Source organism: Mya arenaria, chromosome 12 (genome assembly GCF_026914265.1).
Source record: "Mya arenaria isolate MELC-2E11 chromosome 12, ASM2691426v1".
NCBI lineage: Eukaryota > Metazoa > Mollusca > Bivalvia > Myida > Myidae > Mya > Mya arenaria.
This window is the reverse complement of record NC_069133.1, coordinates 2,318,250-2,390,338: the sequence shown is the minus strand read 5'-3', so window position 1 is coordinate 2,390,338 and position 72,089 is coordinate 2,318,250. Positions and strand designations below refer to the sequence as shown.

General features: G+C 35.0%; 1 protein-coding gene across 4 annotated transcripts; it reads right to left on the bottom strand.

The window, feature by feature from the left end:
- Positions 1-16,256: 16,256 nt before the first annotated feature.
- On the bottom strand, positions 16,257-55,873 carry LOC128211264 (stress-induced-phosphoprotein 1-like). Of its 4 annotated transcripts, none has more exons than XM_052915848.1 (21): positions 55,735-55,873; positions 49,012-49,103; positions 48,453-48,521; positions 45,334-45,382; positions 43,981-44,156; positions 43,248-43,331; positions 42,147-42,203; positions 41,599-41,675; positions 40,951-40,981; positions 40,398-40,557; positions 39,753-39,843; positions 37,758-37,808; positions 37,137-37,227; positions 36,722-36,826; positions 35,527-35,617; positions 33,894-34,002; positions 32,965-33,054; positions 30,528-30,630; positions 29,182-29,297; positions 25,465-25,505; positions 22,624-22,757 (listed from the first exon to the last, which is right to left on the bottom strand). In XM_052915848.1, exons 1-20 carry the CDS (start codon positions 55,781-55,783, stop codon positions 25,472-25,474), a joined length of 1,725 nt encoding a protein of 574 aa, XP_052771808.1. In that variant the 5' UTR covers positions 55,784-55,873; the 3' UTR covers positions 22,624-22,757; positions 25,465-25,471. The 4 variants fall into 4 exon arrangements, with proteins under 4 accessions (XP_052771807.1, XP_052771808.1, XP_052771810.1 ...); XM_052915850.1 differs by lacking the exon at positions 25,465-25,505 and adding an exon at positions 25,912-25,932 and having other exon boundaries at positions 22,646-22,757; XM_052915849.1 differs by lacking the exon at positions 25,465-25,505 and adding an exon at positions 25,912-25,963 and having other exon boundaries at positions 22,679-22,757.
- Between the last annotated feature and the right edge of the window lie 16,216 nt (positions 55,874-72,089).

Below are 72,089 nucleotides of genomic sequence, written 5' to 3'. Positions count from 1 at the left end.
TAAACTTATTAAAGAGGGCAAAGACGGACTTGATGTACCTCTCTCGAAATATTTTAACAGATTGTTGGCAAACTCTACCTTCCCTTCTCCATTAAAGATGGCGAACGTCTGCCCCATTTTCAAGAAATCTGAATCATCTAGTCCCTGCAATTATAGACCAATATTACTTATAAGTTGTATTGGCAAACTCATGGAGCGCTGTATCCACAAATACCTCTACAACTACGTCATCTCGAATAAAATACTTACATCCTTCCAATCTGGTTTCATCAGAGGCGATTCTAGCGTCAACCAGTTAACTTTTTTTTACAACGACGTCAGCAAAGCCTTAGATGAAGGGAAAGAAGTAAGGGCTGTCTTTTGTGACGTTTCAAAGGCGTTCGACCGAGTCTGGCATCATGGCCTTACTCATAAGCTGTCATCCATCGGTATAAGTGGTTCACTTCTTCATTGGTTTTCCTCTTATCTTTCTGACCGCAAACAACGGGTAGTCTTATCCAACTCTGCTTCAGGAATCCTCACTATCAACGCTGGTGTTCCTCAAGGATCTATCCTTGGTCCTTTGCTCTTCCTTATTTTCACATAATGACATTGTCAATGACATTAAGGCAAACATACGCTCATTCGCAGATGACAACAGTCTTTACATTATTGTCGAAGACCCCGCCTTGGATAAAATGTATGTCACTTTTATTAGACCTTTACTCGAGTATGCCGGTGTTGTCTGGGACAATTGTAGTAATGAATTAAAAAATGATATCGAAGCTGTCCAACACGAGGCGGCTAGAATTGTAACCGGTGCTACCAAACTCTGTAGTATTGAGCGGCTTATGAATGACGTTAACTGGGATACACTTGCGGAAATGAGACGCAAACATCGCCTCATCTGTTCTTTAAAATGAAAAATGGTCTTTCTCCAGAGTATCTTATCTCCTCAGCCGAGAGCTCACCCATATGCCCTACGAAATCGCTCAGATGTTTCAGTCATTCCTTGTAAAACTTAAGCCTATGCTACTTCATTTCTACCCCTAACTATTCGCCAGTGGAACTCATTTCCTGAAGATATCAGACATATACCTACTCTCAGTGAGTTTAAATCACAACTTAACACGAAACCAAAGAAATCCCAACTCCTGTATAATGTAGGAAACAGACAACATCAAGTTAGTCATGCTCGTCTGCGATTAGGATGTAGCTTATTAAATTATGACCTTGTAGAGTTGTGTGCTGTTCTATGTTTTTTGTTTGTGAATTTGTGTTCTATGTCTTTGGCGTTGCCCATTGCCACTAAACCGGGTTTATGTTTAAACGTTTTGCTACTGAGCATGTTTCTGTAGCTTTTTGCATATATATTCACAGAAGAAATATATAAATAAACTGACACCATACGTCCAAACTGATTGGAAACGTATCTTTTAGACATCCACTCTGACAGAGTCGGTGAAGCTGGACAAGTAAAAACACAAGCAGGTCTCATTTAATTACATCTTCGGAACCTTCCTTGACAAGAATACATCTTATTAAACAAACATCGGCTGACTGGGAGAAGCCACTGGAAAGCGGTTGAACAGGATGCAATCAGTCGGCGCTATTCCAGATAGGAGGGCTCAGTCCTCGAATTCCTTTGAAACAAAACATGTATTGGAATAATCCATAACTGGACCGGACATTTTCGAACAATTGTTCTGTATGTGCATAACCTTTGCGAAAAAGACAACCGGAAAAGCAGATGGCTTTGCTGGCACACAACAATTCGTTCGAGGAAAAATGACACATACACTAAAATAACATGTAACGCCAAGTCCGCATGTTTATTAATTTGGGTATCATTTGCTTCATTTTTCTTTATCCGTGTATTTCAGTTTGAATTTCGACTCAACTTGCCTTGTTCATATTTTGGTATACTCAGTTTTATGAAAACATTATTTATATACATGTACCACATGTTGTAAAAGCCTTACCAATAGCAGAACACCCTCGTTATTCCATTCATTACATGATTAAAAAATGTACTTCGTTAAAAGTATCACTGATTTAATGTGTTTATTCCTTTAAAAGGGCAAAGGGAATATAGTATGGTAGGCGAGTGTGTGTGCGTCAGGACAATTTTGTCCGGAGCATAATTTGCAAAGTCTTTCAGGTATTGATTACAAACTTCATATACAGATATATCTAGTTTAGGAGAAGTGCAGTGCACAGAAATAATAACTTTTGGTGCATTGTTTTTAGTTACTGTTTTGTTTTTTTTAAGATTTTTGGTCCGGAGCAAAACTTGAAAAGCTTTTAAGGTATTGACTTAAAACTTTAAATACAAATATATCTCTTTGAGAAGAAGTGCAATTCACAGGAACTGTAACTCTGGGGCAGTATTTGATTTGTTATTGCCCTTTGTAATTTTTCGTATTTTTTTGTCCAGAGCATAACTTGAAAAGTCTTTAAGGTACAGTTTTCAAACATAAATTTCAGATATATCCCATTAAAGAGAAGTGTAGTTCACAAGAACAACTCTGGATGCAGTTTTTTTACCTATTGCACTTTGTTAATTTTCAATGTTATCCTTTGTCGTAAAGCATAGTTGATACTTTTCTTAATTCGGTGGTGTGTATGAAAGTTTGTGATTGCTTTTATATTCCCGTCCTTTCACCTGGTTTTGCTGTTTTTACTTAATCACTGTAAAATCAAAACTATGATGTTACTCAAACATGTTTTTTTTTGTCAATGATGACCAATCATTTCTGTATTTCTATTTTGTATGTTTTATCCAAGAACTGTGATAACTGTCGTACAACTTGAAAATATATTACGATATCAACTTTAAATATAGTATAAAATGTCATTTAAAATCAGCTTAAAATCATGTTTCTATTAACCATCAATAAGATTAATTTAAGGTTTTCTATTAATCATCAATAAGATTAATTTAAGGTAACATTTACAGGAATTTGGATATTAAATTTTCATGACTTTTCATGAACATGTGATCATTAGAGAATTTACGGTATTTATGTGGTCATGATTATTGATTACTTTTATCTGTTATTTCATGATGCCGGTCACCTAACCAGTCATGTGATATATATAGAATTGTTGGTCTCTCAAACAGGTTTTAATGTTTTCTCATTAGTATTTATACTCTTTTAAGTAACCAATGATTGTATGTTTTCATAAGTTTTTAATCAATGAAAGTCCTTTTTCGAGCATTTGGTGAACCTTGCGCCAAAAATAATACATATGAACAGTCTGATTTCGGTTTTTGGCGTGGAAAGGTATATATCTAATAAAATGAATAAATTATTTAAAGTTCATTTTGAAGGTATTTTTGTCTTTATTTCTATTCTAATTGGATAGCAATTGAGATTCAAATAGTTGTTACTACAAATTTAGTAATACTGGAATTAGACATGTTGTTATAAGAAATTACTTATTTTTTATTAATGTGCATGTTTCAGCATAAACATCTTTGCACATGTAGTAGTGGTTGGACGAGAGGTGTTCGTAAACTAGAGATAAGACTCTACGTGTGTATGTTTTTGTAAAAAAATATAGATGTATATTCCTTTGTGTTGTGTTCCATATAATTAAGTAGCTAAATGTAGCGGTAGAATAATATCGTTAAGAGCCACTCTCTCGGAAGGCTCGTGTTATCAACTTACTAATGTATATACGCCAAATGCCGGCAATGATCGGAAATGTTTTTTCAATAAATTAAAGCACTCGTTAGGAAACAATTGTAACCATATTGTTGGAGGCGATTTTAACTGTACTTTCGATAATAGCCTCGATCGGAAAGGGGCTGCAACTGCCGATGTAAAAGCAGATGAAGGGTGTCAAGAATTAAAAGCCCTGTGCAATAAACTTAACTTAGAAGACGTTTGGCGTCGAAGAAATCAGGGCACCAAGTGCTTCACATTTATAAGAAATAACGCAAAGTCTCGTATAGACTTCTTTCTCAGTTCAAAAAGTATTGATGACGAAATTGAACAATGCAAAATTGTACCTTGTATTTTTACAGACCACAATACAATTGAAATTAAAATAAATACCGAAAATGTAGCTCGCGGACCGGGACTATGGATGTTCAATACAAGGTTATTAAACGACACAGAATATGCTTCTCTAATCAAAACATTTTGGTCATCATGGACACATAATAAAACGTCATATGCTAGCTGCAGTGAATGGTGGGAAATGTCAAAAATTAAAATTAGAGCTATCACTTTAGAATATTCCCAGTCAAAAAGCCGCTCCAAAACAAATATTAAAAAACTAGAACAAAAGCTCTCGGAATTACTATCTGAAGACCTCACTCCCGAAATAATTGAGAAAATATCAAACATTAAGCAGCTCATAGCGGACTATTATGATTCAAAGTTAGAAGCCCATAAATTACGCTCGAAGGCTAATTTAATTCAGCACAACGAAAAGTCGTCAGACTTCTTTTTTAGTTTAGAGAAACAACGCGGCAAAAATAAACTATGGCATCACATTAAAACAGACTCGGGGGCGATTAAATATGGTATAGTATCGATATTAGAAGAACAAACAAAATACTATAAAAAGCTATTAAATTCTGAAGGCACTGATTCCGTCTCAATGGGCAGACTTATAAACAAATTACCAACAAAACTTTCTGAATCAGATAAAGATAAACTAGAATCAAATTTAAACATAACTGAGCTTGACAACGTTATTAAAACTTTTAAACGTGGGAAATCCCCCGGGGAGGATGGAATCACTGCCGAATGGTACCAATTTTTCTGGGATATTATAAGAGAAGATTTCCTGATGGTAGTTAATGAAATATGTGATAATAAAAAACTTACTGACTCTCAATATAAAGGTATTATATCATTAATTTATAAAAACGGCGATAGAGACTTGCTTAAAAATTGGCGGCCGATAACATTGCTTAACGTTGACTATAAAATAATTTCAAAATGTCTTTCAGAACGCCTTAAGCCGATGCTTCCAAAACTTATTCACACCGATCAGAAAGGTTATGTAAAAGGCAGGTATATTAGTGAGGCGAACAGATTTATACAAGATGTAATAAAATACGTCGATGAATCTAATGAAGAAGGCATTATAATCTTTCTCGATCAAACCAAAGCCTTCGACCGGGTTGAGTGGTTATGGGTGGAAAAATGCCTGGAAAAATTCAATTTTGGCGAAAATTTTAGGTAATACATCAGAATGATGCTATACGGCTCCAAAGCTGCAATAAAAACCAACGGTTTCATTTCCGAGTTTTTCAGTCTGTCTCGTTCTATTAAGCAGGGGTGCCCGATCGCCCCCCTGATCTATATCCTCCAAGCGGAAGCCATGGCAACTGCGATCCGCCAGGATAACAATATTGAGGGTATTAAACTTCCCTCCCGCAATACTGATAACAGAGAAGCGCGAATCAGCCAATTTGTAGATGATACTCAACTTTTTTGCAGAAATGAAAAATCTCTTCCGCAAAAATTACACAATTTATCGGACTATGAAAAGGCATCCGGATCTAAACTAAATAAATCGAAAACAACCGGTCTGCTTATAGGTAGATTAAAAAAAAAACTCACCGAAGTTTAAGGACATATCGTGGACAAAAAACAACGTTAAAACCCTTGGAATTCACCTTGGATATAACATTAACCACGATCTTATTTATGATTCTTTCATCGCTAAAATAAAATCTTGTATTAACATTTGGAAATCACGCAACTTAACGCTGCAAGGGAAAGTATTGATAGTAAAAACGTTTGTTATATCTCAGCTTCTTTATGAAATCGAAATAAACGGTATACCGGACAAGTACTCGCAAATGATCGATAAAATTATTTCGGATTTTATATGGGAAAATAAACAACCGTTAATAAACAAAACTACTTGTCAATTACAACGCGATCAAGGCGGCTTGAACATACCAAGTATAACCGTAATTTGCAAGGCATTAAATGTTAAATCTATTTACAGATTAATTCAATCTGAACCACAAAACTGGAACACAATAGGCAAATTTTATCTGCAATCAGAAGATGACAGATACGAAGAAAACTATTTTTTATGTAAATGCTCGTCATTAAAAAACATGAGATTGTCACTCGGAAATAATCCCTTCTAAATAAAGGCTATTAGTGACTGGTGTGATTTTGTCCACCTATTGACAAATAATGACTCAAACATGAATACACGGCTGTTCGGAAATCATTTAATAACCTTTCGCAATAATCCGTTATTTTTCTCATCCTTCACAAAGAGTAAATTAATAAATCTCGAACATATCTGGAGTACTGAACAGGAAAAATTTCTAGATGATAAAGATTTATACACGCAATTAAAATACAAACGAAACTGGATATCAGAATGGACCACAATTAAAACGGCAGTTACAAAATGTTTACAAGCCGATAAAGCTAAACATACTACAAACATACAAATAAAAATAGCTGACAGCATCCAACTACGCCGAAAAACAGGCAAAGATATAGACTACTACGATTTAAAATTAAAAGACATCCACCAACTGTTTAATAGTAAAACTTCAAAGTTAGGAAGTGAACGAAAATGGGATAATATTTTAAATATTTCCCTTCCGTGGACCAAAATTTGGAGTTGTCTATACAAATCAAAAGCGTCATTAAAAGCAAAACAGTTGCAATTCAAAATATTACACCAAACGATATTCACGCAGCAAAAACTTAGCAAAATGAATTATTCAGACGGACTATGTAAAATTTGCAACAGTGAACAAGAAAATTTAACTCATCTGTTCTGGAAATGTAAGCACGCGCAAAACTTTTGGCAGGAAATAATTCCGATTGTCGAAAATATAGCCTTAAACACATTACAAATAGAAATAACAAACCAACTATCAACAGCCTTGCTTGGACTCTTTATTTTTCCAACAAAATGCAAAATAATAAACACTATACTGTTAGAAACAAAGTGGCGTATGTGGAAAAGTAGAAACTGCATAAACTATGAACAGAAATACACAGATATTAAGCTGATGTTACTGGACATTAAACTATCTACTATAGACCAATTAAAATGGTCTGACAATAACCGGTCAGTAGAATTAGTTAAAGAGTACTTTATTATTTGATGTTGCATTTTGGCTCTTTTTTTCAGAATGTATGACACTTCAGACACATTAAGGACTGTTGTCATGTGTAAACTTGTATAAGTGTTTACCAGCTTTACTATTAAGCTTTAGCTGTTACTTATTTGTAATTTGTTGATAAACATCCGTTGCCTTATTTTACTCATTTTGCTTTCGAGAGTAAAATAATATCTTATTTCGGATAAGAAAAACAAAATCATACGAGTACAACGTACATTTTTATATTGATCTCAATCATTAAAAAGGCACTTTTGAAGTGCATTGTATCTGCTGCAATGCTTTTACCACTTTTGCTTTCGAAGGTAAAAACATTTCAAACTCAGATTTATTAAACATATGCAATATATAGTACTGCTATTTTAAATATCTAAACATTTTTGTTAAAACTGTAACTTGATAACTGCATGCACTTTGAATATTACTGTTTTTGAATGTTGTAAGGGCCCATGGGGATGGCCCCGACCCCATGGTCCCTATTACGGGGCAAATAAAAGGGGTCCTCGAGACCTCAAAAAGAAAAAAAGAAAAAAAGTAGCTACATGTAATTATCATAGAAGCTCAAATCATTGAAGATGGAACACAGAAAAACAAAGCAGACATAACAATATAGTTTAATAAATTTTGGCCAAAAAGGGGAGGCTTTAAAGTGAATTATACAAAGATATATTATGCAAGCAGCCTCCAAACACGCCATGTAACACAAGAATAAATCACACAAGTAGTTACTAAATATAATTATGATACAAACGCAATATGAATACGAATATATAGGATCTGACACGAGTTGTCATTTAGTACAAGATATTATTAAACGAGTTCATGAAATTTGTTAGTAAGCGAGCCTCTGGCGAGCTTACTAACAACTTTCATGGACGAGTTTAATAAAAACCTTGTATAAAATGACAACGAGTGTCAGATCTTTTTTATCACATGCTTAAAACGGTGTTTTTATTTACAATTTAGTTCCACCTTTCACTTTCTAAAGCCATTGTTTGACAGCCAAAGTACACTGAGTGGAATGTCAACGATGCGCCATATAAATAGTTCCAATTGAAAATGACAAAAACAGCTAGCAGTTATCAAGTTTTAATTCTGATACAGCGCTGAACAAGTCACAAGTATAAAAATGTGTAGTAAAATATCCAACAACATGAATAACGAACAATTTTAACCATTAAAACACAATAAGTACACAATTTGATGACGTCACACTGAGAGTACATGCTTTACGCGGTTTATGTGACCTACATCGGTCTGTCAAGTTTTACTGTGTGCACGGATTTAAAAGTTATTCGCTGTCGCTTTCTACGATGACTTTGAAGCGTTTTCTTAGTGTACATGGATTTTCACAACATGCAGATGATTACGACGAAGCCTTACTCTGCACTGCATGGATGTTGATGTTGAAAAAGTTCCATCAAGAATGTTTCCAGAGAACAAGCTGTTCTTACCGTCTTGGGACGTACGTGTGATGAGAAAACCTGTGCTGCGGAATTCGTATTTGTGTTTTAGTAACCGACAGCTGATTAAACTGGCAAGCAAATTTTATGGCATTGGTCGCATATTGCCTGTTAAGATGGAGATGTCTGAAATGTTCTCGTGTTGTTTGTCACTAATGAGGCTGTATTTGTTGACTGACTGGATATTTCTGTGACTAGTAATCTGCATTATCTGGTTGGCGGAACATTGTTATCAGAAAGTTTTCGAACAAGATGCTTTCTGGCACTATGATTCGTTAGCCATTTGTCTCCCGGAAGTTCTACCGCTTCATTATTGAGGTAAGTATTTGTTGGCGTTTAAACCATTTTGTTTACAAACAGGTCGCGTGTGGTTAGTCTAGCCAATAGAAATGTCTGATATGTTATCTTACACATGTGTAAGATAAAAATATTCGTAATGGGTATATTACACGGAAAACAAGGGTAAGCATGTGATAAAATACAAATTATAAATATTCATAATATGTAATCAAGACATATGGACATGTCACACTATTATTATTATTAGCACAACATCCAAAAGACATTAAGAAAATAAAAAAATAAAAAAATGCATAACCTATCTATTAACCTATTTATTTACTTTGAAAAGGGTAGAGAGGGAGGGATTAAATTTAAACTATATACAAAAACCGGTCGGCTGGCGGCGCGCTTAACAATGAAATTGGCGCTAAAAAACAGTGCCACCTATCACCTAAGAATTCTGGGAAAAGCGTGACGTCAAACAGCGCTTAATAATTATCGTTTTTATGTCTTTATACTTATATTAATGGAACTAGCTGTATTTATGTATTTGCGCTCTTTTTTGTATCTATATACATTATTTTATCTTCGAGTTCATCATTTTAATTATAATTACGTATAATGTTTGTTTCAGAGCTTCAGTTTAGCTCAGCTCATGCTCTTATATACAAATATTAGATACGACTGAAAAATAAAGAACAAACACAACTGTTGCCTTAACCTATTTGGTTTCAAATATAATAATCAAAACACTGACTCTATATAAACATAGACTGTCACAATGTTTGTTTATATTAAGTAAGGCTATGCGCCTGTATCAAACTATTTCCTAATATGGAAAAGCATTGTTATTCTCCGCGTTGCTCTTGCGCATTAAGAGTGCATGTTACAGCATGTGTACAAATCTTGTTGCAATACTACATGATGACTGTTTTTACAACTAACACCATTGCCGTCCTAAGGCACTTTCAGAGCTTTGATTTTTAAAGTAATGTTAACCGACGCTCTGCACATAACAAAATACAAAAAACATGACCTAATTTAGTTTTATCGGAGCGACGATGAGTGTATAACTAGGACAATAAACGAACAATTCCAAGAGCTTATTTGACATAGTGATCAGATAACAAATGTTAAAAACGTAATATTGTAACGTTCCGCTGCAGGCGAAAGTGCATTCATGGTGTAACGGTCCGTTGTAGGCGGCGGATGTGCGTTCATAGTATCATTCCGTTATAGACGGAAGTACGTTCATATGACGTATGTTTACTTGGTTGGTAATATGCAAATTAGCCCGGGTTCTGTGTGGATTGAGAATGTACTGTATATAAAGACCAGCGGACCCCTTCAGGGTCGAGCATGTTTTTCTCTGAAGGGATCTGCTGGCCTTGTTGAGGTCGCACGCTACGCTGGTGTAACGTTCCGCTGTAGGCGGAAATGCGTTCATAGTATATTGGTGTACTTGGTTGGTAATATGCGTAATGGCATATCCAGTTTTCCGTGTGGAGGTTTAGGGTTTATATATATATGGTCTCGCATGATACAATATTGTCATTCGATGGATAAAAAAATGGTCTTGATAAATGGCATTATGATAAATATTATAAAAACATTACCTTTTTCATGTCAAAAGTTTGTTTTGTAATCAAATAGTGTAGTTATTACTACCTTTTTAAAATATATTGTATCATGTTCTATTTTCTTCTTTAAATCAAAAATCTCGGAATAGTTGCGTAGGTTGATCACATATATAATTAAATTCATTTAATACATCTGTTTTTAAACTGTCCGTTTTGCGCATAAACATACCGATCTTTACATACCGATAAGTTACAGAGGATTGCAGCCTACTTCTACATAAGTGTTCAGTTATTATTCTTCAGTAGTGTTGTTCATTGCCTGTGTTTTACTTTTCGGATATTAAAATATAACATCATGTATCGACAAAAGTCCATACTTATATATTTTTAAAAACTCTCAAACTAACTTACAATTGGGGTATCAAGCATTCCGGAACATACATTCGGAACATATATATATATATATATATATATATATATATATATATTTGTTTTATTGCTTAACACGTTAAAAGCTCCACAAAAGACAAGCAACAAGTGCAAATGCAGTTGATCAGATACCCAATATTCAATTCCAATAAAGAACATTATTGCTTAGGAAAACAAGCAACAAAACGAGATCTGAGAGAAAGGCAAACAAAATAGTAAAAAAGTAAGTCGTTCGTATAAAATAACAGAGATTGGTGGACTATGGACTAATGAAAGTGAAATAGATGAGAAGCAGATATCTCAACACGAAGCTGCCTATAAAGGGAAATGTTTCTAATCAAATCATTTTTCACAAGGATGTCTTGATGAGTAAAAGCCCTAAGGAAGTGTTCCAATTTTCAAGTAAAGAGAAAACATATTCAAAGACACTTACTTCAAATCTCAAATATATCATTGCACTGAATTACAAAGAAACAAAAAAAACTATCATCAACTTATAACACAGATGAGGTGATTCAGGGGAAACTGGAAGAGTTAAAAATGTCAGTATCAAAAGGCTGATGAAAACAGGTAAAATAATGTTGCACCAAAAAACGTCAAAAATTAAAGAAACTCACCCATCTTGTCAATAATTAAATAGTTTGATGTGTACCTTTTCAAAAGTAAAGTTTTAAAACAAATGTTGAGAAATCAAGATGTCTTTTCTTAAGTAACTTTATGCACAATGTGCACAAATCCCAAATGTGTAGCTATTTGAAATGTACTCATCTTGCCAATATGAATTGGTTGCTATGGAGAAATTAATATGTGGAATATGGAAATAAATTTATGTTTCCCAAAAGCATGTCTTTGATTACATTTTGATATACATTATGGTTGGTCTGTGAATCTATGAATATTGTTATTTTCATTCACTATCTATATTCCATATAGGGTAGAAAATGCAATCATACACTTTGCTTCATGTTCACGTATTGTTTAATTGACACTCCGAAAAATATGAAAAAAATCTTTCGCCCTTTTTACAAATGCAACCACCACCACAGCCTCTTTTCCAATCACCCAACTTAAACACGTTTGTATTTACGGCATCGTTTCCATGCAACAAGTATTGTTTATTGCATTCTAACAGTTTGTGATCAATGCTGACATTTTTCGCAGTTTGTTTTTCAACAGTTAAATTTGAATCATTATCACATATTTTCGACGCAGTATATATTGTGGTGTTAATGCCAAACAGCTCCAAACTGAAATGGAACTTTTTCATAAATTTACTCTGACAGGTTCGGTGAGGTTGGACAAGTAAAAAACGCAAGCATTTCTCATTATAACACATCATCAGAAAGTTCCTTGACAAGGATACATCTTACTTAACGATCATGGAATTACTTGGAAAAGACACTGGAAAGCGGTTGAACAGAATACAATCAGACGGAGCTATCATAGAGAGGAGGGCACACTCCTCGAATACTATAATAAAAAGACATGTATTGGAGCAATCCATGACTGAACCTGAACTTCAGAGTCCTGTTTGTGAAGAACCGTTGCGGAAAAACGAAAAAGCAAACATGGCTTCGCTGGGACACAACAAATCTTTTGATTTAAAGAGCTCCTCCGATCCACTTGCAAGAATACTGTCACTAGAACAACCTAGAAAGACAAGCTACTTCTCGACACAATTTTGGAGACCGCACATAAACGATGTTGTAAAAGAGGAGGACGAGGAAAACTCTGACGTCAACAACGTTGAAATTCGAAATCTGCTTAATGAAAAGGTAATTCCCGAGTCATTAAAAGTTGAGCGCAGAAATCTTATACGCGAGTATCTAAATAATATATCAGCTTCGAGGGAGAATGCGGCTCAAAGCATTGCATCCGGACAAACTGCAGCGAAAAACGTCCAAACTCAGGCATATAGTAAGGACGGTATGAAATTTTCGGTAAAACAGGAGAAACAACATTATACTTCTTCAGAGTTAAGCCCAGCTCACGCTGTTCCAGTTTCCAAGAGAGATCGTCCATCATACTGGCTTATGAAAGGCTTGTCGTGCACACTAAAATCATAGGGACAACACACTGGAAATTTCGCTGATGTAAACTGGCGTTCGAACGAAGGGAATTGAGAAAACTGGTTGCCTCTCTGAAGGCATTAAACAGAGCAATTGAGTCCCAAGTTTTAGTAGCAAAGTCTTAAAATGACCTACATGTCGGTACCTTGTTTTTAATTCAATATCAATTATTTTGATTTTGTCAAGGACCATGGGTTTATCATTGAGAAAATTCTGGAAATAAACAACTTCACTAGAAACATTATCGTGGTTTGGCACGTGACGTCACCACGTTCTCAGGCTCGAATTCCTAAATTGATATGCGGAACACATCTACAATGTAATAAATGGGCGCTAGCATATCATATTTGGCACAAAGTTTCATGAAGCTACATAAACAATGACGAAAATATGTTGGTGGTTTATTGTAGTACTTATACTCATTAAAAATTGTATTTCTTTTAAAATGTTTATTGTAATGATCACAGGGTAGTGTGCGTGTAAAAAGCGTAACATTGTTGTGCATGTATACATCACAGAGAACTGAATACTTCTTCAGTTATGTACATAGAATATGTTCGTACGATTAGCATGAAGAACACATGTTTTCTGTTGTTTTAACTAACTGTTTGAATATTGTTAACTTGTCTTCAATGTCATATAAATAAACTTGACAACGGCAGCATTGGTTGACTATTATTTTCATATTCCCGGTATTGTTTAGATACGGGTCCATCATGTCGAAGGGAAATCGAAAGAAGCGTCGGTATATCTCTTGTGAAATCTAGTTCATATCGTCATTTTTCGAAGACTGTCGAGAAGGGCATACGGGATTTTTTGGAGTAGTCATCCATCCGTCATTATTACAAAAACTACTATATTAAAAATTGCTACTTGTAGAGATTCAATCGAGTTACAAAATGTTAAAGTTGAATACTTTTACCGAGAGTTTTTTTTATAGAGGCATTTAAAATGTTATATACGAAACAAATGTACATTTGACGACACTTATAAGTGTGACAAGATTAATTTTGAAATATTTTAGGAACGTAGTTCACTGAAAATGTCGAACGAGGTACATTATTGACGCACACGTTCAATTATTTGAATATCTTTTATTGCAGGTAGCTGCATCGTCCTTCCTTAATAGGACCCATCTGCTAGGGTATTAGCGCAAGAGTTATGGTAGGGTTTTACATAAATAAATTCTTGATAGCATCAATCTACTAGAGATTTAGATAAAAAGTAATGGAAGGATGCTGCACCCTGTCCTTTCTTGATATCACCCATCTGCTAGGGTTTTAGCGCAAGCGTTTTGGTACGGATTTACCTAAAGACTAATGTAAGATGCTGCACCGTCCTTTCTTGATAGCACCTGCTAGGGTTTACCTAAAAAGTAATTGAAAGGTGCTGCCCCGTCCTTTCTTGGTAGCACCCATCTGCTAGAGATTTAGATAAAAAGTAATGGAAGGGTGCTGCACCGTCCTTTCTTGATAGCACCCTTCTGCTAGAGATTTAGTCAAAGAGTAATTGAAAGGTGCTGCCCCGTCCTTTCTTGGAAGCACCCATCAGCTAGGGTTTTATTTTAGCGCAAGAGTTATGGTAGGGTTTTACCTAAAGACAAATGGAAGGGAGCTGCATCGTCTTTCTTGATAGCACCCATCTGCTAGTATTTTAGCGCAAGAGTTATGGTAGGGTTTTACCTAAAGAATAATGGAAAGTAGCTGCACCGTTCTTTCTAGATAGCCCCCTCCTACTAGGGTTTTAGATACGAGTAATTGAAGGGTGCTTAACCAACCTTTCTTGGTAGCACCCTTCTGCTAGGGTTTTATATAGAGTAATGGAAGGGTGCTGCACCAACCTTTCTTGGTAGCACCCTTCTGCTAGGGCTTACCCTGAAGAGTAATGGAAGGGTGCTGCACCAACCTTTCTTTGTAGCACCCTTCTGCTAGGGTTTTAGATAAGAGTAATGGAAGGGTGCTGCACCGACCTTTCTTGGTAGCACCCTTCTGCTAGGGCTTTACCTGAAGAGTAATGGAAGGGTGCTGCACCGACCTTTCTTGGTAGCACCCTTCTGCTAGGGCTTTACCTGAAGAGTAATGGAAGGGTGCTGCACCAACCTTTCTTGGTAGCACCCTTCTGCTAGGGCTTTACCTGAAGAGTAATGGAAGGGTGCTGCATCGACCTTTCTTGGTAGCACCCTTCTGCTAGGGCTTTACCTGAAGAGTAATGAAAGGGTGCTGCACCAACCTTTCTTGGTAGCACCCTTCTGCTAGGGCTTTACCTGAAGAGTAATGGAAGGGTGCTGCACCGACCGTTCTTGGCAGAACCCTTCTGCTAGGGCTTTACCTGAAGAGTAATGGAAGGGTGCTGCACCGACCTTTCTTGGCAGAACCCTTCTGCTAGGGCTTTACCTGAAGAGTAATGGAAGGATGCTGCACCAACCTTTCTTGGTAGCACTCTTCTGCTAGGGCTTTACCTGAAGAGTAATGGAAGGGTGCTGCACCGACCTTTCTTGGTAGCACCCAACTGCTAGGGCTTACCCTAAAGAGTAATGGAAGGGTGCTGCACCAACATTTCTTGGTAGCACCCTTCTGCTAGAACTTTATATAGAGTAATGAAAGGATGCTGCACCAACCTTTCTTGGTAGCACCCTTCTGCTAGGGTTTTACCTGAAGAGTAATGGAAGGGTGCTGCACCGACCTTACTTGGTAGCACCCAACTGCTAGGGCTTTAGCGCAACCAAGAGTTATGGTAGGGTTTTACCTTAAGAGTAATTGAAGGTAGCTGCACCGTTCTTTTTCGATACCACCCTATTGCTAGGGTTTTAGATAAGAGTAATGGTAGGTTGCTGCACCCTGTCATTCCTTGGTAGCACCCTTTTGCTTGCTAGAGTTTCAAGAATTTTGGAACGGTGCTACACTCGTCCTTTTGTAGAACCCTTCGCTTACAGCTGTAGCTCAAGTGTGATGAAAGGTTGCCATTTAAATGTCCTTTTGGTAACACCTTCTGCTAGAATGTAGTTCAAAAGTTATGGATGGGTACTGCACAGTCCTTTCTTGGTAGCACCTTCTGCTAGGGTTCGACCTAAAGTGTTATGCAAGGGTGCTGCATCCTTTTAATTGTTTATTAGCACCACTTTTCCCTCATGGAGACCTTATATTTCTTCAATTAAGTGCAATTTCTACTATTTTCTGTGCAATACATGATGTTCAAAATCTTTACTGCCCAATACAATGTGCACTTTTCTCCCTTAGCACTCTGGCCCTGTTCTGCAGCACCTTGTCCTTTTTATAACCCCCTACCTATACCATTATTTCAGTTTCGTTCAGAAATGACAAAGACTGTGTTTGATGCTCAAATGTTTTACTGTAAAACATGTCTTAAAAATAAATATGTACACCTTCAATCTGACATTCACAGTAGAACATATGGTTTAACATACCAACTCTAGTATTCCGATTCATTTACAAAGACAACAGCATACTTAAAGAGACTTCATCACAGATTGTATGTTTGCAATGTTAGTTCTTTTTCTTTTTTCTTTTTTTTTTCAATTTGTTGATGTTGAGTTATTAAACATACTTTTATGAACCAAACAATGGGCACATTCATTCAGAAGTTTGTAATTCCAAGCGTATGTGTGATTCAATTTTCACTAGCATTACTAACAATTTTGGCAAAGTAAGCATTTCCTGTGAAACTTATACATCATTATTAACAGTTAAGCTCTAATTTGAACCTTTAATGACATTTTATCACTGTTATAAGCATGTTGTTAAAAATTCACATGAAATGTTGACACTATTAAATGTGATCAAGTCCCTTTATTATTAAAAATAATGTTTTGTACATTGTTAACACATTGCTATATTTCAAAACATGACTTGACAAGCTACATTTATTCAAATCTTTCTTATCTTTATTGTATTTCATTTTAATATTTGTTTAAAGACTCATAATTGAATAGCCTACTTCCAAAATATGACCGATTTCTTAATTATGGTGTGTTTCACATACTGAAGAACCAAGACTGTGGTAATAATTTAAATTGTCTTAATCATGTAAAATGTGATCTCCCTAAATATGGTAAAACTTTTTTTTCAAAATAAATAAAGTTTTCTATTCCATTTTAACCCTTTTAACTTAAGCTCAAAAGTAAAATGAATAGTGCATACAGGGTAAACTGTTAGTTAAAAAAGGGGTTAAAATAAACAAACTTGGTTCCACTGCGTGTGAATCGCACACTTATTTAATTCTTCACAATAAAATCATAACATCAATTGTCAAAGTACCCAGTTCAAACTCAATATATGCCTTGTATTTATATCACACAATTGTATTTGTAATGATGCTTTATTTATACAACAATGTAGTGGCAATACACTGAAAACCAATTTACCAAGGACACAATACCATTTTTGTTTGAATATTAAAATATAAACATCTTATTAATATGATAAAAGTAAAATTCAAAATCAAGATTTAATAATGAACAATGTATTCCAACATTTGAACAATATCTAGCAGCTTCAGTAAGAGAAACAAAATCACCTCAACATGTATGAACATTACAAAGATCATCTATCAGTATCATCTGAAATGAAAACTTACTTCCAAAAGATTTGTGCATAAAAAGAAAAAAGTCATTCAGAATTCCTACACCATTTTCCATCGAAATCAACAATGTCAGAACTCTTTACATTTAATTATTTAAGTATGCTGCAAGTAAATTGCGTTGTAATTTCAATTTAGCAGTTAAATTTAATGACCTTACTCATGGGAATCTTAATTATTTATGGAATCATACACGTCAGTGACTATCAATTTAAACTGATATATACAAAATAAATGTTAAAACGCTACAATTAATAAATACTATTATTTAAAATTCTACAATCTACTTCCACAGATGTATGGGCATATATCCTCGATAGAAAATGGCTGAGGAGTTCCGAATGAACAGAATTATGATGTGAACAAGAGTGCGGCAACAGTTGTCCATTTGTTCCCATTCTATCAAGGGGAATAATTTAATAATTCTTGGTAAGGGCTGTAACTGACACTGGAAAAACTTGTGGCCCAATCCCAGAGCAAAGCTGCACGATTTGCTGTAAGATGTCATTTTTAAGTAGGCAGTTGGTGTCCTAAACCTAGTTTATTATTATGATTATACAAGATATTGTTTAAAGAATACCTTTAACTATTATCAGCAGGAAAAGGGCCATAACTGATATTGGAAAAAATTGTGGCCCTATTTATTTGCATGTTACGTTGCACTCTTTCTTTGTTGTGTCCTTTATCATTGAATGTGTAAATGTATCATCATACAATAAAATATGATTAAATTAAAAGAAGAATTAAGCCAGAGTTTTAGGCCTTGTTACACAAGTCATGTGTCTTCTCTCTGGCAACAAACATCATATAAATCTCTCAATTCTTGACTAAATTATTTTTAAGTTGAAGCGACAGTAAATATTTTAGCAAAACACTGATGATATCAAAGCCATATAAAAACAACACCAGAAGTGCTAAACTTATGAAATATTTGATAATTGCCTCTTCTCACAGTGTACATTTTACTTGTGTCAAATGTTTTTATTCTATGCTACTGCTACAAAGAGACTAGTTTTGACCTGAGTAAATATCATCCAAATTATAGCCATTAAATAAAGCCAGTAAGTAGTCCACCAAATTTTATTTCTATAAGTGTATAGAACAGTATGTATGATAATAAAATTTATGATATACAATGTTCATAATAAGCACATAGCTATGCTAATAGTATTTCACTATATGCATCACTTCTAACTTTGCTAAATAGACAAGGAAACACATGACATAAAGTTTATCCTTATTAACATTACCTTAAGCTAACTGCCTAGTATATGTTACTGGGGTTCAAGTTGTCATACATGATATCATTTTTTCACATATTAACAATGCTCTTTTGTTTTTAAGTTAAAAAAGGGGCATAACCCAACAATCATTACGGTCAGAGTTATTGGCCTTCCTGTACATGTGCATATTGTCTCTAGCAACCTGTGAGCCAAGTTTCATTTCAATATCTTGAACAGAATGAAAGTTAAGGCCAAAGCTAAAAAAAATCTGACACCACCGCCCAAACTAAGGCTATCACATAACCTCGACTTGTTTTATTTGAAAAACAAGCTGTAAAAGAGTTACAACCACACTTGGTAATTTTATAAAACTGTGGTAAATATATAGATTTGTTTCGACAAACACTAGAGAAAAATAAATCATACACGCAAATTTTATCACATAACATATGATCACAAATTTACAAATAAAACTAACCGTATTGCTTGATGACTTATCACTCTGCTGATTTTATAATGCATACTGAACGCCCTTGAGTATGGGTCAATATAAGTAGATTGCCCTCCTTTCAGGCTACTTCATAGCAAGTCTACGTCCAGAGACTTAACCTAAGAACTGGAACATGATAAGCATTTGATAGTCAATTTTAGGCAATTTTCCAGAAATATTGGTACTTGTGTCAATTATCATCGTTTTATTATATCAGCAGTACACATAAGCACTAGAATTCTGTGAATTGGATGTGTCGCCCCATTGGGAGCACCTTGACCTTGACATCAAAATAGGGATCATCCACTGACCAACATGCAAATAGAGTTTGAATACTTAAAGCAGTCATTCAGAATTTATTGACTCGAGACATGATGCCACAATCGCTGACACTAAACAAAGTAATCCCTATATGCCAGACATGCTTGGCAGGTGGCACAAAAACCTGCATCATTGATTTATTGCAAACAAAACAACAATAACTTGGTCCTCAATTTGTGCAAACATTACTCTAATCAACAATTAAAGTATCACTTAACAAATTTAATTTTATCAGAAAAATAAACACAAACATTTCCCATACTCTAAAATGAGATTCTCAATGTTTTCATGGTAACAAGTATTTCCAGCAACATGTAATCATAATGAATTAAAATGTGTGCATGCTTATATTGGATGAAAACATCACCATTAAAAAGAAAATTATCTTGACGAATGTCATAAACCTGATATTGATATGATATTGTTAAAATGATCTGTTATAATCACCCTTACTTGCACTTATGTTTATCAATGGACAAATTTCTCCAAAAACATTTGAAGTAATGTGACATGAAAATATACAATAAATTCTCAGTTTATTAAATGTAATCATTCAATTTAGATCAAAGCAAAAATAAAGCAAACATGTTCAGTCTAAGTTTATAAAAAGGTTCAAGACAACCAGAAACCAAATCATGTCTGTTAATATGTGCAACTGCAATTCTTAACGTATTAAAACTGATCGGAAATTCTATTGACTGGAAATGTATATGGTTATAATACTGTATTTGATTGAATAAAGTATTTTGTGGATTGCAAAAACATAATAGGCAGTGAGTTCAACATGTTCAGTCAGTTCACCATGACAAAGTGTTCAAGCTCTCACAAATTTACCATTTTGACAATTTTTTTTTTTTTGTCTTAGAATGAGCTAAATTGTGCGGACATATTTTAAAAACAGTGAGATAGGATTGCTGATAAGATGATTGCTGATAAGATGATTGTTGATCAGATCGCAATTTTTCCACAGAACTAACATTGCATTCATTATGCCAAAGAAAGCACTTTGTTGGCCAATTGTAAATTTTCATGGAAAAATTACAGGGGTTTCGTCGAGAAACCTAGCCCTAGAGGTGATTTTAATAACGCCTAGGAGAGGACTGTTATCGGTGCAACACTACTTTTAAAAATCTCTTTGTTCGAAATCTTTTCTAGGATTTTTCCTCAGACAGCCCCCTGGCTGCCAGCCAAAGGGAAATTTCAGCTATCATTATTTAAATTATTTTTCTCCGAAAACAGTTGTTTGCTTGTAAGTCTCAGCCTGTTGAAGTGTAAGTTTTGAGCATGTTCAAGTAAGCATTGATGGTTTTAGCACATTTACATGATGGTATGATGTGGAGGGAATACTTCTCACCGAAGACAAAACTACCACCCAATGTATCAATACTGATGTCAAATGTTAAACGACCATGGCTCCTTTATATTGTATAAGAGATACTAACAAGAGCTGTCACAGAGACAGCACGCTCGACTATTCCGCTGCTTTTCAATACCATTGTATAAAGTCTCAATGCAATACATCAAGTAGTTGCTGAGAAATTATCCTATGTGTGCTAACATGCAAGACCTTAACCAAAATTTTTAAGTCGCATAATAAAGGGACAAAAATTATATAATATGAAAGATAGAGTTATCTTACTTGATTAAATAAGAAGTTATATGGTTGTGAGCCTGTGTGTAAAGTTTCAATGCAATACATGATATATTTGCTGAAGCATTGACTTAACAGTGGTTACATGCAAAACCTTAACCAGAATTTCTATGTTGAATAAAAAAGGGACCATTATTTGAATTTAATGCAAACTAGAGTTATCTTACTTGGTTATTTAAGTAGATTGGATGGCTGAGTACCATTTTATAAAGTCTCAATGCAATTCATCCAGTAGTTGCTGAGATATTAACCTATGTGTGCTTACATGCAAAACTTTAACCAGAAATTCTGAGTCAAATAATAAAGGGCAATTTTTTGCATTAATGCAAACTAGATTTATCTAACTTGGTAAGTTAAGTAGGTTGGATGGTTGAGTAGTATAGCTCTCCTTATTCTTTGAATAGCCGAGCTAAAAAGGGATAGTGTCCTTTTTACTTTTAGAGATGCTAAAGGAAACAGATGAAACAGTCATCAGTTTCTACAAGTCAACAAATTCTATGAACTATTTGATGAACTTTTATCTTGATCAGACCAATGTATTAAGCTAATTTCATTTTGTTTCAAAAATGAATAAAGAGGAAAAATACCACCTGTAACAATTTAAACAGGCCATGCCAGATACCATGTTTGCTATTTGTGGAAACTGAGGGAATGTGATAGAGAAGGATGTTTGATAATGCCCCTTCAAATGACGCATGATTTGACAGAATTTCACAGAAATCTGTATGAACTGAAGCCTAGTATTCGCATAATACCACTGTTGATATTTTCTCCTATTTTCTTATGATATTGTTCATTTATATTTTTTCTTCACATAACCTTTTACCAAATTATTAATTTCAAGCATATAACACCTCCTCATAAAACACAGTCCTGTACATCGATTTTTTCACATTTAAACATTGAGCTATTTACCCATCTACACATATGTTCCGGGCACCATTCATTTTGTAGCACATTCATTAAAAAAATGTTTTTCCATGATATTGAATTAAAAGAGCAAAACTAACAGTATGTTCTCTGTTAATTTCTTCATATTTCACATAAACACACTCACTTTTTATATAAATGGAAATCAGGTCATGGTATATTCAAACGCAGGCACTTTTTACTAGCATTATTTAAAACTCATCCCATGAGATGATACACAATAAAAATGAGTTGAAAATTTCAGAATCATATAATCATGTTTTTTATAAATAAAATAATAAACACAGGTCACGTTGCATGCTTCTGTAACTTCTTTTGATGGTTGATACTCTCAGGAGCCGGTGAAGAGCCGAGATGAACGATGCTGGTCAAGACTGGATTCTCAGAGAAGATATCGGTAAAAACTCGATCTACGAAGAGCTACATGGATAAATTTAATCTTTCTGCCATGGTTTTTTATCTAGCCCGCGATGTGAAGGTATATGCAAGTTCCGACACTTATCTCCGTACGTGCAACCTGTGGTTCTCCAGAAATAACACTCGTTTCCATTTACCGGACCTTTGGTTTTGTCTGCGGCTCCAGATTTTACTGCCGAACCTATAGTGATTGTCCCATTACTGAAACAGACCAGTTTTAATACAGTTTATATGTGTCATGTTTGTAGAAATGGGGGAATCATTATATATTTTACATGTAATACACGTTTATAAAACAGACCAGTTATAATACAGTTTACATGTTTCACGTTTGTAAACAGAAAAGGAGAAATCATTACATAATTTACATGTATTACACCCATTACTGAAACAGACCAGTTATAAGACAACTTACTTTGGCAGAAAATACGAATATAATTTTTTTATTCACATTTTTAAAGAATCAGCCCCCACTTTTGTGTTATAAGTAAAATAAACATTCAGACCTTGCATGGAATTTTTGAAGGTTTTCTAAGTAGTGAAAATAAGGAAAAGTTCAGATATTGTTGATAAATTTCTGACCACTTTAAAGCTGCATTCTCACAAATTATCAGTTTTGGCCTTTTTTGTCTTGGAATCGGCTCATTTTTGCATCAGTGCCTTCAATTCAGTCATATACGATGACTCACAATACAACAGAACTAAATTGGGAAGTTGCTGAAAATTTCATTTTTCTTAAAACATTAGTATCACTCTTAGCCATGAAACGTCATTTTCACACGTAAATATGAAAACTGTGATCTGCTCTTCTGCCAGCAGTCTGGTTTCCAGACATTTATGCAAAACTTGGCTTATTCCAAGACAAAAAATAAAAAAGTTGTCAAAAAAAAATCAATCTGTGAGAGTGCAGTTTTAAAAAGTGATAACCATTCAATATCATACAAACATATTTTACCAAAGAACATTAAGCATTAGGCAAACATGTTTTTACAATAAAAATAATTGCTGTGTTGTTTTTAAAATTATGTAGTTTTCAATTAACCATGTTATGTACCAATATTCCATAATATTAAATTTACATGACCATGATAAAAACCTCAGCCCCAGAAACCACCACCCTATTTCCAATAATGAACGGAAGGGGGCGATACAACGAAGACATCAAACACCTCTTAACCCTAACTCACTTCTCAAACTGCAAGGCATTAACAAATCATTATAAATCATATTAAACATGTGAATACAAAAACCTACAATTTTTTATTTAAGATTGATTTTGAATAATAAAATGCTTTATGTTTTATTTTCCATACACTAAATAATTTATGTTGTATTTTAACAACATTAAAAGCCACAGAAACATTACCATAAGCACACCAGCTGTTTAGAGTTTGTACATTAACATATAGAAGCAGAATACTCAGATATTAACCCTTTCGGTGCCAAAGTCGCAAAAATATGATAGCCCTGGATTCCCGGTATTTAAATAAACAACAAATGTTTTAACTTAACCCTTTCGGCGCTGACGTCGCAAAAATGCAACAGCCTGGGTGAAAGCTGATGTCACATTGTTAGAATATCATACTGGCCCTATAATATTGTTCCGAACTTTGTTTAAGTTAACAACGTGTTAAAGACATCGTTGTTAACTTTCAAAGGTGAAATATTCTATTAAGTGCTTCCATATTTAATTCTAACCAGTAAAGCTAAAACCTTGTCCCAAATCTTTCTAAGAACACTGCCTTTCATAAGTGTATCCGTCAAAATTCCAGAGCAATAAAGATTTAAAACTTAACGAGGACCAAGTCAACAGCGTTGTTTACTTAAACAAAGTGCTGAACAATCGACCGATTATGCACTTTTAATAATATACTTAACGCCGAAAGGGTTAACACTCATCCTACTGGGTACATACGCCGTAAAAGGTTATACATTCAAGAACTGTTAAACATACAACTAACATGATGAATAAAAGAAAAGAAAGTGCAACAATAACTATTACAGTGTAACTAATGAAAACAATAACTATGAACATTGATCAAAAAGTCGATTGAAATCTTTTAGTAGTTTTTTCTTTTATTTTTTTTTAACTAAGCTTTAAAATATTAACCAGATAAGTACAAACTAGTACATTCTGGAAATTGATCACGTTTAAGTGGTTAAACTGCATGATTTACCAAAAACTATATGTTATTGCTGAAAGTGGGCACAGGAATCAATACACTTAATTAGGTGTCTAACGAAATGATAAATGAAAATATGCACACAAGACCCCTAATCATTTTTCATTTCGTACACATACGGCCTGCGGACATTGCAGACAATAGCAAACAATGGAGGGACACAAATGGGGCATTAAAGGACCGTAACCCAGGATACAAACTAAACTAGAGTCATTCCTCTATGCATATCAGTATTCCTTTGTTGATAACCAGTAACTTGTGTTCTTTAGTTGGAATTAATTAAGGTCATATGACTGGCCATATGATAGAAGTTCATTTTGGGATTCAAATCGATTTATCAATTACATATGGAAACAAACTTCTTGTGACATCATATTTACCAGGGAACAACAACTCACTGAACTGGGTGGTCTTAAAAGCAACAATTTTGAGCAAGGAAGCCAGTTTTTTTTTATGAAAACACTGAATGACAGAATTTTACTGAATTTCTCTATTTTTGAAAATATACTGACTGCTTAATTTCCTTTTTTTTTTTTTACAAGATACATTTTTTTTTAAATAAATGTGAATGTTATTCCATCTACTACCCTTTGGTTGCATTGTTTGTCTACATTCACAACCAAAAAACTGGCTTACAACACGAAATAAGCAATAAAACCCTATCACTCTTCTAGTTTCCAGTCACCTAGTAAATTCTGAGACCATTAAGGCATGCATATACTTACAAAAACTTCAAAATTGCCTTTTGCGACCAATTAAAATAGGCCTACAGAAAAGAAAGAAAAACGACTTGTATGTCTAGTCTGCCAACTTGAAATAAAGCTTATCTTATCACGGGACACCTTAACTGTTATCAAAAGTAATAAAGAAAAATTCAATTTTTTTGGCTTAGGTGCTATTAACGCAAAAATGATAAACCACGACAAGGAAATACAATACTCAGCACAATATGCAAAGCATATTATATTTGTCCTTACAACAAGTATGATGTGCCAACATGTACAGTAGATGTACACGCGCTTCTCACATTTTGACACAAAAATAAAAGCAAAAGAAAAGTAATCCCCCAGAAGTATATAAACCAGAAGTATATAAATATTGACGAAAAATAAATGGTGAACAACATGTATAGCACAGTTTATCACGTGCAGCATGTATAGATGAATACATACCACCTTCCCTATCTTGACGCACTGCCAATGTATTCACAATTTTACACCAAGCCTTGCAAATAATCAACAGTTCAATCTTAATTAGATTAGATTAATTTTGAGTTATCACAGGAATGATAAATACCCTAGACCCCACATGGACATATCTTTTATTTTTCTATGTTTTACAAATAACTCTCAAGAAAAAATAGAAATAAGAGAGAATGTCAGCAACCAACTAACTGACAAATTCCCTTGTGTGAAAACCAATCAATCGTAATTTTTGTATGGAACGTTAAATCTAAATCACATATTTTTTTCAAATATCATCAAGGTATATAAATCTTTAAACAGTTTAGTCTGTGTGATGGTACATTATGTCAGCAATCACCTTTCTAACATATACACAGGTGTGAAATTATATTTATTATATTTAATTCTCATCATGGGGCGTAACTCCTGAAATAGTTTATCAGGAACAATGTGGCTGAATTTCTGTTTGACATGTATGTATTCATTATGATGATAAATTTTCAACAAATTTCTGTAAGTTAATCAATGCGTTTAATCAGGTGAGGACGTGAGTGTATATCTTAGGTCAGAGAAGGGAATATCTTTTGAAACAGTAACATCCGAGTGAAGTGACAGCAAGTGCGCAATACGTTGCCTACCATGAACCCATAATTATGTGAAATGCTATAAGCCTTCAACAATCTTTGTTCAAAATTATGTAAAGTATTTGTTTTCTTACTTCAGCAAGGACAGTAACTCCTTGAATAAATGAAATAGATACAGTAACTCCTTGATTAAATGAAATAGATAAGTCAGTGAAATGTCACAGAATGAGAGCTATATGCAGCCTGCAATGCACGGATGTAGGAAATTCTATAAATATTTGTTCGAGATACTGAATATAAATTCAATAAAATATGTTGATTTTTCCAAAATAAAAACTATTCATAGCAGGGGTTTTTAAGCAACTCCCATACTGCCCAAAAATATTCTGATGTGGCACAAGTAAAGCATTTTGTTACCAATGTGTGTGGTTTTTTATCTGGCCAATTTGAGGGCAAAATTCGGCTTCATTGCTAAATGCGAAAAACATGCTTATAGCTGAAGCTCCAAGCGTCATGAAGCAACATTTTTACTTTTTGACTTGGCACTTTTTCATTCAGGGCAAATTCACTTAATATAAAAACAAACTTTATGAAAGAATGTAAACACAAGCAATTATTATTAATAACAAGAGCGCCGCAGAGAGAATGCCCGCACTCGCGCCGCAGAGAGATTGCCCGCACTCGTCTGTTTTTGTTGTTTTTAGGAAAGGGGGCACAACTCTAACATCATTCTAGACAGAGTTATGTGCCTTGCTTTACACGCCATATTTTGTCTCGCAACAAATTGAGTTTGAAGAATATATAGCATAATAAGACTGCATTTGTACCAGTTTACTTGTTAAAGGTTGGTTTTTCATGATTGTTAATATCTGTGAAAGGAACTTTTGTGAAAAAGTATACTTTTGTGGAAAAGGGCAGAATAATGAATGACCTAGGCCAGAGTGTTTATGAATGACCTAGGCCAGAGTGTTTATGAATGACCTAGGCCAGAGTGTTTATGAATGACCTAGGCCAGAGTGTTTATGAATGACCTAGGCCAGAGTGTTTATAAATGACCTAGGCCAGAGTGTTTGTCTACAAGGAATCCAAGGCTAAGACAATACCTTGTCTTTTTCTTCTTCAAATAACATGAATAGCTATAATTTGATTGGATTATATGTTGCACTTTCCCACTAGTGTTAGTATTTAAAAAGTTTAGTGCTCACTGTTTTATTATATAAACTTCAAACAAAAATTAACAGAAAAACACTCTGTTTAACTACATAAGACAGCAAATGATTCTCAACATAGGTCAAGAGATTAAAATCTTCTATCAAACAAGAGGGGAGAGTGGTGTAGTGGTATAGGTATCTGCCTAACACCCAAAGCGGTTTTTGGTTCGATCCCAACCAGGGGTACTATCTCATTGCCTTTCAAAATGGGCACCAGTACTGGTTTCTACCCAGGAAACAGACTTGAGCGTGATTCTATAAGCATTGAGCTTCGTCACAATCAGGCTAGAAGAAATACCGTATTTTCTCGACTATAAGGCGATTCGCTTATAAGACGGCCCCCTAACTTTGCCCATGAAATCTGGTGCTTTTTGTTTCGACTCGCTTATAAGACGGGGTCAATTTTTAAGCAAATCTAAAAAAAAACATGTTCAAGCTCAACGGACAATTATCGACTTTCGTGGTAACTGGTTTTGTTTTACTCAAAGAAAATGGCGGTCAACTGTGAGCTCTCTATTTGGAGGTAGGTTAAAAATGAGTACATGGTTACGCGTTTAAGTTTGCAGGACAGGTCGTTACTTATCGGAATTGTAATAATTAATCAATAACAACATATGTTTGTTTTAGTTTATTTTTTTATTGAAGACACCAATGAAGTTCTTCGGCAAAATAAATGGCTTCAATAACATAACTGCGAAAAGCCGAGGCACGAATAGGTGTTTGTTTAGCAATAATGCTTTAGGCAATATTGTCCCTTGATTGGCGACGAACATAAAGGATTCATATTCGCATTGTCATTTGTTTGCTTAATCAAATTGACAGTTAGGTACCTACATCATATTAAGATTATAATTTATTGATTTTATACATGTATATCTGTCAAACTAATTATACTGACACGCGCCATGAGAAAAAATGGAGTGCAGATATAACGGTACACTGTGTGACGTCAGAGCACGCGCGGTGAAGAGATTTCGTGTTGTTGTTTACTTAATTGCCCCATACTTGTACCAGGAGACGATATACTGGATAGACGAATATCCCCTATGTAAAATTTTACTGATTTTGACTTGAATCTTTTTTTAATGTTTTATCGACTCGCTTATAAGACGGGTCCCCTACTTTGGGGGTAAAAATCGGGACCCAATTTCCCCGTCTTATAGTCGAGAAAATACGGTAAGTATACACTAAACCAGAGTAAATCCCAATATTGTTCACATAGATAAAACAACAACTTTTGACATGAATACAAAGTTAAAGCTGTTAATACCTTTAACTCATTTTTTATATAAAAAGACTTAAATCCACTCTACAAAATGTGATTTCTACTAAAAACACATTCTATGTCATTGGAAAGCTAAGGTAGCTGGCCCTAATTATCCTCGCTGTCCTAGCCTATCTCCCTTAGCCGGCCCTAACTATCCTCACAGTCCTAGCCTTTCGAATCCCTGCTAGCAACTCACCTTTTGTTTATATTGCTTTGGTTTTTTCTTAGTGTTATAGTCCCATGATCATTGCCGTTTGTAATAGGATGGTCGGGAAACTTTATCAACAGCCGCTGGCCATTACATTCCACGCCCTGAAATATGCAAACAACATTACAATTATAGATAATAATTTGAGGAAGGCAAGTCCATATAGTTTTATTCTATCTTGCACTGTGGTTTTACTAACACTTTTAACATGTTTTAAAGTTCTTCCATTGACATGTTAAAGTTCTTCCATTGACATAGTAATGGTTATACAGTGAAAATGTAAATAGATGTCCTAGTGCAGAATTAGGTGAAGAAATTTAAAGCCGTTTGTCTAATACGTGGCGTCGTGTGCAGGAGACATCTTCATTTTTTTTTTCAAAAGAGAGTCAACTGTGTTAACTAACTTTATGTACATGTACCAGTCTCGTGCCAAGTGAGTTTATACAACAAAATTACAGAAAATTGTTCATCCAAAGCTTGAAATTTATATTGAATATCCATTTCCAGCCAGATTTTAACAGACAGTAGCACTGTAAGGGGTCAAGGCCAAAAGGTTCCAAGTGCCATTCAATAAAATTGTTGATAGAATCTTCTCGACTTCACCCCTGTGAATAATTAATTTGTTGTTGGAAAGAAATGCATATTAATTGATATTTGTATTTATTTATTTAAACTAGTTTATTTAGCTTGATTATTTAAGGATGGAAGATGGTGGTACCCATACCCATGATCATTCTCAACCTCTTTCTTAATTGTAATATTGGAAATTGAACTTGTGACTTGTATAAAACTGGTTGAATCTGAATTATTATTGATTGGTCAATATTTATTCACTAATAATTAATGACCAATCAAATCATTTTGATGTGCAAACTAGCCAAATATTGTTGACCAAAAAAAATTCTGGACCAAGATGTTTACTAGTGATTTTTTTTAGAAATGTCTATAATTTTTCAGGAAATGATGTCCAGACTTGACACTTTTCTCACAATATTTTAGCACCAAATCAACCTGCCAAATTATGGTGCTAACATACTGTACAAATAATACCTTTTTTCGCCAATGCTTAGTTTTGACCCGAAAAAAGTACAAATATGTGTGTTGTCATGGATACAAGAAATCAAATGTTGTGTTTGATAGAATACACCATTTTTCCACCAAAAATGTAGATTGTACTTCATGTGTACCAAATTACAATCATATTTAACAAGATTTATTCTTATTATATCAAGTTTGCGAGAACTTCTTGAACTTCTAGAACAAACCTCTTAAAAAATATATCATTAATTACGGCGGAAACAGTTCTATTCAATGTTTATTAATGACCGATTTACCTGACATCCCACCATGGCTTTTCCTGCCGCTTCTTTACTTGCAAAATTTACAAACGCACAGTATTTTTCTGGTAAACAGCGTACACTTTTTACAGGACCAAATCTGAAATAAGCACCAAAATAAATGTAATGTTCATATCTGGAAAAGCACCTGTGGGAACCTGTTTTTATCAATATCAAAATTCCTTCATTTATCAAGCTAATGTTTTAGAAAAAAAATACTATTATCTGACCAATTCTATATTAATCAATCCAGTATATAGAAGTATTACATACATCCAAATGCTTTGTGACAAACCCATCATCTTCACACTAAAATCACACACATAAAATAACACAATCTCATACACAGTGATTTCTTATAGGTGACATATTTTTGCATTATTTTACTTAAAATATTAAATAACATTGTTATTAAAGCTATAAATAAAAAAAATCTTCAAATGAAAGAAACTTTTTTAAATGACAACACATGATATTGACCACCATCATGTGAATTGCATGATGGTAGTGATAACTGTATGGCAAGGGATGTAACTGCTGTATGATGAGGGAAATAACTGCTGTACAACAAGGGATGTAACTGCTGTATGATGAGGGAAGTAACTGCTGTATGATGAGGGAAGTAACTGCTGTACAACAAGGGATGTAACTGCTGTATGATGAGGGAAGTAACTGCTGTATGATGAGGGAAGTAACTGCTGTATGGCAAGGGAAGAAACTGCTGTACAACAAGGGATGTAACTGCTGTATGATGAGGGAAGTAACTGCTGTATGACAAGGGAAGAAACTGCTGTACAACAAGGGATGTAACTGCTGCATGATGAAGGAAGTAACAGCTGTATGATGAGGGAAGTAACTGCTGTATGGCAAGGAAGAAACTGCTGTACAACAAGGAATGTAACTGCTGTATGATGAGGGAAGTAACTGCTGTGTGATGAGGGAAGTAACAGCTGTATGGCAAGGGATGTAACTGCTGTATGATAAGGGAAGTAACTGCTGTATGACAAGGGAAGAAACTGCTGTACAACAAGGGATGTAACTGCTGCATGATGAAGGAAGTAACTGCTGTATGATGAGGGAATTAACTGCTGTATGGCAAGGAAGAAACTGCTGTACAACAGGGAATGTAACTGCTGTATGATGAGGGAAGTAACTGCTGTATGATGAGGGAAGTAACTGCTGTATGGCAAGGGATGTAACTGCTGTATGATAAGGGAAGTAACTGCTGTATGGCAAGGGAAGAAACTGCTGTACAACAAGGGATGTAACTGCTGTATGATGAGGGAAGTAACTGCTGTATGATGAGGGAAGTAACTGCTGTATGGCAAGGGATGTAACTGCTGTATGATAAGGGAAGTAACTGCTGTATGGTAAGGGAAGAAACTGCTGTACAACAAGGGATGCAACTGCTGTATGATGAGGGAAGTAACTGCTGTATGATGAGGGAAGTAACTGCTGTATGGCAAGGGATGTAACTGCTGTATGATGAGGGAAGTAACTGCTGTATGGCAAGGGATGTAACTGCTGTATGATGAGGAAAGTAACTGTTGTATGGCAAGGGAAGAAACTGTTGTACAACAAGGGATGTAACTGCTGTATGCTGAGGGAAGCAACTGCTGTATGATGAGGGACGTAAGTGCTGTACAAGAAGGGATGTAACTGCTATATGATGAGGGAAGTAATTGCTGCATGGCAAGGGAAGTAACTGCTGTATGATGAGGGAAGTAACTGCTGTATGATGAGGGAAGTAACTGCTGTATGTTGAGGGAAGTAACTGCTGTGTGATGAGGGAAGTAACTGCTGGGTTGTAACTGCTGTACAACAAGGGATGTAACAGTTGTATGATGAGGAGAGTAACTGCTGTATGGCAAGGGAAGAAACTGCTGTACAACAAGGGATGTAACCGCTGCATGATGGGGGAAGTAACTGCTGTATGATGAGGGAAGTAACTGCTGTACAACAAGGGATGTACCTGCTGTATGATGAGGGAAGTAATTGCTGTATGGCAAGGGAAGTAACTGCTGTATGATGAGGGAAGTAACTGCTGTATGATGAGGGAAGTAACTGCTGTATTATGACGGAAGTAATTGCTGTATGATGAGGGAAGTAACTACTGTACAACAAGGGATGTAACTGATGTATGGCAAGGGAAGTAACTGATGTATGGCAAGGGAAGTAACTGCTGTACAACAAGGGAAGTAACTGATGTACGGCAAGTGAAGTAACTCATGTATGGCAAGGGAAGTAACTGCTGTATGGCAAGAGAAGTAACTGATGTTTTGCAAGGGAAGTAACTGCTCTACCACAAGAGAAGTAACTATTGCACAGCAAGGGAAGTAACTGATGTATCGCAAGGGAAGTAACTGCTGTACAACAAGAGAAGAAACTGCTTTGTGGAGTTTGGTAACAAGAAATCAATGATGACAATGCATACCTAGAAAACATTTGTTGAAGCTTTTTTTCTGTAACATCAGGTAAGACATTTCCAACCCAGAGTGCTGTTAAACCCTCAGGATTTTTGGGACTGAAAACAAAAACATGGAGATTGTTAGTTTAGTCTCAATTGATTTCTTTTAAGCACTTTAAATTAATTGCTAGATTTTTATCCCATACTGCCCCTCTTTTATTAGCCGCCCCTTAATTTAAATTGACTCAAATTAAAGTGTTGAACTAGGGTATGTATTTGCGTATCCGTCTGGTACTACCCAGGATGTCTATTATTCATACCTACTGTGTAGATGTATAACATTTACATGTAAAAAAAAAAAGAAACATTGATTTGATTGTGTTCATGGCTCGTCTAAAGCACATGTATATGGTCACTTATGCAATAAGCAAGAGCATGATCACATATTCAACCGTGAATCAGACATCGAAGAAAAACAAAAAATAACATCCCCCGCCCATTTTTAAAAAAAGAAATTTGATGAAAATCTAGCAATTAATTAAAATTGGGGCTTATCTATTTTGTACTGAAAGTCAATATGTTGTAAAATGATCGTTGCGACTGATTTCTGGGTAGATCTAGGTCAGCTAATGAGATGGCTCAAGACAGAGGCCATTGTGCAGCCTTACCAGCTAGAACTTCTACCAGCAGATTGTCTAGACCGTAGATGGAAATAATCATGCTCTAGATATTCAAACTCTCTTGAGAGCATTATTTACTGCTACAATAAATAAAGAACACCAATCTTATCATTTGAATGACTAATACATCTACAATAATATTTAAAAACGAATATGTTACCATAATATAAGAAATGTTAAGTAAGGAAATGTTAAAAACTTAATTTTCAAGTTTGTTAAACATCATTTTTTTAATAACTTTTTTTCAAATATAATAAGTATGAATAGAACACTTACTCCATTTTAGTGTCTGATGCCCCTTGTGTTCGAGAGTTGGCAGCGGGAGTAAAAGAATCATCATCGTCCGATACATACACTTCTCGGTCCACTGATAACGAATTCTCTGCTACAATGGGCAACATCAAACATTTACATACACAACAAATGTTGCAATGATTTACATTATATGTAAAAAAAAAAATATAAAATAAGAAAGTTCAATCAAGCGAAATATGATTATTCATAATTACACAATGTTATATAACAACAAAAGCAATGTGGATGTTTGTTATTTCCTTTTTAGTCAAACTGCGGGTATATTTCGACAAATATTGAGGCCAGAGTTATTGGCCTTGCTTTCAAGTGCATATTGTTCCTGGCAACATGTGTACCAAGTTTCAGTTGAACATCAACATGTGTACCAAGTTTCAATTGAACATCAACATGTGTACCAAGTTTCAGTTGAACATCAACATGTGTACCAAGTTTCAATTGAACATCAACATGTGTACCAAGTTTCAATTGAACATCAACATGTGTACCAAGTTTCAGTTAAACATCAACATGTGTACCAAGTTTCAGTTGAACATCAACATGTGTACCAAGTTTCAGTTGAACATCAACATGTGTACAAAGTTTCAGTTGAACATCAACATGTGTACCAAGTTTCAGTTGAACATCAACATGTGTACAATGTTTCAATTGAACATCAACATGTGTACCAAGTTTCAGTTGAACATCAACATGTGTACCAAGTTTCAGTTGAACATCAACATGTGTACCAAGTTTCAGTTGAACATATACATGTGTACCAAGTTTCAGTTGAACATATACATGTGTACCAAGTTTCAGTTGAACATCAACATGTGTACCAAGTTTCAGTTGAACATCAACATGTGTACAATGTTTCAGTTGAACATCAACATGTGTACCAAGTTTCAGTTGAACATCAACATGTGTACCAAGTTTCAGTTGAACATATACATGTGTACCAAGTTTCAATTGAACATCAACATGTGTACAAAGTTTCAGTTGAACATATACATGTGTACCAAGTTTCAGTTGAACATCAACATGTGTACCAAGTTTCAATTGAACATCAACATGTGTACCAAGTTTCAGTTGAACATCAACATGTGTACCAAGTTTCAGTTGAACATCAACATGTGTACAATGTTTCAATTGAACATCAACATGTGTACCAAGTTTCAATTGAACATCAACATCTGTACCAAGTTTCAATTGAACATCAACATGTGTACCAAGTTTCAATTGAACATCTTTTGAACATGTTTTAGTTATGGCCAAAGTTGAAGATTCAGTACAACCCCACCGCACATGAGGACAACAAGGCTTTGCCAACAAGGACAACAACAAGGCTATGACAAACAGACTTTATTTCTTTAAAAACTAGACAAGCTATAACATACTTTCAACTGATGTTTAAAAAAACATCTCTTCACTACAGTCTTTCTTTCAGGTTTGTAATCCACAATTACATCATTAACAGTTAAAGAAATGTCAAAGCATTTCAAGCTTGAACCATTTCACAAGCTACCAAATTCCTTCTAAAATATTTCTTTCTATAACAACTATACTTATGCTGGGTATGTTATCACTACTTACAAGGAAATTTGTGTACAGTACTTACCAACACCGGCTAATAAAGAGTCTAAGGCGGCCTGCACGGTTCCATATCTTTTTATTGCTGCTTCCGCTTGCGGACGAGTAAAACCCATTTCCTGTGATATAACAAACATTAAAATCATGATCACATTTCCTGTTGTAAAACAAATATGATCATATTTTCTGTGGTTAACAAACATGCTCATATTTCCTGTGGTTAAAACAAACATGATTATATTTTCTGTGGTTTACAAACAGAACCATATTTCCTGTGGTATAACAAACATGATCATATTGTCTGTGGTTTAAAAAACATAACCATATTTTCTTTACAAACATAATCATATTTCCTGTGGTTTACAAACTTAATCAGAACTTAAAAATAAACATTTAGCCATTTTCATTGTTCATTTATATGGTTATTAAATCAAACACCTTTCAGATTTCAATGCTTTTCACTAAATTCTTCAAATTTACAAAGAAACTTGATAAATATGCCATATCTAATCATTTCTTTGACAACTTTAGATACACAGTGTAAGATTGTGAATAATTGTAGTCATACTCTCACATTTAACAACATAATTTCATAGGGCTTTTCCATTTAAACATATAACCCCCGGGAGGAACGCGCTTTTAAAATATACCACCCCTCTTTCAGAAACAAATTTACCCTTTCAGGATCCAAATTAGCAAAACAGACACCCACCCATATACTATTTACATAATTGCCTTCCCACCCTGGGGTATATGTTTTACTTGAATAGCCTTTACACAAAAGTATAATGGTTCAACAATAATTTGTGTCCACCCAGGCCCCCATGTTCCTTCAGACTCAAGACAGTACAACATAATTTCGCTGTAAATTTCATTATTGTAAAGCATTGATGGTTAAACCTGCTACATATTGTAAAGTCAAAACTCAGAAGTGTCACTGATAATTTGATAAAATGGTAAACGGAATATATTTAATAACTTTTGTTTAATCAGTTGTCGCAATAAGCATAAACACCCAAGCCCTGCACTGGTAGAATGTATGCAGGGCTTGTTAAAATTCTTTTATTTCATACAGCAGGGCATGTTTCAATGTTTAATGTAGCCAGATGGCTTATCAGTTATGTGAGAATTCGTTGTTGTCATCCAAGTCTCATTTTGATAACTGTTCAAATCTTGAAAATTAGTTTTTCTGAGTTTGAGTCTAATCTGACCCTACCACCTACCATTATTTGATGTGTTCTAACTCGTAACAGTTCTTGAACAGCGTCTTCACAATTTTTATCTAGTTTTAGCACTTGAGAAAACGCTTGCTCAGCATCAGGAAACATCTGCAAAAACAGAATCATTGAAAATATACAACCATAGAAGGAGAAAATTCAGAAAGAAATATATTACTTATTACAAGTACTAGTGAGCATAGCAAAGGTTTTAGTCACCAAGCCGGACAAGTGGGTTTCTGCCAGGTACTCTGGTTTCCCCCACAACACAAGACCACACTCTCGCGTAACATCATGCCAACAAGAGTGATTTAAATCATGTAACTTGTTTCACAATCGTTGCAAAAAAACTGAGTTTAATTTAAATTAACTATAGAGGCACTCCTGACAGTAATACACAACAGCATGTAGCAATACTTACTTTTAAACCAGCTAATGCCCTTCCTTGTCGGAAATAACCTTTCGGCCAATCTTTTGCTAATGAGATTGCTTTTTCAGCATCTTTTAAGGCTCTGGAAAGATACAATGATGACAAAATAAAATATAAAAATATCTAAATAAATGTATTTATTGTAGTTGCTGTATAGGACTATTTGGTATAGATTTGGTTACTCATGCTTAAACTAGTAGTTTTCTTCATGCATCTACAGTATTAAATTGAACATTGGAGTCTCAGACAGGATAGCATAAACTTCTTTCAAATTGTCAAATTTTACATTTATTACGGATAAATTTACATAGAATATTTGTTGCGAGTATAATTCATGAGTATTTGCTCATGTATATTTATCTTTCCAGTTTGGAAATTTTCTGTTACCATAGCAGTGCAAGTGATGTTGAGTCTGAGAGTGGGTGCAGCAGTGATTCAAGACACTTTACAACTGCTCTTAAGCAGTGTGTTTTTCTCTATTTGATTAGTGTATAAGAAAATTGAAGCCAGGTCTATTATGCTGGCGCAACTTTTTTGAATGTATATTTTATAATAGAAAAAATTATAATAATGTTTATTGTTACTGTAATATTTTTCAATTAAAATACTTACTTTTCATATTGTTGTATTCGGTCATAACAATAAGATCTATTTCCGAAAAATCTGAAATAAAGACATGACAAAACATAACAAGAGATGTTTGTCAAACATTATGCCCCCCTGAGCGCCAAGTTGTCAGAAATATTTGGACAATTGAATGAAATATGCATGGACTGAAATGACAGCTGATTTGTCATTGACATTGGATGCATATGAGGCAGGTCATCTACTGGTCATACCTAATCTTCATGTCAAGTTTGATGACCATAGGTCCGGGAATTGTTGAGTAATCGCTCGGACAAGCTTTGGTCTTCCAACAGACCGACCGACATGTGCAAAGCAATTTATATAACCCCTCTGCTTCGAAGTGGGGCATAATTAAACTAGATGTTCACTGAAAACTCGGATACTTCAACTCATGCATTTAGTGACATATAAATTTCTACTGTCTACTATATAAGACAAATATCAGAACAATACTCTTACTTTAAAACTTTACTGAAGAAAAAATATGGACAATCAGAAAACCTTTTTTCAGCTTACAGTCACACTGACCTTGACCTTTGACCCACTGACCTCAAAATCAATAGGGTTCATCTGCTGGTCATGACCAATAAGCCTACCTAGTATGAGGTCCCTGGGTCAAAGCGTTCTCAAGTTATTGATCGGAAACCGTTTTTCATGTTAAGGTCACACTGACCTTGACCTTTGACCCACTGACCTCAAAATCAATAGGGTTCATCTGCTGGTCATGACCAATACACCTACCAAGTATGAGGTTCCTGGGTCAAAGCGTTCTCAAGTTATTGATCGGAAACCGTTTTTCATGTAAAGGTCACACTGACCTTGACCTTTGACCCACTGACCTCAAAATCAATAGGGTTCATCTGCTGGTGATGACCAATACACATACCAAGTATGAGGTCCCTCGGTCAAAGCGTTCTCAAGTTATTGATCGGAAACCATTTGGTATTCCGACCGACCGACAGACAGACAGACCGACCGACCGACCGACCGACCGACCGACCGACCGACCGACATGTGCAAAACAATATACCCCACTTTTTTCAAAAGGGGGCATAAAAAAGGTATTAAGAAAAAGTTTCAAAAGAAAGTTTATCAACGACCAAATCATACGACCACTTTTCCGCGAAGTAAGATTACTTTTTTTGAAACAAATGGTTTGATTGGCAAATACGACACAGGGAGAATGATATATAAGAGCAATTGCCAATATCGATGGTTTTAATTAGCACAAGCTCACAAGCCCTGCACTGGTGAAATCCTTTCCGAGCTTGCTCATATTCTATCAAGCATGTAGAAGAATGGGGGCTTGTGCGTCCATTTATTATAAGTCTAATTTTGATCACTCAGTGACTGCCACACTTCAAAGATGTTTTCTACAGCACCTCATACTCAAAGTACTAAAAGATTTTAATTGATTGAAAATTATAAGCATAAGCTTGATAAGAACTAGATGGACATGTTTCATTTGATATCGAGGATCTGCATATTCCTTACACCAAGATGCATTGTTCATACTGTTGATATTCAAGCTCAGTTAAATCCAATATCCAATAACGAATTAAAAGTGTATGTACGCAGAACAAAGCCACAGCAATTTCGATGCGGAGTCTAGAGAGGCACTCTTATTTAAAATCAATACATACACATGTATAACAAACATGTGTATTTAAAAGCTGGAAACGCACAACAATTAAATGACTGGTGAGTCCTAAAGGATATACAAAAGTGATCGACTATTAAAGTGATTAACTATCATCTCATAAGGCAGAAGTACCATATTTGCAGCATCTTTCTTTCAAATAAACACGGTATCCTTTAAACACAATTAATTTTGATATTTATCCATCCTTTTCAGTAAATGAAAATTATTGTATTAATTGTGGTACAACCTACTTTGGGAGTAAAAGTGCATCTGTAACATGAACAAATGCATGTATGGAGGAGACCAATTTTTATATGTAGATAAAGTTAAGACCATACCTAAAATCCTTTGGGTCTAGTTTAATGGCTTCACTGAAGAGCTCTATTGCAGCGTTATAGTGTCCTAGGTGGGCCATCTCATTGCCTTTGACTGAAATATATATTTATGATATCATATATTCTATGTTCATTGAACAAAACAGGGGCAGTACTAGTAACAGCACCCGCAACCCAAGTCAGTGAAATAATACACAAGCACCTACTGCCAGTTAAATAATTTCAATCATGAGGGCTGTGGGTGAATTAACTGGTATGCAGTTCAATAACTTGTGTGTACAGCAATATTCTCTACACTGAACTCACACTTGCTTGTTTAGCTAAAAATTGAGATAATTTAACAAAATTAACCTAATAACAGTGCCCAAGGAATTGTTGGTTTAGTGCAGAACCTAATGGCAAGGTTGGTTAAGTGCACTCCTTACTCATCCAAATATCCTTGGTTCGATAGCCAGCTTGGGTAGTGAGCTTGGTTAGTTTTCATTGAGAGCTAGACACATGGGTTTTGTTAGGGTAATCTAGCTTCCCTTACAACACAACACTACACTTGCACATAACATGGAGCCAACAAGAGTGATTTATGAAATGACTTGTTTTAAAATCTTCATCAATAACTAAGAACATATAAATAATAAACTAAGTACTGACTTGCTAGTTGTCTTGAGCGCAGAGTTTTGGGGTCAAGGTCTTCCGTCTCCTCATCACTCTTGTCCTTCTTGCCGCGTCCCGAGCTGGAGTCGGGGACCCTAGGATCCTTTTTCTTCTTGTTCACAACTTTCGTGAAGAAAGCGGAGTTGGGGTCAAAGCTCTGGAAAGTGTAATTGTATTGATACACATGAGAAACACAACTGCAAGAGAATGGTGGGAAAATGGAAGGTATACAAACCTACTAGATTCAAACATCAATGTTGCCAACAAATTTATTAATTTAACATGAACGTTTTCTTTGTTGAATCTTGATCATTCCGATAAGAATTAAGAATATCAGATGGACAAAATGAACACAAGTTCAAGAGTCCTGCACTTTGCAGGACTTGCTCAAAAATTACACTTTTGGACTTGATGACATTTCTGAATCCAGGCAATAAGCCCTGTTAGAAATTGGGGCCTGTTAATGAAGAAGTCAATTTTGATTACTCTTTAATAAGAGTTGTCAACCATGTTGGGCATTGCTATGAAGAGAAAGTATGAGTTGACTTACAGCTTCATCGGAAGAGGTAGAAGCATCGCCTCTGAAATAAAATACAGAATATCAATATTTATTTCATGCTTTGTGATGGATTATTAGAAAATATGTAACTCCTTTTACATTTACTTAGATATACGAATATCCTTTTAATTGCATTCATATTCTAATGTCAGAACACATCAATTTACATCTTCGAAATAATACAATAATGAAATTTGAGGTAGGTCAAACAGCATTTATTGCGGTAAAATGTTTTTGATGTCAGTAATACAAGTGACCTCTTTGCTGCTGTTCAAACAGTATTTTTTTAAACAATTTTTTGAATGAAATAATGAACTATTGATGTAAATATTAGTTTGGACTCGACACACTTAAACCAGCCCAATTTCGTTCATACCCCGATAATGACATCAATCCTGCAATTCATTCCAAAAATGAACACATGGTCCATGCATATATAATGGTTTCACTCATTATGCACTGACCACAGGTTTCCATACACCGATGAACAGCAATACTAAGACATACAATCCTAAAATAGTGCGAGAGTAGGGTATTTTAACTATTTAAAAATACCCCCCCATCCCCCTTCCCAATACAATTACTTCTGGAATAGCCCTTGATAGAATAAACGTATACGATTATAAAAGCCCCACTTACTTTGCATCAGTTTTTTTACTTCTGTCAGTGGACTGCTCACCATCTTTAGATTTCTGTTTCTGAGATTTCTTTTCTTCCTGCAAACACACGACATGTACAGAGCTGCTTTAATGAATATAAATCAACATTGTACCATGCTTCTTTTGTTTTCATCTATACATTAACTCCCAACTCAGAATGGTAAAAAGGAAGCAGATCTTTTCCGTGACTTACATGCTGATATATTACAAGGCCATTCACTTATACTGAATGCTAGTTATTGAACGTTGCCCTTGACAATATGGTATAAAGCAGTTACATCACCCACTACCTCCATGATTGCTGAAGCACTTGAGCATAATATCAATAACATGGGTAGTGGGTACCTATTTTCATACAACTGAATGCTGAAGTTTAATGGTCATCATACACAGTGCTTCTGATCTGCTCATCTTTACAAATGGTCATTTCATGCTGCATTACCCTATAAACCATCTTGCTCTTATACTGTGTATTTTTCTACATTAAAACCCATGTACAACCATACAGTTTTCTCAAATAATACCCACCATAAGTTCTGTTGAAGGATTTTCCTGTTTTTCTTGTTTCTTTTTGTCTCTCCGTCTCTGAAAAATCATTTCATATCATTTAATATGGGATGAAATACAACAAATAAATCAAGTATTAAATTTATAAAGCTATTATATCATACAGTATCCATGTGTGGGAGACAGGCAGCCCCACCCCCAGGTACAAATTCCCCAGGACAAAATCCCCCTAATGTTTGACATATGTATGTACCACTTGATCAACAGATCCACAGCTACAGATATGGGTCGTAATTGCCATAAATATGTTTTAAAATGTGCCAATTTCAATATAAAAACAAACGTATATTTGTATCGGTACGAATAAATAATGTTTAAGGACATACCATTACCATGGTTGATTCAATAAACTTGCAAAATTGCATATGGACATTCAATAAACTTTGTGTCAGACTATCTGTAGTTCCGCAGTTCCAACCAGTCTTTTTCTGATTTTTCTGCAAATGGGGCTGCTTTCATTATAGACAACTGTGACTTTTGAAACAACTATTATTGTTCAATTGCTAGAAATGAGTCTTATAATATTACTTTCTTACAACTTTGCTTTATCATTTTTAACAAAGAATGATTTTGAACATGTTACAAACTCTGTTAATAATCAAGTTTGAATGCTGACAATATGAGCATCTTGTAAAATAAGCTTCCCATAAAGTTTCATCAAATTCAAGCTGGTAGTTGCTGAGTGATAGCCTAAACAGGATCTGACCCATGTCACAGTAATAGTATATAGATAATAGAGCTATAATTCTGTGAAAAATCATATAGAACATGCTGATGATATGCGCATCTCCTTTTGAAAGTAAAGCTTCCCATTGAATTCAAGCTGGTAGTTACTGAGAAATAGCCCTGATATGATTGAACCCATGTCACACTCTGGTATATATATAAATGAAATCAGTGAAAAATAACCCAAGCCAAAATGTGCTGATAACATACACATATTTTTTGGTTAAGTTAAGCTTTCCATAAGATTTCATTGAATTCATGAAGACAGGTTGCTGTCATGTCCAAGCTGTTTCTAAGTGACTTATCATGATCAGGTCTTTCACCTGAAATATGTACCTTTTTCTTTGCGCGTCGTTTTTCTGCTTTTCTCTTCTCCTTCTCCTCCTCCGTAATCAACTCCTCAGCATTCCGGCTGATCTCCTGGTAACAAAAACATTCACAGGGGAATTGCATTGGGAAACTTAATGTAATGGATATGTCATACCATACAAATAAGAAACTATTTACAAGGGTTATTTTCACCCAGTGCTTTTAGTGCTTGTAACTCTCTTTCATGCTCAGAAAAATTAATAGTATACAAATCGAAAGAAGCCAATCTGCAATATATCTCTGAAATCACTAGCACAGACACACACATTTGAAATCAAATCTAATGTTTTCATGGACATTGTCTAAAGGCGAGAGTATTCTAGTGGTATAGCTGTCCAAAAGGTTACAGGTTCGATCCCCACCAGGGGTATCTCCTCATGGCCTCTCAAAAACACCAGAACTGATTCAATAAACTGTCAGCTTTCATTACACCTAGTATTGAACTAAATTGTGTCTGAGCATACAAGTTTCTGGAGAAACAAGTTCTGGGTAACCTGACCAATATCGGCAAAGAGCTGTTTGCCTGTAATATTTAACTTTGTCTTAGTTAAGCCCTGTTCGAGATTGTGTCTAGAACCAAAATTAAGGTAACCTGAAACCTCTGCAGAGAGCTGTTTGCCTGTGATATTTAACTTGTCTCAGTTAAGTCCAATTTAAGCTTGACTTTGTCCAGAACCAAATTCTTGGGAACCTGACTTACCTCTGCAGAGAGCTGTTTGCCTGTGATATCCCCTTCGTCTCTGGCTTTCTTCCAGTCCTGTTTCAGCTTTATTTTGTCCGGAAACAGGTTAGAGTATTTCACGTCTTCCTCCAGGTCTTCTTCATCATCATCATCGTCGTCATCTGATGAGTCGTACCCGGACCCGTTGAACGAATCTAAAATAACCAATAATGTTCCGATAAGGGTGAAACGTTCTAAAGTTGGATGGAAAACAAGTGGCTGACAATTTAAAAGGTTAAAGGTTCTAAATGATATTAATTAAGAGGCAGCTAAAAACCTTTCCACTTTCAACCCAAGGGTCATTACTCAATAGGTATTCTAGTCAGAGTTATGGACACTGCTAGACATTATTGTTATATTGAGCATGTGTCACAAGTTCCATGTTAATAACTAAATGATTTCAAGTTGTGGCCTACATTTTTCCCGCCCAATTATACCATAACTAGTATGGCTGTGAAAACATTTATAAACCTTTTTCTTCAAATTACAACAAGAGCGCTGCAGAGGAAATCCCATCGCTTGGTCTGTTCTTGTTTATTAAGATGAAAATGGGGCTTAACTCAACAATTATTTAAGTCACCGTTATGGGCCTTGATGCAGATAAGCGTATTGTCGCTGGCAACATGTGTTCCAACTCTCCTTTGAATATCTTTTAACTTGTTTTAGCCATTGCCCAGGTTAAAGTTTTTGCGCCCTGATGGCGTAGACAACAATGCCAACGCTTTGACAATATATCAACTTTTTCTTTGAAATACAGACAATCTTAACAGGGATAATTTGGATTTATAACTGTGCCTCAAAGACAAAGGTTTTAGCATGGTTTTTAAAAGGACAGGGTGCTGCAGAAAAAAGACATGTAGCAAAGGGAGAACAGGGCACATTGTGTCTGGACTTGAAGAATTTGAACATTTTGAATTTCACAACAATTGTAGGAATTGTGCTTAATTGAAGTTATAAAAGACTGTCAAATATGTCAAGTTTGTATGAATTTATAATAATATTTGAAGCTTTAATCAAAACAAAAGACTTTTTGTTATCCTTAGCATTTAATTCTATGAAAGCAGAAGGCTGGCCATGCTGGTCTCTATGAGGGCAGAAGTGTGCTACCAAAAAAGGACAGGGTAAAGAACCCTTCCATAACTCTATAATAATGTTGTTTAGATCATTCCACTTATGCATTACCGGTAACCTTTTCAATGCTTACAGATGTTACTAATAGTGAAAACATGTGAATAACGACTACCTGGTATAGTCATCTATTATATCACATTCAAGGCTATACATGTATAAATGTATAAAATGATTGACTTGACATCCATGACATGTACTTACTGACTTGGCGGGAAAAGAAAACCTCCTTGAAAAGTGACAGCATGTTATCCTGAAACCAGACAATATACATGGCATTAAACTTTCATAAAAAAAACCCATTATTTTTTGATTCGTTAACAAATTTTCCTTGTGACTGACTTCCCTTCAGAATGAGATTACTTATGAGTCATTTATTATTGCTTATTTTCAGTTGTACAATTCAAGTACTATAAAGTAGATCAAAAATATCCACCGCAATCTTGACTATTTATTACTAAACCTTGAGGCTATAATTTAAATAAATAATATAAAATGTCAACATTTAAGTTTATACTAATACATTGGAAATAACATAATGTTGATTCATTTAAATGATGTTGTAGAAATGCAATGAGCAAAAAACATTTTAGCACTTAGTTAGCCAAACACCAAAGACAAGCTAATGTGCTTCAGACTAAACCCACACACTCCTATACATGCTGTTGTTTTCAGTTAAAAAGGGAAATAACTCTACAAGAAGTAAAGTAAAGCCAGAGTTAAAGCTGCACTCTCACATATATACCATTTTTACAACTTTTTTTTATTTTTTGCCTTGGTAAGAGCAAATTTTTGCATAAATATCTGTAAACCAATGATAAAAGATTGCTGATAAAAGATCAGATTGTAGATTTTCAAATTTCCATTCAAAAATTATTGTTTCCTGGCTTAAACTGTTACAAACGGTTTAAGAAAAATGCATAAAACATCAATTTTTTAACTTAAATATAAAAATCTATGATCTTATTTTTGTCAGCAGTATTATATAACTGGTTTCCATGGATTTTCGTAAAAAATGGCTAATTCTAGGACAAAAAATAAGAGTTGTCCAAACGTTCAATATGTGTGAGTGCAGCTTTAAGGATTTTAACAACATATTATCTATTACAACATGTGTACCAAGTTTCATTTGAATGTCCTAAATGGTTTTTGAGATATGGTCAAAATTAAAGGTTTTACATAACAACTTGATTTGATGAATTGTATTCAATCGTGAAAATGGCAAACGTAATTGCATAGTACAGCACATGTACATAAATAATAAAATAACAATCCTGATGTCACTCTACATTGATGCGAATCGTAAAAGCAACAGTTGTATACTATTTGTAAATGTTTTCCACATGTAAACACCTGCAGCCAAGTAATACAAACACGTGGTATGATGCACCGAACAACAGTCTGTACTGTACTGTAGCAAGACAGAGGGAGTTTACACATTGACAGGTCACAATGATTTCACTTCACAGTAGGCATGACTTACTGTAGCAAGACAGAGGGAGTTTACACATTGACAGGTCACAATGATTTCACTTCACAGTAGGCATGACTTTTTTTGTATATTTATGATTTTAATACAGCAGTGTTCGAAATTCGCGGTAGCCCGATAGCCCGAGGCTACCAAATTTCAGCTGGGGCTACCGATTTTCCACAGAAACTAGCCCGACCGGGCTACCGTTTTTTCCTTGTGATTTTAAAAAAAAACCTGCCAATTAAACGTGTTACGCATCGTGTTTTTTTTTTATACAGTACGCAAAGCCTTATTATTCAAGAATGCGTCCTTCAAGGCGACTGGAGTGACAACGGCGTAGTCGGATTCACCAAAATTTACGATGATAAAAAAGCTAATTGCTCTGCTATTCAGGGCTCAAGCCATGTGCTCAATGTTTGTTTATTTAATCAATGAATATAAGCACATGTCAAAATAAATTAACGCCCAAAGTGACAAGTAATTATCGATCAGTTTCTAACCAGTAACTGTGTCTAATAGCAGCAGTCAAACTCTATGACGTCATTTAAACTCTGCCCATTATGTAAATTAACGGATAAAGTCGGCAGTTTTTGACAACAAGGATGGCTATGAAAATCAACAATGCTAAAATAGCAATATCAACATTGATATTTTGTTAATTTCATTTAAATATATTTTATTTATTAGCTAAAATAAAAAGAAAGATATTGAAGTTTTTAATGCGAACAGAACATAATCATTCTACAAAAGTTGTCTGAAATGCGGAGGAAACAGGTGCCCGCTTACTTCCTGACAAATTTAATCAAAGTGAAAGGAGAACTGTCGGATATAGTTAACTCGTTGTCTGTGTACAGTACAGTAGGGTTCTACGTGTTGTATTTTATACCTTTGAATAGCTTTGCCATTAATTTTTAAAGAACAATTATAGGAATATTGGCAATATGAACATCCATATATTTTTGTTGATATTTCTGAAACTTGAAAGTGAAACTGAAAGTTGAAAAGAGAAAAATGTCATTGCACAATCGCTGGTGCATATCGGATTTGACAAAGATGCATTGGATAACAGAACTTACAGTACATGCATAACTCTTTCCATTAAATAAATGATATGTTCAGAAAATAATTTTCTCTTTTTTCTCGTAATACCTTTTTGAAAACTTTATTAGTTAATGAACGTTTGATGACTACACTAATATAAGTATGACTATAATTTATTATTGACACATTGTTCAGATTGGGGAGCATTTATTGAAACTGTATGAGCGTGCTAGATTAGATGATCGGACTCGTTGCGGAATCGTAATTAAACTTCCAAAAATTATTCCGAACGAGTGAAATTTTTAAGGGTTTAAGTTTGGGCTAATGAAATTGGTTTCGGGCTTGTAAAATTTCCTATCTGGTAGCCCGAATGGGCTAGTGGATTAAAAGCCGAATTTCGTACACTGATACAGAATCATAGATAGAACTCAATCTACAATATTGAAACCTTTAAATAATGAACTACGTTTATTTGTTCTTGTTGGAGTGGTGATAGCAGTACCCAATTATCCACTGCTAATATAACTAAATCCATCAATATTGTTGTGAGTTACGTCCCTTTGAAGTTAATAAAAAACAAAAAAACACCTTCTTCCATTTATTTCTCTATTAAAGCAAATAGGCCAAAATGTCAGAAGCCTTTTACTATAGATTGGAGACTTTTTTTTAAAATTGAATTCTGGGACAAAAAAGTGTGTCCTGTACACAGTATAACAGTTTTATGACAGTTTTATCTTGACTTTTTTCCGTTATAAAAACCAAGCCAAGCTAACATTTAATAGTTATATTCACTCTCAGCGCTGTTACCTACCAGTGTCATGGTGTCGGTGTTTTCAGTTGTTGTCAGCCTTTTATAACTCTTGCTGACCAGTTTGAACTTCTGAAAATACACGAAAATAACACTCAACATCTGAACTTCATGGCAGCAACTATTTCATAAATATCAAGTCCATTCCATTTGTTGAAAGCATAACAAAATATCATTCAACCATCCACTGTTCTTATCGCAGCTATGGGGCGGGGCAAAGCCTTCAACATGTGAAAATGCTACTCTCATTAAGCAATGCTGTTATACATGCTAGTCATATTTCACTGGTTGTTACCTTAAATCAGGGTAATCTTTCTAAGACTGTGTCTATCAGTATGTTTACACTGTGATATTAATACTATTAAATGAATGTATTAATTCAGCAAGAAGACCATACTGCAGTCATGAGTTTCATGATGTTATACATATTTAAGGTAAATTATGAAAAAATATATATGACTGTCCCCTTTGGCACCAATGGTGATCACCAACTAGAACCCTGTTACACTTCAGGGACAAATGTACAGGCTGTGTCTGCCTACAAGACTGTACATGTACGTACCGTGAGAGCTTCCTGCGAGTCCTTGTGTTTGTCTGGGTGCCACTTGAGTGCAAGACGCTTGTAGCTTGTACGGATCGAGTCCTGGTCAACACCTGAAATACAGATTAGCAGATATAGCATAGCACATGTCGAAACTACATCAAACTAGAGCTGAGCTGTCACAACAGTAAAGAAAACCCCTGAATGGCGGCTGGACATAGGAATTGCAAACTATTTCTTTGAAATGAAGCCATAACGCAGAGGTAATTGAACACTGAAATTCCACTCATCATGCTTACTGGTAACCAATGTGTGTTGTTGAATTAAAATGCATTAAGTAATTCAGAAGTTACTCGTGCGCGTAATGTCCCCGTAAAATACAATTTTTACAACTGTCCAATAGTTACTAAGATGCTCTTATCCTGATTTCAGGGTCAATCCTGAACTTAATAACCCCCAATGCTAAGAACTTTTTTAAATAACACTTCAGTACGATATGGAGATACATTTGGACTAGAGCACAGGGGGGGGGGACATCTTTTTGACAAACTGTTAAGATTTTTTTTAACAAATATACAATACATATAAAACTTGAACATATATATGTACATTACATGTAACTAGCTTACCGCTCATCAAAAAACCCAGCTGTGTATATGTCCAAATATACTTTCATATTGTACAGAACAATGTATCTTAATATCCATAAATATATGTTCCTCATGGATATGCCTTTTCATTCAGAAGTAAAATAATTAATGGTACATACTAGGAGTTGATGGTAAGTCCACTTTCCCATGAAGGAAATAATACCAATTAATGTCAATTTTTAAAGACAAACCACATACTTCAAAATCAGCTTTAAGTGAACAAAACTATTTTTGACTATAAATCATCGCTGCTTTTCCATATTGCATGTACTTATGAAAAGATTTATGCTTCCTCTATACCTAGGAAGGGGGTTTCTTTATATTTATATATGGAAGGGTGCTGCAACCTATCCACTTTGGAAGTGGCACCTTTCTACCTCATGGGCACCATTCTGCCTTTATAGAATTAAATGTTTGGATTAAAACTTTAAGTTGACAGTTAAAACTTAACATTACTTCTACTAAACACAATTTCTAGCATTTTCTGTCAAATTCATAATATTTAAGTTTTACACAGACCACAATGTCCCATTTTGTCAACAACACCCCTTCCCCTTTCTGCAGCAACCATGTATTTTTTTAAATGTGGCTAAAACCCTTAGGCCTACACACTGATACATTTTGGTAAAAACACCTATTACCTTTGTACATAATTATCAATAACAAAATGCCAACGTAAACTTGACTCATTGATCTTAATTATTTCAGTCATTTGTTAAGTATTTCTATATAATTAAACAGTACAGGAGTTTTTGCACCCCACATGTTGGTACTTTTTTCAGTGATGTTTATGATATTCGGTACTGTTCCAAATGACAAAAATTATATTATATAGAAATTTGCAATAAGAATATTATTTATTCAATAGAATACGTTCTGTTAAAAAATGTAGCTTGAAGTTGATTGTTGTTGATGTTAAAAAAAGCCTCAATAAAATGGTAAGAATAAATATTTGAGTCTATTCAACCTACATCGTACATATATTATCTATAAAAATTCCACATTTTGTAAAAATGATGCGTAAATTCCTGATTCCATGAGAATATGTCATCTTCTCAAAATACAGAAGAAAAAACTGCAACTTGTTCTGCTTACTTGCATTTAGCACTCCCCTAATCAAAGATTTTATAAATCTAATATTAAACAAGGATATACTCACACAAAAAATATCCTTTGGCAGTCTAACACTGTTCAGACTCCAGTGAGATCAATGACTACCAAAAACATTATATCCACATTGAAACACATATGTAAACCCAAACCACAAAACAACGCTCTCCTAAACTCTTTCATGTAAGTCTCAACAAAAGTTTTACTGATAAGATGGGCAGCCAATATTTAGGTTATCTCGTACTGCATGGTGTTCATGTTTTCTCCCTTAGCTGCCGATTTGTTTCAATTAAATGCAGTCTGGTTTCATTTCACATCAATCCTACTACTCTTAAAAGTATGCAAAGGGCTAATTGATTGTCAATGAACTGTAACTTTCCTATTGTAAGAGAATACTCCATCTTCACAGTAAGTAGATAATTTAATTATAGATCAGCCAGGAAATCCTGAATAAATTATTATTATTTTACAACTTCTATTCAATAAAATAAAAAGATAAAGGGTCTTTTTTTGCAGATTTTATATTGGTGACAATTATTCTCAAACTTTGTTAAAAAGGTTGTACTGAACATCTCTTGTTAGTGGTCAACATATTTTTTTGTCTAATGAGAAGGCAATATACATAAATTTTGCCAATACATTTATATCAGTAAGTCAGCAGCTGCCGCAGTTATTGATTTAATCCAGGGAACCAGTAGATATAACAGTGGCTGGCCCACTTAGTGAGTAGTTTACACAATATAATGTAGACCAATAAAAAAATAAAAGGTTGTTAGTACTATGTACTTACACAAAATATATGGTTATTCAATTTTGTCACATCAAACCATTCAAAGCACGAACAACCTTTAACCTTAGCTTAATCTGTTACAAATCGTTGTTGACAAGTATCTTAATAAATAACATTTCACACATATAAAAAAATATGTCGAAACATATAAAGCGTAAATAGATCCCCTTAAAGTTCATTTTCCCTAAATGAATAGAACATAGGCATTTGAAAATATAGTTAAAACTTACATTAAGCTAATGTTGGGAGTTAAATAAAATCATCATAACATGTCAAAAATTTCCAGTGGTACATGTGTATATCATTTCACTTTTTAGGCCTAAACAGGAATGTAATCAAGCTTGTTGCTTTAAGAATACATCAATTCTTCAGTACAAAAATTGTTAACAGGACTTATTTTTTAATGAAATAACTATTTTTCCAGCTTTAGCATTCAGAATGGGGCCCCAAATTGGTCAGAGGAAAACACTAGCACATGAATACAGTAATGCAAGAATTCACTGCATTCTTTTCATAAAATAGAAATTGGTGAGTGACTTCAGTTTAGGAAATGGGACCTGGCTATAGGTCTGACCTAAGGTCTTGTTATTCTGTGTTCTTCCTAAAAATTTTGGGAAACCAAGCTAAGACTGGGAAACACCAAATTAATACTTTGATCTACGGATTGGGCTGAAAATAATGAAATTCTTTGGTCCATCTTAGGTAGAGGTTATTTGTGATGCAGGGATTTCCTGCCACAGACAATCCAAGTTTCTAACACAAATTTTGAAGCCAGGGTCTCCCATTTTGAACATACAGTACACAGTACACATCACGAGTAAGACCCACTTTTCGTGTTCACTACGAGGACTAGAGTTGGTGATTGCAGGTCTCCTCAGTGGGTAAAAATGTTTCCCTTACTTAAAACCCTCAGAGTTCTTCCACATTGCTTATTTATCACAGTGGTTTATATGAATGGTAGCGTCGGAAATCGAATATGAATATGACCCCGCGGTGGAACTCAACATCTGATGAGATAAGCAACAATTATTTATGTCCTCTGGACTTCAAAAGTTATTCGTTTTTATCCTTATGTACATTTTAAGTCACATTAGAGTTCTTGCCAACGATTTATCTGTATATGTGTGTTAACACCAAATAAATATTGTCTTGGATGGTTAATCATTAGCATTAAATCATTGATATATTGCCTCTGTTCATATTTAATCATAAAACAGCTGACATTTTACACGATTCTGAACCATGACCCTTAATGTCATGCATGTGGGCAATACAATGTAGCATATAATTATATGATATTTACTATTGGTGGTTAAAAATAGCTACTGATGTTTGCTGATGTTTTAGGGAATTTTCCACAGAAAATGCCTTCAATTATGTGCCGTAAACATTGGCTACAGTCACTTTTAACCGTGATTTTCCAAAAATCATTTAATAGCAACATAGGCCGTTTCAGGCGATGAATTTATCTGACAATATAAACATTTATACAATATCAAATAAAATGCCCTAATATTCAGTCATGATATAATCAAACATAGTCAAAAAGAACAAAATTCATGTTCTGAAATGCTTGTGCAAATGACAGCATATCTTGTGGTAAGCTAACAAATATTTTCTTGGCTGTCCATCTGAAAAATCAATTTAAAGGGCAGAGGAACAACAATAACAGCAATTAACTGTAACCATTATAAATGATTGAAATTTTTATTAAAGCGACACTCATTTTTAAAATCAATGCATACACATAACAAACATAAATTTTGAGTGAAAAACCTTGAACAACTTACTAAATAATGCATTAATGGACATTAATTATCTAGTAACAAGATTATGATGGTGTATTTAATAGCTGTAGATGCAAAATATTAAATGATTGGTGAGTGCTTAAAGATTCACAGTGATATCTATCAACTCATAAGGTAGAAATTAAAATACCGTCTTTTCTGCACCTTTCTTTCAAATTAAAAATGGTATCCTTCATAAGAACCATTGTTTTCAATATTTATTCATCCTTTTAAGTAAATTAAAATGTGGTACATCTTATTATGGAGTCAGAGTGCATCTTTAAAAATAATAATTTACTAGCGTAGATTCTTATCAAGTGTTCACAAGGGTAACCCCTCCAAGGAACACCGCATTCATAATTCTTTGGTCGACTGACAACTTTTCAATGACTTCAAATTTAAACACAGCAAAACGCTGAAAGTCGATAAATTCATTGCATTAGCTGCAATAGCTAGATCTGCAGAGAGAAAAAGAAAATGGGTCTAACTTGTTGAGTGTACTGTAGTGTGCATCCCTGGGACCCCTTACATATGGTATTATTAAGTGCAAACAGTATATTGTGACCACATTTAATTACCAGAGAAACCTTGTTTAGTCACTAAAGCATAATGGTCAAGGACTTTGAAAATAATGCAATTCATAAAGGACTAAAATGGAAACTCAGGATAACTTAAAACATTTGATAATTAGAAGCTTTTAGGTCACCCTCGGCATCCTCAAGTTAACACTGTTTTAATGTATAATGTTCACTTAATTGTAAGAACAAGTCTGAATGAGAAAAAACCCAAAAGGTTTACCGTTAAACAAGCCCAGGTTGATTTGGGCTAGCCAAAATAATAAGCGTTTAGTGAACTCTTTTAACATTTTGATATTCATTTTGTTACCTAAACGCCACAAGTTGACTGATCCATACCAATGTAAACTACATTCTTCAACTGTAACTCCACAATACTTAACACTTCACTGTTAAATAAAAACAAAAGTTACACATTAATTATTTTTAGCCAACACCTTTCTCTTATTAAACTTAGGTGTTTAATGAAACACAAATAATAAGTCTAATTCTGATCGACTTCAGTCAACAAAGCATCGCCATTTTGGAACTACTAGCAGGTGTCCTTTATGTTTCCGCTCAATATATTTAGCGCACTGGGATCTGTCATTCTTGGCTAGAAAAACAACAAGTGGGATATGGATGCATAGAGTCGCCAAATAAAAAAATCGTCAAAGACTCTGAAGCGGCTATTTATATGGACTAGATATGGTCATGCAGGCTTTGCTAATATTGTTCACAACACCACTCAGTCTTTTTTCTTATACATTTATCAGTAAGCCATGTATGGAGTCGAGCATCAGCTACACTGACTTAAATCAAATGTCACAACTATGTCAATAGCAATGATTGTAATAAGACTCATGGGCATCCATATATGCTCAATGATCAACAGTGAACTACGACCTCAAGTAGTCCAAATAATTGTACGTTGACGGATTTTTTTTAGATTTTTGATATGGCAAATCCTTCACGTACAAATTGTTTAGTATCAAAAGTGGGTAGTTGTTCCGATCAGGATTCCGGGTTAAAGCATATAGCGTCTATAAAATATCATAAAAACAAGAAATATTACCAGATAATGTTATTTAATATTAGTTCCGTACGCACACAAAAAAATATCCATAAAAAATTATGAGTTTGACGGCTTTTCTTCATTTCATTCTGTCAAAACATAACGATATATACATGAAGGGCACCTGCAAGGCTTCAGGGCACAGTTTTAAATCGCTCGGAACATTTCGGCCATAGCCGAGTTGTTACGATTGTATAACAAGGTCTATCTCGAAGCTTTGTCAGAGGAGGCCGAGTTATTACGATTGTATCGAGTTGTTCCCCTTCGCATAATTGTCATTTGTGTCAGTCAACTTTCGTTTTAATGGAAAGGTAAACAACTTGTTTTAATGCATTAAATGCTTGTTTAGTGCAAAATAACGTTTCACTTACATGGTAAAATATGAATTTAACTCTTTTATGATCAATTTCAACCATAAAATACTTCACTTAAAACAATTTCAATATTTTTAAAACACCCCCGTTTTTTGCAAATTCCCGTTTAGAAGTTAGGGATTGGAAGAATCCCGTATAACACGTCTATTCTTTTAGACTACGACCTCAAGCTGCCAACCACTGCCAAACTTGATCCAAATTTTTTTTTGGTTATAGCTCATCTAATTGAATATAGTCATGTAAAAACGTATAAAATTATGCATAGAATGTAATTGGCCAGGGTTTCAATATCTTAAATCATAAATTTCATCTAAAAAGACCAAAAATATGAAGTTATCATTCCAAAAATGACCAAATCTATCTTTTGTGACGATTTGTTCGTCATTTCGTTGCATTTTTCTTACCAACTGGTAGCTCTAGTATCTCGTATGCCTCTTCTCTTGATAAACCCATAACTGGGAAATATGATTTGATAAAATGAGTTCAAATAAGTTGTATTTGTTATTTTTCTTTCAACAGTCGTCCATATTAAATCTCCTTGCATGTGCGATACTCACGTGATATTTTACGAGAACTTGCGCGAATGAACGAGAAGTAAACATTGTCTGACATTTCGGCGGGAACATATTGCGCGAAATTTAAACAGGTTTTCTAGCTATTCGCTTTTTTATTTGGTCCAAAAGAATTGTTTAAGATGTTCTTGTACTAGTGCTTTCTCTTCTATTAAAGATCATTGTTATATTTGAAATAAGCCCACCTTTTTAGAAATTATAACCCCATCGGTAACATAGTTCCGAGACCATTAAGTTTTATAAACCTGTACCTAAAATTTCAACGGTTCAATTTAAGTCCTATTGTAGGCATTTTGTTTTATATATTTTTAAACAGCAATACGCAGACAAATATTTGTTTGGACATATTTTTTATTTGTTCTTTAAATCTGACAATATATTTGAACGAAGACAACGCGTTTCGGTAAAATCTTGGAGTAGGGTATGGGTCCCAGGTATTTAACGAAGCAATTTCTGTTAAGGCGTACGAAGAAATGGGTCTGGACTTGGACCAATAACAAAGTGTAATCCTAGGGGCGCATCCAGGATTTGATGTAAGAGGGGGCGTAGCTTAGGAGCGTTCACACAACCTTTTAACTTGATATGAATTTGGTGCATTTTGGGCGTATTTCTTTACTTTTTTTTCTATATAGAAATAAAGTAAACTGGAAAGATTTCTTTTTGGAAACAGTAGTGTGGATTTTTTTTTTGCATTTCCTAAAAAAAATGTGCAATTTTTGAGTGAAAATGTTAAAATTTGACAATTCAAAATCAATACATACGTGTACATGTATATAAACAAACATAAATTTTGAGTGATAAACCTTTAACTATTTACTATATAATGCACTCATGGAAAATATTGCCGATGAATTACTGCTAACAAGCTTGTAACCGTGTATTTAATAGCTAAAAACGCAAAAATATTAAATGATAGGTGAGTGCTAAAAGATTTAGTGCGATCTACTGTCGCCTCATAAGGAAGAAATACCGTGTTTCTGCACCTTTCTTTCACATTAAACGCGGTATCCTTCTAAAAAAACATTGTTTTCGACATTTATTCATCCTTTTTGGTAATTAAAACAATTGTATTAATTCTGAATCTTATTTGAGACTAAATAGTGCACCTTTAAAGGTTCTACCCTGATATATAGATTGGTTTGGTAAAGAATCCCGGTACTTCAAGAAAAAGAAGTTCTAAATGCTTGTAGGCTTACCTACATGTAGGTCTACCCTAATTTTGGCCTTATTGGTCAAGGGTGGGTCTAGGATTTAACACCGGAAGTTGACTCATTATTTGGTTGAAATCACAAGTCAAAAGTCTTTATGTGACCAAATACAAAAATAACGATTTCGGTCAAAGTCCTGGTCAGTACGGTATCTTGCACCAGTCACCCGGGTAAAATCCCCGCCCTTCGGGGACGAACTAGCTGGTGGTAAAATCCCCGCGAAATGCCCCCGCTCTCCAGGGACTCTACGTTAGGCCCATTCCCCGGTATATTTGGCGCAAAGACAAAACCACCCATTCACCCGGAACTACGGGGCCACCTGGAAGTTAAAAACACGGCCCATTTCCCCGGCTATTCCCGGTATACCCCCGGACCTGGGGTGCCGTGGTTACAAGTGACTGGTGCATAAGTCACCACTATGTTCCATTTTTACGTACCGCCTCATGGTCTAACGCTTATACCCGGGGACGTATTTTGGTTTCGTATTTTAGCGTCCAGTATTTTTCCGATCAATGTCTTTAGAAGTAGATCTATTTGTCCAATGATCATCAAATTTGGCCACTGGAATGTGTTTATGCATAATATTTCGAACAATTTCGATTACCAGCCATATCTCTCTATCCACTCTAGCGATATCGTTCTTTAGGCGCACATACATGATAATGCATTACATTTTATTAAAAAAAAAAACCACTATAGTGTGCCCTAGAAATTACCTGAAGTCGGTCTCGTCCGATCAATAACTTTGAAAGAATTTGTCCAATCATCACCAAATTTAATCAGAATGTCTATGGGCAGAATATCTCGGTTAGGTAACATAGGACGGGCGTAATTTTTAACATCGATGCATCAAAATGATTCCAACTTGCCATATTATCGTCAAATACATGTTTACGTTGAGTTTATGAACAGCCACTGGCCTTAATATTTGTAAACCCCTTACCTCCACTTACAGGGCTTTTTCTGCCCATTTTGGAAAAAAGACCCTAGCCACTTTGGGAACTTTTGTGTCGTGAAAATGCCGAAATTGGGAAATTTGATAGTAAAAAGAAAAAACTGTCTAGTCTCCTGCGAAATTAGGAAATGATTAAATATATGTTTATTTTCCCTTTAAAAGATCCAAAATGGTGGAAATATCAATCCTTGGGGTGTAAATATATATTGCAACAAATCATGACAGAAAATAGTTCATACTGATCTCTGAATGTGATGAAAATCAATGATTTCCGAGTTTGTTTACTATCGGACCCGTGGCTACTATAGAAAAAGCCCTGATTGTCTTAGATCTGTCAAATTTCCTTCAAACGTTTGTTTTACGTTAACATTTTAAATTAATTTTGAATATGATCTAAGTAAAATTTATACAAAACAAAAAAAGTGGCTTCTATGCGAAATATCTTTAAACATGAACGTATTAAAAAGACTACATATTTTTTCTTCAGGAGAGAACTCTAAATAAATTGAAGGTGTCCATAATAATTCATCGGAAACGTATGCGCATTGTTTAAAAAAGGTATAGTTCAAACGATTTTCTTGCACATTGATAATTACAATAACGTTTCCTCTTTTGGTGTACCTTGTAACCAAGACTTTGAAAAATGAGAAACCTTGCAAAACGTTTGTTCTTCAGTATTTATCAGACTGTATAATATGTATATAAAAGTTAATGCGCTCAAGTTTGTTAAAATCGTTTTGTACCAAAAATGGAAAACAATACTTAAAGATCTACTTGAAGATCAACTTCTCGAAAGGTACAGAAATTGCAAGTATAGCAGTGAAATTTGCTCTTTAATTGTAGTTTCCTTTGATTTATTCCCTGATTTCTCTTGCCCTATCCAAAATGGACCGGGATTGGCCATGCAACGGGTTCTTTGGCACCGCCTTATCAACGTTCGTAGGTCATAATTATATTAGCATCTTCGAAAATATATATATAAGTGGAAGTTCCTTCTATTTCAGAAATAATAGTTGGATCGGTCAGTTTAGTCTAAGAATCTTTGGTTTCGGTAGTAAAGTTAATTTTTATTTAAGTTATATTATTATTATTATTATTATTATTATTATTATTATTATTATTATACCAGATTTGTTGAGCGCCCTTTTCATAAAAAAATACGTTCAAGGACGCTTTACAATTAAACATGTGACATATCGCAGATATGTGGAAATCACCAAAAGTGACATATTTTAACATATTAAACCAATTCAAGTGAAACTCATATGTTGTAAAAAAAAACACACACACACATAAAGTGTCTTAAAATGCTATATGCAATAAAATAAGCATAAAAAAGTAAAATGAGAATAAGAAATCAACAACATGAAACCAAATATATATATAGTTACTGTAGTTCTGTATCGTAAAAATAAGTAGGGATAAAAACAGTCACAGTTCTTATCTATACGTTGTAGGAAGTTTTGAAAAGTTGTGTTTTGAGAGCTCTTTTGAATGAATTAAGTGATGATTCTTTTCTGAGAGTGTCCTGGAGAGAATTCCATAGTTTTGCGGCAGCAACTTTGAAACTCCTATCACCGTAAGAGACCAGTCGACATTTTTGTGGCACAAGGGTGGTTGCTGCACTTGCTGATCTCAGGTTTCTAGTTGGCACGTAAACCTCTACTAAGTCGCTCATGTAAACCGGTGACTGACCATGCAAGGTCTTGAAAGTTTGAATGATAATTTTATATTTAATTCTATCTTGTATTTGAAGCCAGTGAAGGTCTTTAAGGATTGGTGTTATGTGTTCAAAACGGCTTGTTTTCGTAATGATACGTGCAGCTGTGTTTTGAACAATTTGCAGTTTGTTCGTTGTTGATTTCGGCTGAAGAGAGCATTGCAATAATCTAACCGTGATGTCACAAGCGAGTTTATGAGAGTCTTGGTGGCATCAGCGGTCAAATATGGCCGAATGTGACCAATCTGTCGTATCTGACCATAGCATGTTCGAGTCACCGAATTAACATGCTGGTCCATGTGCATGTTCGAATCAAGCGTAACACCAAGGTTTCGAACAGTTTTTGATGGTTTTATGCTCGTATCGCCAATTTCCAGTTCTAGATTTTCAACAAGTTTGGAGTGTTTTTGACTTGAAAAAAGAATTAATTCAGTTTTGTCTGCATTCAATTTTAACATGTTTGAATTCATCCATGATATGATTTCTTTTAGGCATTGTTCAACTCGTGTGATTGTGACTACCTTTGATGCTTGGTCAGTTGGTTTAAACGAAAGATAGAGTTGGGAGTCATCTGCATAAAAATGGTGGTTTAGACGATGGTTTTTACAGATAGACCAGACCGGCTTAGTGTACATCGTGTAGAATTTTGGGCCCAGTACCGATCCTTGAGGAACACTGAATTTCATAACTGGACCGGTTCAGAGAGTTTGCCGTCGATGCATACCGTTTGGTAGCGGTCTGTTAGGTATGATGCGACCCATTGACGAGGTTTATCTGCAAATCCAAAGTCAGATTCAAGTCTTTGAAGAAGGGTGTTATGGTCAATGGTGTTAAATGCAGCCGACAGGTCCAGCATCACGAGTACTGTAACATCACCTGTGTCTAATGATTCAAGAATGTCGTTTTGAACTTTTACCAATGCCGTTTCAGTTGAATGAAATTTCCTGTATGCTGACAGGTTTGTTTCATGTAATTGATTGTTTGTCAAATGTTCCTCAATTCTTCTGTTTACCACTTTTTCGAGGATTTTTGAGAGATATGGCAAATTTGATACTGGTCTGTAATTCTTGAGTATGTTTTTGTCAAGACTATGCTTTTTTAACAATGGCCTTATTCGTGATGCTTTAAATGATTTAGGCACGATTGAACTTTGAAGCGAGCTGTTAACAATTTTCAGCACAATTGGTAGAAGTTCGTTTATACACGATTTCAAGAGCCATGTAGGAAGAGGGTCTAGTTCACAAGACTTGTTAGCTGACTGTTGAACAAGCTTTTTCACCTCCTCCTCTGTTGGTGGAATGAAATTATCCATTCGCGCAATATCACGTACTTCTGTGCGTCGATCTTCTGGTACTGATTCACTCTGATGCTGAGATGAAATGTTCGTTCTGATTGTTTCTATTTTATCTATAAAGAAATCGCTGAACTCCTGTGCTAGAACTTCTGGTTTCTTACCCGGTGGAAGTGCAACTTCGCTTGGGTCATTCAATAAATGTTTCGTTAATTTGAACAAACTTTTTTGGTCCCGTTCACTTGATTCTACTTTCTCTGAGTAATAATCAATTCTTGCCTTTTTGAACATTTTGTTAACGATTGCGCATTGGTTCCTAGACATTAAATGGTCCACGTTGAGTCTTGAAATCTGCCATTTACGTTCTAGCTTACGCTTCACATGTTTGGCACCGTGAAGTTCCTCCGTGTACCAGGGACAAGATGGTCTCAATGTCATGGTTTTTAAACACAATGGCGCGTGATTTTCTATTAAAGCTGAAAGTTCACTATTGTATGATGAGACAAGAGTGTCTGCATCTGACGTGCTCTGAGACAATTTCAAAAGATCGGATGATAGAATATCAGCTTTGAATGAATCAACGTCAATCGACCGAAGTTTCCTGTATTTATAGTTTTCTTTACCGGAGGGGGCTTCGCTGCAAGCGAAGTTGTGACGTTGACCTTATAATCAACAAATTATTTGATCCTTATTATATTTTGCCATACGCTCATTGATAAAGGGTTCCCATATAACTTGCTCATATATCCATAGGAAAATGACATCTCAGTCTCGATAGTACAACTCGCCACGTTCATTCCAGCACAGTAAACCCATCTCACACGTGTGAAATCTATCACTATCTATTAAAAAGTGAATCCACTTGAAGTTGAAGATTGCATTCGTTTCCTCAAAAGTGGTACGTAAGGCTTATTGTCCTGACCTAATTAATAGTGTTGTTTTAAAGTGATACTCTTATTCAAAATCAATACATACACATGTATTACAAACATAAATTTTGAGTGATAAACCTTTAACTACTTACTAAATAATGCATTTATGGAAAATATAAATTACTTTTAATCACTCAAAAACTATGTTTGTAATACATGTGTATCCATTGATTTTGATTAAGAGTGTCACTTTAATTGTCCCCAGGACAATTACCTGACTCCATATATTCCCTACAACTTTGGTTCATGAACGTGTTTTGATAAACAGTGCAATAAATTAAAAAAAAAAAATTCCATTACATCTCTGGAAAACATTGACTATATAGATACGCATTTTATGATTATTATTCATAATGTATGTGATGTAATGGTATACGTTTGCATACAAATGTATTGTTTGAATGGGAAAAAAAAAACATACAGAGCAAGCCATATAAAGCATGTTTTTATTAAATGTAAGAGTTTACTGTCACAGTCACAACACCGTGGTCTGAATGCAATTGAAAACACAAGAACAAATGTTTAATAAAAGTAAATAAATAAACAAATTGTTAATAAAATTATTCAAACCTGCGTAATGATTTACATTAATAACATGACAACTGGCAAAATGTCCAGCGTAAAAAAAGACGATGGAAACTACATGGACAGCCCAGTTATCTATATTTTAACCAATATCACTTTTAAACGCGCATTGATTAGGGACAAACGACCACCAAACAAAGACTACGCTACAAGTCAACAACCATACAAAATTATAAATCACAATATCGTAATTGGTAAATGTTCCGGTAAATATGACAATACTCAGACGCGATCCGTCTATTCACACACAGAATATGCAGACACGATCCATCTTTTCACACACAGAATATGCAGACACGATCCGTCTTTTCACACACAGAAGATGCAGACACGATCCGTCTATTCACACACAGAAGATGCAGACACGATCCATCTTTTCACACACAGAAGGTGCTGACACGATCCGTCTATTCACACACAGGAGATTTGGACACGATCCGTCTATTTGCACACAAAAGATGCGGGCACAATCCTTCTGTTTACTCACAGAAGATGCGGACACGATCCGCCTATTCACACACAAAAAGAGGCGGACACGACCCGTCTATTCACACAGAGGAGATGCGGTCACGACCCGTCTTTTCACAAACAGAAGAGGCGGACGCGATTTGTATATTCACACACAGGAGATGCGGTCACGACCCGTCTTTTCACACAAAGGAGATGCGGTCACTACCCGTCTATTCACATACAAAAGATGCGGGCACGATCCGTCTATTCACATACAGAAGATGCGACCACAACCCGTCTATTTACATACAGAAGATGCGGGCGCGATCCGTCTATTCACATACAGACTATGCGGAAACGATCCGTCTACTTACACATATGAAATGCGGTCACGACCCGCTTATTCACACACAGAAGATGAAAAAAATCTGATTTTTGACATCCAACATAAAGCAAACGATACTGGTTGTCAAAAGCAAGACGACTCGGAACAACTCGTAATTCACTGTGAGATTATTTTTTTTTAAATCACCGTTAATCGAAACAGTATATACATAAGCTGTATATGTGTTTTTCTTGACAGCCTACAACGAAGAACTCGCCTGCGTATATATATCATATATCATGTCTGTCACACTGTGTAGGTCTTCTTGTTCAATCAATGTCCTGACAGATCCACTTTTGGTGAATTCCTTCAAACCACTGCCGCTTGCAAACAGAGACCCTGTGTCTTCATCAAACGCATAGCATGTACTTATATCAGCCTTTTCAACTAGAGTTTTCCTGATATTGCCAGAATAATTGATTTCTTGAATGTCTCCCGTCTCCCTATTTTGTACAATAATCGCTTCCTTGTACCAATGAACGAGTCTAGCAGGAGAGGGTACCGGAATTTCGTTATATTCTTTTCAATTTTTAAAAGGCGTTGGGTATATGCGCATATGAAATTGTAGTAATCACTTAAAAGAAACAACTTTCCATGATATGATGCGTTTATGACTTTATGATCAAACTGAGAAAAATACTCGCTTAAAGGTTTCAAGTTGGCTGTAACAATATCTATTAATGTTACTCCTTGGGATTGGATTACTGCTAAAGTATTGTGACCAAGAAGACACATTCCAATAACAGTTTTCTTTGACCCAGTATTTATTTTTCTTATCATTAAAGGGTTTGTTGGTTGCTTTATTACACGAAATTGACCGAATTGCAAGGCAGAATCAATATTTGTAGTGTTTTTGTCTATAGAGTCAACGCATTTTGCAAATGTCTTCAGCGAAGTAAACACTGTTATTTTGTCTTGAGCCTTTTGTGCATTGAGTAGTGCCTCTTGAAAAGGTCTAATCTCGAGTAGAACTGTATCGCATGTCTGCTCTATGTTTTGATTGTTTTTCACATCTTTGTTTTTCAAGATATTTAGTTTCAATGTTGCATCTTCAGTTGGTTTGTTTATACATTCAGCTATGGCTCTTGCTTTCTTTTTCCTTTCTTCGTATTTACTAAAAACTATCTTTAGTTTATGAGTAAATGCCTTAAATTCTCCTCATCTTTCAACATTTTCAACAATATCCACTATGTTTTCCACTCCGACACAGACTGAGTGACTTATTGCTATGCATTATGAGCAACAAAGTTGCTGATGTTGGTTACACAATGACGTTATCTCTTGACCATCGTGTTACTTGCAAAGGGCCTTTTTCTTACTAGAGCACAACTCAGGTATGTCATTGGATGACACAAGAACATGGTTTCTACATGATTTAGCCTTTTGATGACATTCAACGCATTCACAATCAGTACACCACTTCACAGTTGGATTCTTTACTCCATCCTCTCGACACGGTTGACAAATTAAAGTCCTTTCACTGACCTTACCAGCGACAGAGTCCGAATCATCGTCAGTTTTTTCCAAGTTATCTGAAAATTCGGCCATTATTTCATGTCACATCATTTTATGTCTTTCATGCTTATTCACACATGTTCATTCATGTCCCAATTCTTGTTTCTATTTGCAAACAAAAGCAGTGTGTGTGTACATAAAGTTCTATCTACCGTATGTACAACGCACGCACCGACTTATGTTTACTGATGTATACATACGAATACGAGAAGGCTAATGTTTTATCTAATATTTGGTTAGATCAATCAATTGGTTTTTTATCATATGTGAAACATATTGTTCTTTTATTGCATAATAAGGGAATTCAAATGTTGTTGTTATTTATTACAAGGGTGCGATTCCAAAGCCGCTGGGCAACTCTCACTCTATCTAATGAAACTTGGCAGTAATGTTAACCTCAAGTTATGCAACTGGTCCAACATCAAATTGGATTACAGACACATTGAATGACTCGGTAGCCGTTCATTCACCTGGACACATCTTTAGCAAACTAACAAAACTAACAATGAATTTTGACCTATGAATTTTGCATTTTCGTTGAAGCTTTTTTAAGAGGACCACTGGATAATGACTGATAGACAAGTGTGTGTGCTAAAAGAAACAGTGTACTGGAAATATGTGTGCTGTAGTTTGTTTGGACATTGGGTTGTATACCCAAATATATATATATTATATGAAGACATACTACTACAAATATATTTATTGCTATGTATATATTTAATGGCACAAAGTCACTGCAAATACATGGTTAATATAAAAAAAACACAATACGAAGCATAAAATATACTAGATTCTATTAAAATTTAATTTAAATAAATTAAGTGGAACGCCTGAACTAAAATCTATTTTAAAATTAATACCTAACATAAAAAGTGGCACTGACAAATTAAATGAATATTTTATGAAATGAATATCAACAGAAATGAGGCAATATATAAAACAAGAGGCCCATGAGGGCCTATGCTCTGAGGACAGAAAGTACTGTAATCATATTAGTTGCATGAACTATTTTAATATGTAAGTAAATAAGTAAAGGTCATCTGACAAAAATAAATTGCATTCAAAACTGTACTCACGGTAAAAATTTCATTCCTGAAGCTTTAAAAAAAAAAATTGGTCAAAAAGTCAAAGTCAAGGGTGCCAGGGGCATAATTTCAACTGTTTTACTTACGAGTCTTTATATGATGCTCCACAACAAACATCAAAGGTATGAGCCTTGTTGTTTGAAACAAGAAGATTTAAAAAAATATTTCTTAAATAAGTCTCTAGGAAACTTTTGATCCCCGGTGCAGTGCCAGTTTTGACTCCAGGGGAATAATTTGAACAACCATGTTAGCAGACCACTAAGTTTTGCCCTATTCAAAATAGCAAGTGTCTGAATAGCGGGTTCAGACTAAAAGATTTTCAAACATTGCCAATTCAAGTAAAGCAAACCTGTGAGCCCCGGGGGATGGCCAGTAATGACCCCAGCGGTATAGAACATTCAGAAGCAATTGTACTTAGATGGACGCGAACACACAGACAGATTTTCAAACATTTCCCAATTTAAGGTTACCAAACCTGTGAACCCTGGGGCGTGGCCAGTAATGACCCCGGGGGCATAATTTGAACAAACATTCACAACCTATTGTGTTTAGATGAATGCGCGAACTACAGACACTTTGGCCAATAGAGCTAAAAAATGGCCTTTGGCCTTTCAACAAGAACAAGGCAAAGTAATTCACAAAATCAACTGCAGAACCAAAAAAGCAAGTTGTCTCCCTTTAATCCTAGACTTTACTTTACATGTAAACTTGGCTAAAAATAGACAATTCGCTACTGCAGACTTTGCTTAAAATATTTTAGCATAAATAGCATTTCTTAAAACTTTCAAGGCCCATAATCTAGGCATGCATGGGCTAGTTTTTTTAAAGGAACCAAGCTCTGATGGATATCTGAATACTGTACAAGTTTTATCAAGATACAATCAAAACTGTATCTTATTCACAAACAATTGTTAACGAATGCACTGACGCACGCACGGACGCAGGGACACCCATACGGCGTACACATTACTATCGCATAAGCTCTTCTGGCCTTTGGCCAGTAGAGCTAACAATGACCTCTGAACAAAGCTGTCATATAATTAACAGCTACAAAACACAATACAACTTATTTAACTATGAAATGCCTAAAATATAAAGAGCATATTGCAGTAAAAGAGCCAGCAGTACTATCACAGCGCCGTTAGGAACTCATCAGCCACTTTCCATCGAAAACAACGTCGGATGTATATGGACGATTTACAATATCATAAATCTTTACATTTAACTAAGCTGCAAGAAGATCGCGTAGTAATTTCAGTTTAGCAGTTAACCTTATTGTCTTTACTCTAGTGATTATTGATTATGTATGCAATAATACACTCACTGGCAATCATTTTAAACTGACTTGATAAGAAAAACACGTTAAACACTACACTTAATTTATACCATTATTTGTAATTTATATATAAGAACTACTATTACTTATGTACTGGCATACATCCGAGGTTGTTTTCGATGACAAATGGCCGTGGAGTTCCGAATGTCACAGCGCGGACCCTTCCTTTAATGAGTTTAAACCAAACATCGCTCACAATTAATACAAGCTGCTTATGTAATTTTGTAATTTATCACGCAGGTAATTGGATGCAGGTACAGACAAACAGTAAATGATGCTTGCAAATGTAAATATAAGGTAAACCACGATGTTCTATAAGCACTGATCTACATCAAGTCATTTTGACAACACTTTGCATAGCCATACACTTGTAATGTCTGACACAACTGCTCGTGAGCTTCACGGACATGAAAACGAGCCATGGCGGACCGTGAAGGACATTACCAGAGTGGCCAACTCTTCTTGTTTCCCCGGATGTTTCACTCGGAGCGACTGGCTGTCAGTTGGGCCAAGGGTGTTCTACAATAAGTAATAGAGAAGTGCACCAGGACATTTACATAATGTATAACCGATGGACATTTTAAAATACATCAACCCTTTACCACGGTCTTCAAAAGGACATACACATGAAATGAAGTGTCTATTCAAACATGCTACAAGTTAGTTCATTGATATAAATAACGTTGGATTTATAGAGATAGCTTCATTCAAGAACAGTCCAGCTGCTTTAAGTCTTCCAGACTCTGGTTAACAACATCGAATTCATAGAAGCGAGCTAGAGACACTTAGAATACCCTTTTTGTCTCACTGAGTGACCTAGTGACCTACTGCTCGATCAGACATGACCCTTGACCAACCTTGACCTACATTACAAACATACAGCTTTGATAGAAATGCATCGTCGGATATGCCCCCCCAATAACCACAAACTGTTTGAAAATGCTTCATATGGCTGGTCACTAGTTTCTTGGATGCCCTCAAAAGTGATAAATTTTCCCCCCAATCATTTGACCTCAATGTGACTCATATTCGACCCATACATTTATGACCTAAATTAGACCAGGTCTCATCTAGACTGAGACTCATAGATAATAAAAATATGTCCGCAATAGTGGTAACAATGATGTTAGATAAGTTGACCGGTGACCTCTAGCGTTAACAAGCAAAATTGTATACGAACCAATCTAAAGACAAGCGAAGGAAGCCGGGAAAAACATGCCATATGTTTCTGTTAATTGGGTCAGATCATTGCGTCAACATAAGATTATTTGACATATTTCTGTATCAATCCAAGTTCAATTCGTTATGTATTGACCAATCACAATCGGTACATGTACATGTACTTTGTTCTTGGGTGATCTGCAATAAGTTTGCAGTAGACTTATGCAGGTTTGATTTGCCATGCCTGATTTACGTTTAACAAATATACTTATAGTATTGCACTTCATTTTTTTCTCACAATAACTCAATACACAATCAATGAATTAGTTAACTTACCTCGACAATATTGTTGTATCCAACAATTTTGTAAGAATAAGCATGCTTTATATATGAACCAATCTGAAGACATGCCAAGAAAGTATAGAGAAAAACAGGCCATAGATCTTCACCCTTTGGGGTCAACTGTGCAAAATTACATTCTCCAATCACAGATAAGTAGATCCAAATAGTTGGCCATGCTGGAATCCTTACCTTGCCCACGGGCAAGTATAAAAGTACCCGCATGTTAAAAATTAATTAAAATTCATTTAAACCATATTTTGTTTAACTGAGGTGGGAGAAAAGCATAAACCATGGCCGCTTGTGTAATATATATTATATATACTGACCGTTCCAAGGCGGTTCCTAACAATTCTTGCTAAACATACCTTTTTTTATATAGTAATGTTTCTTGTTTGTGATTTTTTGTTTTTATGTTTTATGTCTTTGGCGTTCACTCAGTGCCATTAAACCGGGTTTATGTTTAAACATTTTGCTACTGAGCTTGTTTCTGTATTTTTTCATAAATATTCATATCAAACCTCACACAGGGTGTTCTGCAAAAACTCTGTTTACCTCTTTTCAGCGAAAGACCCCACGCTCGGGTCTTTTTACCCATCCATGGAAAATACTTATAATCTTTAGGTCATAAAACAATTCATTTACTACATTTTCAACTTTATCAGAATAAATAAAAAAAACCCACATGTCTGGAATGTTGCTTGAATTATAGCATAAAGAGCTGCCTTTCCATCAATTTTTATAAACGAAACTGTTTGATCTTTATAATAATTTGTCATACGCTCGTTAATAAAAAAAGGTTCCCATATTACTTGCTCATATATCCATCGAAAATAGAAATAACAGTCTCGATAGTACAACTCACCACCTTCCTTCCAGCAACTCATACACTCTGCCTTAAAGTAAATCCACTTGAAGTTGAAGATTGCATTCGTATTTTCAAAATGGGTGAAGTTTATTGTCCTGACCTAATTAATGGTGTTGTTTTAAAGGAAGTCTAAAAAGCTGTCGAAGCCGCTTGCAAATCTATTAAATTACTCGCTGTTTATAGGGAAAGTTCCTCGCCAATCAACAACGCCCATGTCAGTGCATTTTTTTAACGACTGACCATTTCCTTGTTAAGCGTTCTTAGTATGGTCCTTAAACGTATTATTCATAAATATGTTTTCACTCTCTTCATTTAAAGCAATGTTATAACGACTCTCCAGTCTGGGTTTGTATCCAAAGATTTAATTGCCATTAACTAGTTTACGTGCATTTTTTTTTCTCAAGCCCCCTATGAAAGAAAAGCAATCAGGGCAGTATTCTGTGATATCTATGTACAAAGCCTTTGAGTCTGATACCGTTGTATTTTTTTTAAACTACAAAGAAGTGATATATCAGGGCTTTTTCTCATGGTTTGTGAAGTATTTATCAGATCATAGACGATGTTTTGTCCCTTCTGGAAGTTTTTCTGATACAGTACCCATCTCAGCGGGAGTTCTCCAAGGTTCCAGTTTAAACCCATTGCTTTTGTCCACATGTATAAACGGTATCGTGGACGAACAACAATTAAAAATAAGACCTTTTGAGGACGACATTACGCTATACACTGTAGTTGATAATCATTTTGAGACCGCTAATACATTGGTTTCCGATCTTCTGAAAAGAATCAACCTGTGGGCTAGGCAGTGTATAGTGTCCTTTAACTGTTTAAAGACAAAATTCCTGCTTATTTCACGTAAACACAACAAACCCTATCACTCATAAAGTCATATGTAAAATCGTATTTTATTTCACGAGTGTCATAGAAAAACAAATTTATATGATAGCTATAATAATTATATAGTTTTTCTATGATCACGATTATATATAATAGCAGATGACGTAGCTGTATATTTTCTATTTCGGATTTGTTGAGAAAAAGTTCTCTGATATTCTTTTTTAAAGTTAATTATTTGCTCGTTTTTTAGTGCAAAGTTGTTATGAACAGTAATCAATGAAGTTTTATTTGTGCATCTATGTTCCAAAAAATAACGAAAACACTTTTATTTTAACCAGTCTGTTTTGCTTGAAGACAGGTCGATTTCCAGGTAGTGATGAGGACCTCGCTAGTCCATCTAAATGGCCGCCCATGAGTCTTTTGACGATGTTTTTACTATGGTAGATTTGAGACTCAAATTGATATTTTCTCTGTTGTTATTTCACTGATAAACCCCATATTTCATCGAAAAGCATGGAAGAAAACACAGTCATCTAGGAAGTAGAAAACCACAAACATCTAGATGTCACTCTGTCATCTTCTGGAACTTGGCAGGAACATATTTCTATTATTAAAGGAAGGCATGAAAACGCATTATTGCACTAAGAAAATTTAAGTTTACTCTAGACTGATTTTCTCTTGAAATTATATACAAAAACAATTATTCGCCCAATGCTTGAGTACGCTGATTCTGTCTGAGAAAACATCTTGCTTTAATATTGGTCAGAAATGGTGCATATATATCAATGGAGCGAGTCATGTTCCTGTGGTCAGGAATGTTGCATACATCAAGTGAGCGATTCAAAGCCCTTGTGGTCAAGAATGGTACATATATCAAGTGATGTTCATACACCTGTGGTCAGGAATGGGGCATATATCAAGTGTTATTTATACACCTGTGGTCAGGAATAGTGCATATATCAAGTGATATTTATACAACTGTGGTCAGGAATAGTGCATATATCAAGTGATAATTATACAACTGTGGTCAGGAATGGTGAAAATATCGAGTGAGTAATTCATGCCCCTGTGGTTAGGAATGGTGCATATATCAAGTGAGTGATTCATGCGCTTGTGGTCAGGAATGGTGCATATATCAAGGGAGCGATTTAATGCCCTTGAAGTCAGGAATGGTGCATATATCAAGGGAGCGATTTAAAGCCCTTGAAGTCAGGAATGGTGTTTATATCAAGTGAGTGATTCATGCCCCTGTGGTCAGGAATGGTACATATATCAAGTGAGATATTTATGCCCTTGTGGTCAGGAATGGTGTATATATCAAGTGAGTGATTCATGCCCTTGTGGTCAGGAATGGTGCATATATCAAGTGTTATTTATACACTTGGGTCAGAAAAGGTGCATATACCAAGTAATATTCATACACATGTGGTCAGGAAATGGTGCATATATCAAGGGAGCAAATGCACATTCTTTGTGACCAGGAATGGCGCCAATATGAGATGTGCGATTGAGAGCCCTTGTGG

Excerpts from the sequence above, each read along its gene's own strand:
- LOC128211264 (XM_052915847.1), bottom strand. The coding sequence starts at position 55,783 with ATGGGTTTATCAAGAGAAGAGGCATACGAGATACTAGAGCTACCAGTT. Across the intron at positions 40,558-40,950 it reads CTACCTCTTCCGATGAAGCT|AGCTTTGACCCCAACTCCGC; the intron begins GTAAGTCAACTC and ends TACACTTTCCAG. Across the intron at positions 34,003-35,526 it reads CTCTTTATTAGCCGGTGTTG|CAGAGAATTCGTTATCAGTG; the intron begins GTAAGTACTGTA and ends TGCCCATTGTAG.